At 38.5% G+C, this 72,089-nt stretch overlaps 3 protein-coding genes across 3 annotated transcripts in view; 1 reads left to right on the top strand and 2 right to left on the bottom strand.

Annotated features, from left to right (window-relative positions):
- The first annotated feature begins 40,450 nt into the window (after nucleotides 1-40,450).
- On the top strand, nucleotides 40,451-44,207 carry LOC145166246 (amino acid permease 4-like). The gene is made up of 8 exons (XM_079085187.1): nucleotides 40,451-40,581; nucleotides 40,660-40,795; nucleotides 40,889-41,122; nucleotides 41,212-41,305; nucleotides 41,510-41,724; nucleotides 42,830-42,987; nucleotides 43,109-43,336; nucleotides 43,622-44,207. Exons 1-8 carry the CDS (start codon nucleotides 40,534-40,536, stop codon nucleotides 44,045-44,047), a joined length of 1,539 nt encoding a protein of 512 aa, XP_078941313.1. The 5' UTR covers nucleotides 40,451-40,533; the 3' UTR covers nucleotides 44,048-44,207.
- Nucleotides 44,208-44,449: 242 nt separating this feature from the next.
- On the bottom strand, nucleotides 44,450-46,437 carry LOC145166248 (protein EARLY-RESPONSIVE TO DEHYDRATION 7, chloroplastic-like). Its single transcript, XM_079085189.1, has 4 exons — nucleotides 45,432-46,437; nucleotides 45,180-45,346; nucleotides 45,006-45,090; nucleotides 44,450-44,897 (listed from the first exon to the last, which is right to left on the bottom strand). The coding sequence occupies exons 1-4, from the start codon at nucleotides 46,301-46,303 to the stop codon at nucleotides 44,705-44,707; spliced, it is 1,317 nt and encodes a 438-aa protein (XP_078941315.1). The 5' UTR covers nucleotides 46,304-46,437; the 3' UTR covers nucleotides 44,450-44,704.
- A 23,788-nt stretch (nucleotides 46,438-70,225) lies between these two features.
- The window catches only part of LOC145166245 (Plasma-membrane choline transporter family protein), a 2,267-nt gene continuing 403 nt past the window's right edge, over nucleotides 70,226-72,089 (bottom strand). Inside the window, exons 1-3 of the mRNA XM_079085186.1 lie at nucleotides 71,152-72,089; nucleotides 70,725-71,070; nucleotides 70,226-70,617 (exon numbers count right to left, since the gene is read on the bottom strand). The exon at nucleotides 71,152-72,089 is cut by the window's right edge and continues 403 nt beyond it. Of these exons, the coding sequence (XP_078941312.1) occupies nucleotides 70,351-70,617; nucleotides 70,725-71,070; nucleotides 71,152-72,089 (1,551 nt within the window). The 3' untranslated portion in view covers nucleotides 70,226-70,350. The remainder of the gene's footprint in view (nucleotides 70,618-70,724; nucleotides 71,071-71,151) is intronic.

The raw sequence follows: 72,089 nt of genomic DNA, 5'->3' as shown, positions 1-72,089 counted from the left end.
CTTGGGGCACTAGGCACTCAAGCTTCATGAAGACAAGGTACATCAAAAAAAGGTATGTATTCTATCTATTTTATTACCCAAGTATATGATATTTGTATGCTAGTATAGGGTAATATCTTGGAAACTTCATATTTGCATGTATAATAGAGAAAACATAGATCCAAGGTATTTAGGGTTGTATGTGCACCATAGGATGTAGTATACTAAAACCCAACAAAATTCACAATGAGGCATAATGCAATCTTTCACCTATTCTAAGAACTTGTTTAGATTAGGTTAGTTAGATTAGAATTAATTAAAGAGCTTATTTTAATTAATTAAAATGGTGAATGTGAATTGCTAGAGCTTATTAGCATTTCTAATACCAACTTAGATGGAATTAAACAAATATCATTTCATATTTTGAATCACATTGCTAATTAGTCTTGCATAGAGTTGGAGTATTTACAAATCTTGAATTTATTTTACTTAAGCAATTGTTATTTAGCACTTTAGTCTTTTGTTTGAATCATTGTAACTTAACCCCCCCTCTTTTGTGATTTTATTTGTACCTTGTGAAAAAGGGTATAAGCATTTATCTCGTGTCTCTGTGGATCGACCCTACTTACCTTGTACTACATTTTTAATACAAAGTAGTAGTGTTTAAGGAGTTATTTTTACCCCTTTATTTGTTGGGTCTGACACTCCTAAAAACATTGTTACTATGTGATGGTTTTATAACAATTTGATGACTGTAAATCTTGTTTAAAAATGAAAAAAAATTATCATGGTTTTTGGGTTGTTACAACGATTCATTGGTACAATCACAACGAACTTGTTTTCGCAACCATGAATCGCAAGAAGCTTGCGTCGAAACACGTGCTGTTCACTATTATATCCAACGGTTAAAACGATTGTTCTGTGTCAGGTTTGACTGATTGGTGGATATTCATCGGTTAAACTTATTGTCCAGCAGCGAAAAGCCAATTTTGTGTAAGTTTTTTGAACGTTATAATTGTCTTGTGACGGTTTTCAACATATTGAGATATTTGAAATTTTTTTGGTTAAACACGAGACGGTACACTTTACGGTGAAGAACTCAACGGACAAAACAAATACTTTTCATTCTCTTTTCTTGTTCTCAAACTTCTTAGTATTATCCAAATAAGGATTTGGGAGTACCACCCAAATACTTCGATTTGAAAGTGTTCAACACGATCTCAGAATTTCCTAGTACCTTTAATCCCAAATCATTAACAGAAATATAACCATATTTCTAACAAAAATCGAAGTATTCTTTTGACCATGGCTAGTGGCGATTATGTGAAGGATATGACACGCAAGTTTGATAAACTGAACAAGTTTGAAGGGCAAGATTTTCGTAGATGGAAAAAGATGATGCAATTTCTCCTTACTACTCTGAAAGTGGTGTATGTTCTGAGTACACCCATGCCAGAATTTGTTGAAGATGAAACTTCGGAGGCAACAAGAAGAAGTTCAAATTGGGACAATGATGACTACATATGTCGTGGTCATATTCTCAATGGTATGCTTGATTATCTGTTTGACATCTATCAAAATGTTGAAACTGCAAAAGAATTTTGGGATTCTCTTGAATCCAAGTACATGACTGAAGATGCTTCAAGTAAGAAGTTTCTTGTCAATAACTTTATGGGTTACAAGATGTCTAACTCCAGGCCTGTTATGGAACAATTCCATGAGATGTTAAGGTTCTTGGGACAGTTTACTCAACATAATCTGAAAATGGATGAAACCATTTCAGTGGCTGTGAGTATTGACAAACTGCCCCCTTCATGGAAAGATTTTAAACACAATCTAAAACATAACAAAGAGGAATCGACTTTGACTCAACTTGTGAGTCATTTACGGATTGAAGATTCATTAAAGACTCAAGAACTTGATAACAATCTGAAAGGCAAGAATCAAGTTGGTTCCTTTTTTATGAACATGGTTGAAGGAGAAAGTTCAAATAATTCCAAGAAGTCTAAGGGAAAAAGGAAGTTCAAAGGAAAGGATGATAAGTCTTCAAACAAGAAAGCAAAATTGGTTTGTTGGAATTGTAACAAACCAGGTCACTTCAAGAAAGATTGTCGTCTTCGTAAAGTGAATAAGGGTGGTGTTGGACCAAGTGGATCCAAGGATCCAGAAAAGCAACAATGTCAGTCTTCTATTTTCATGCAGAATTCTAAATATATTCAGAATTACATTTATGTGATTTTTGAAGCATTTTATGTTCAGGATGATGATGTTGTGTGGTGGGTTGATTCATGAGCAAAAGGAATATATGTAAAGATCTTCGTTGGTTCAAGGAATGTCAACCAATAGAAGATGGATCTGTGGTGAAAATGGGAAATGTTGTAACTGAACCAATCAAGGGTTTAGAATATGTTTTGCTTTATTTTACTTCTGGAAAGTGTTTATGTTTGAACAATGTTTTATATGTTCTGGGGATTTGAAAGGATCTCGTGTCTGAAATTGTGTTGATAATTTGTGGTTACAAACAAGCACTTGCAAGTGACAAGTATATCTTGTCAAGACATAGTTCTTTTATGGGTTTCGGTTACATATGTAACGGAATGATTAGGCTTAATATAAAGTATCCTAGTTATGATAATTTTGTTTACATGGCTTCTTCTAATTCTAGGAATACTTTTGATAAATTTGATTTATGGCATGCTAGACTAGGTCACATTCATTACAAGAGATTAAAAGACATGTCAAAAATAAGTTTAATTACTGCTTTTGATATAAATAAAGAAAAATGTAAAACATGTATGTTAACTAAAATCACAAGACAACCTTTCAAGGATGTTGTTAGGGAAAGCAAGGTGTTGGAACTTATACATAGTGATTTATGTGATTTCCATGCAACACCTTCCCTTGGAAACAAAAAGTATGTTGTTACTTTTATTGATGATGCATCTAGATATTGTTATGTCTATTTGCTACATTCAAAAGATGAAGCTCTGGGTAAATTTAAGATTTATAAACAAGAGGTTGAACTTCATAAAAATGAATCAATAAAGGTTTTACGTACTGATAAGAGGTAGTGAGTATTATGATCCAGTTTATTTTTAATCAACTGGAATAATACATCAAACCACAGCTCCTTATACACCACAGTAAAATGGTGTTGTTGAAAGGCAAAATAGGACTTTGAAAGAAATGGTTAACTCCATGTTTTCCTATTCAGGTTAAAGTGAAGGGTTTTGGGGTGAGGCAATGTTAACTGCATGTTACATCATAAACAGAACTCCAAATAAAAGGAGTAAGAATACTCCTAATGAACTTTGTTGTAAAAAGTTACCAAATTTGAGTTACCTAAAAGTTTGGGGTTACAGAACAGTTGTAAGGCTCACTGAACCCAAACAGAAAACATTAGGATTAAAAGGTATAGATTGTATCTTCATTGGATATGTTAAACATTCCAAAGCTTATAGATTCTATGTTTTAGAATCTAATGATTATGTGTCTGTGAACATTGTTATAGAGTCTAGAGATGCTATCTTTGATGAAGAAAAATTTACTTCTATACCGAGACCAAGGGACATGATTCATCAATCTTTCAGCATGAGTACAAATCAAGCTGAAGATATTTCTGGTGGTACAAGTTCTCTGCCAGAACTCGGAAGGAGTACTAGATTTAGAAAAGCTAAATCTTTTGGATCTGTTTTCAACTATATTTAGTTGAATGAACAAGGGATGATAATGTCTCAACATCAATATTGTTTTAATATTGAGGTGGATCCAAATTATGGCTTCTAGATGTTCATTTCTGGAAAGAGGGAATTCAGGATGAGATTGATTCTATAATACATAACAATACTTGGGTAGTATCTGATTTACCTCCTGGTTGCACGGCATTAGGATGTAAATGGTGATGGGTCTTATACAAACAATCTTATGTGTGCACGCAACCCTAGTTTGGATCTATGTTTCCTCTATTAGACATACAACAAATGAACACAAATAGAAAACCCTAACATGCATCTAATATTTTCAAAAAACACATATGAAAGATTAGATCACATACCTTTGTTGCTATATAGTAATAACAACTCAAACTTGAAGATCCTTGCTTTTGAGAACAAGTACCACAACTGTAGTACCTCTAATGGCTCACAAACACACTATGGCAAGAGGATGAATATGAGAGAGAGGAGAGAGAGTGATTTGCTTCAAGAATCGGCTCTTCTAGGGTTTCAAAAGGTGTACACGAAATCAAGGGCTAAGGGGCTCTATTTATACTTGAGGCTAGCTAGGGTTTTAAGGTGGAAACCCTAATTCCTTAGCTTAGGGCCTAAGCAAGTCCATGGACTCCCTTACCTTAGGGCTTGGACGAAAATACCTAGAACCTTATAGGGATTTTCATCCCTCCCTAATAAGGGTGATCCAATGGCCCAAAGCCTCAACTATCAAATAATTACAAAACAGCCCCTGCACTTTTAATCAGTTCCTTTAATCCCAAAATTAATTCCAAATTAATTTCTGATTAAATACTAATTAATAATATGGTTTCTAACCAATATATTATTCTTATAATATATTAATAAATCATATTTATGCCCCAATTTATTATTCTAAATAATAAATTCAACCTCTCTCTCCAATAGTCATCCTGTCTAGTTGCCAGTGTGAAGGCAACCCAAAAGGACCATGCTACTATCAAATCAAGTACATACCAATTATAGTTATGCACTTAGACACCTAATCCAACTGTCTTCCACTTGGATAAGTCTAATAACTATAATTTCAAGTATGACTTCAGCATCTGATTAGTAATCGTAACTCTCAAAATCCGTTGTCGAACTCTGATCTTATCAATGACGTGTCCTTAGATAAGGGATCAAATATTCCTCCGTTCTACAAGATATCGTATAGACACGAGACATGGATTATAATCATTCTCTCTGTCCAATGTTTGTTTCTCGATTTTCGATTTATGACGACTGACTAATTGAACAAATCAAATCAGACCACGCTTGGCCAAGCGCTTAGGGTGTCATCACTAAATCATCGAGGGGCGCATATGTAACACCCAGTTTTGAAAGTACTCAGTTGTAGTCTCGGAGGCCAAGGGTAGGGACGATTCGGTCTTTTATGGGTCCTGGGGTTTTATCCGGAAGATTTTAGGCTCGGGGGTGTGGCTTGGAGCGTAGGGCTTCTTGCCACCTTCTCGTGGATATAAAGTTCGTCGGAAAGGAACTTAGAATGAAGGAGTTATAGCACTTTGAAGTTATTGGCAATATTGGTCCTTAATAGAGAAAGATGGCAAGAAAGGACCATGCATGCAAGGTGGTAGGCGCACGAGTACGCCCAACGTAAGATGGGGTACGCCCAACGTAGAAGGGTTAAGTGGTCGCGGATGCTGGAGACGTACACCCAGCGTATGAGGTGTACGCCCAACGTACGCTCAAAGACCCAAAACCCTAATTTTAGGGTCAAGCACTATATAAGGAACATTAAGACTTAAACCCTAGCCCCTTATCAGCCTCCCCAACCTCAAAAAAACCCTAGAACGCCTCATCCCTCCTTTCTTGTGTGATATTGATCTTGAGAAGCCCATCTTGGTGGTTTTAAGCTTGGAAGAAGAAAGAAGAAGTTGGCAAAGAAGGACTTGGGTAGCTTGAGCTCATAGATCTGGGATAGCATCATCATTTGGGACTCTTTGGAGGTATAAAGCTATAAACTTTCCTCAAGTATGCTTAGATCTAGTGTAGTTTGGTTTTGAAGTCATTTTGGTCCAAAGGATGAAGCTTTATAGTCCAAATCTGATTTCTAGGCTAAGGGTTGCCACCCTTGGTGCTAAATGACTCCCGAGGACAGAAAGTTGTCATCTTGGTGGTCTTAATGGGTTCATGCAAGAGTTGAGACCATTTTTATGGAAGTAGAATATCATTTTTGGAGTTTGGGATTATTAGGGCCATGTAAAGTCACCAAGTCAGTGACTTGTTGTATTAAGCATTGAAGAGGACCTGGATCTGTGTTTATAGTCTTTGGAATGGAGTATTGAGTGCTTAATGGAAAAGTGACTTAACAGGGACGTACGCTGAGCGTACATGCAGGTACACGCAGCGTACTCGCCATATAGCTAGTACAGTTAGCGTACAGAAGAGTACGCCCAGCGTACTCATCAGATATGGGCTAGACGTGTTTTGGGCCTCGGATTGGGCCATGTATTGGATTTTGGTTCCTTGGGCCTTAGTGGGCCATCAGAAGTCAGGTAATTTGGGCCAAGAATATGTTTGGGCTTAGGGTAAGGCCCATTAGAAGGATTGGGCCCAATTTAGCAAATTGGGCCATTAGTGGGCCACTAGTGGGCTTGGAAAGCCTACCTAGTGTTGGGCCTTTTGTATTATGGTTTTGGACCTTAGATATGGACCAAGTTGGACTAGGGGTAAAACGGTCATTTTACCCTAAAGAGGATTATTGGTTTTTGGGCTAAGTGTTACTTTGGTACTGATAGCTCGAGGAGCCGAAGGAGCAGCAGTTCGGGGAATTGCCAGTTAGCAGCCATAAGTTTATCGGTGGGACTTCAGCAGTGTGAGGTGAGTTCTCTTCCAGTAGGAACGGGTCTAAGGCCACAATGTTGGCCCGTTTAGATGTTAGTAGTTCCGGACTACGGTCCGATGCCGGGGCGGTCCCGAGAAGAGTATAAGTAAGCTTGATGTCTTTGTGATTTATGCATGTTATGTGTTATGTGTTCCGAGGAAAGCCCGATGTATGTTAGCTTATATGTTATGTGTTATGTGTTCCTGGGCAAGCCCGATGTATGTTAGTGTATCTGTTATATGTTATGTGTTTCGGGGTAAGCCCCATGACGGGGCAAGCCCGATGTATGTTAGCTTATATGTTATGTGTTATGTGTTCCGGGGTAAGCCCGATGTCGGGGTAAACTCGATATATGTTATATGGTTATGTATTATGTTTATGATATATGTTATGCTGTGTATGCCGGGGTAAGCCCGATACCGGGGCAAGCCCGATGCCAGACGTGGTCTGATGCCAGTGTGAGCCCGATGCCGGGCAGGAGTCCGATGTCGGGTAAGCCGATGTCGGGTTCGTCCCAATGCAGCTGGGCGGAGTCCCAAAGTTATGTTTATGTTATGTGTTTATGTTATATGCATTGTTGATATGTTTATATGTGTACCGGATTTCGGTACGATGCCAGGCGGGTTCTGATGCAGTGGGCTAGGCCCAAGTTATGTTATTATGTGTATGGTATGTGGTAGGTTAGGGAGACTCATTAAGCTTTGTGCTTACAGTTTTCAGTTTTGGTTTCAGGTACTTCAGTTTTCAAAAGAGGAGTTTGGGATGATTGTAGTGCACACACCATTTGTTTAGCCTGGGATGTTTATACTCTGATATATTTGATAGTTGTTATGATACTTTGAGATACATTGTTTATGATTTTTATATAACGTTCGATGACTATGGTTTTATTAATGGTTTAAAACGAAATTTTTAGGATGTTTCAAGTTGGTATCAGAGCCTTGGTTTGAGGGATTCAGGTACGCTCTCGGGTGTGTCTGAACTCAAACTAACGAATTGGTATGACAATTTTCAAAGGAAAATCATTTTTATAAAAAGAACTTTGAGAAAAAGAAAAGAATTTTGAAAAGAGAAAAGAACTTTGAAAAAGAGGAAAGGGTGTGGTGCATGCAATCAGCCGAGCTCAAGTAAGTACTCCCAAATTACCCATACAAGTTTATGTTATGTTATGATTATCAGCTTTATGAGAACAACATGCTAGACTAGGACTAAGTATCTAGGAATGATGTCTTATGTGCCTATTATATGTGTATCAGCTTTATGAGAATTGCATGCTACTTAGGACTAAGGATCTAGGAAGGATACCTTATGTGCCTGTTATATGTATCTCAGCTTTATGAACTACATGCTAGTACAGATTAGTTAGGGATAGACTGAAAGAGATATGCTTGATTATGTTTACTCGATGCTCGAATGCTTCTTGCTTTGTGCTTTTAGGAGTTCTAGTTATCTTTTACTAACTAGTAAGTGAATATGTTACGTTAGATATTGCGAGGATTAAATAATTTTAGAAGGTTAGGTTTAGCTCTATTGCGCAACTCTTGTTTGAGTCCAACCGTTGTAGGGTAGGATTTCTCATTCGAAGAATTATCTATTCTTAGTGATATGTAATAGTATTCACAAGCTAGTTAAGGGGAGGTAACAGGGACTTCTTATGCAGCTGATGGCGGAGAGTGGGTTGGTGATTACCCTAGGGCAAACCTAGGAAGAGTTTAGCATGAGATCAGTAGTAGCAGTAGAAGGGACTTGGTGGAGTCAAGGCAGTTCTTGAGGAAAGTACGGATAGATGTGGAAGGTAGTATGGACCCGTACTACTGAAAGCAGAGGATCCGTACTCGAATCAAGGAAGGCTGAGATAAGACCAAGGAACTTGTAGTGTGTAAGATCCCTCGAGATTTGACGAGTATTATGGTGATTATGATGGTATATTTCTGAGTATAGTGACACTACGTGGTAGACCATATGGTAGTTCTGGTGTCGACGAGGGATCAGGCTCGGACTCTGTAGCCGGGCAGCTCGATGATCAAATGAAGGAGTTCATTCCATCTGAGATTACGCATCGTATCACTTACCAAACTCTTGTGATCTTCGGTATGATCGGGGAGGGAAGTTTAGAGATTTATGATGAGAGGCAGAGTGCATTCCGCACTGAGATGGCAGACATGACAGGGACGCGTACGTTGATGTTTCGGGAGTTCATAGCTTGTGAAGCTCCAAATTATCATGGGGGTTAGGGACCCCATTGCTAGCAGCAGATGGTTGGCAGATGTTGCTAACGCTTTCGTACCAGTCATTGTCTCTAAAGGGGATAAGATCCGACTTACTTCCTGTCTCCTGAAGGACAGAGCATGTGATTGAAGGGAAGAGGTTGGTAGTGAGTTGGGTGATGATGTAGTCGATGTGATGTCATGGGATGACTTTTCGACTAGATTTCGGGCAGAGATTGAGGCGCAGCAGTTGGCGCAAGAGTGGTTAGATCTCCACCAGACGAATGAGACTGTGGCAGAGATCACTGCCAAGTCTCGGGAAAGAGCTTATTTGGTACCACAGTATGCAGCAGATGAGGAGACGAAGAAGGTGAGGTAACATGACATACTGCAGAATGATAGCAGGCAGATCGTGAGTATCTCGGGATGCAAGACCCTGGATAATATGACTTCTAGAGGTCGAGAACGGGATATGGGCTTGGAGCATAGTGCTAAAAGGGAACCATATCAGTTGCTTATATTGAAGGGTCTCGGGAGGAGACCCAAGATTTCAGATCAGCTTTTGAGAGGCCTGCAGGGCCAGATTCGGTGTAGCAGTTACGGGATTGGGAGAGTACAGCGTCATATTGGTTTATTCCAAGACTGAGGAGCAGCACGAGGAGCACCTGAGGGAGGTGCTAGAGACTGTGAGGAGGGAGACTTTTTTCAAGGTTCTCCAAATGTGAATTCTGGTTGCGCGAGGTGCAATATCTTGGGCACCTTGTCAACCAGAAGGGTATACTAGTCGATCCGGCCAAGATAGAGGCCGTGATGCAGTGGGAGATTCCGAGGTCTCCAAATGAGATTCGGAGTTTCCTGGGTCTAGCGGGTTATTACCATAGATTTATACGGGACTTCTCCAAGATTGCAATTCCTTTGACCCGACTGACCAAGAAGTCGGTGACCTTTCTCTGGGGGCCTGAGCAGCAGGCAGCCTTCGAGACTCTCAGACAGCGGTTGCGCGAGGCACCGATTCTCACACTGCCAGAGGGTGTGGATGATTTCGTGGTTCACTGTGACGCTTCTATCACGGACATGAGTGCGGTACTGATGCAGCGGGGACACGTGATAGCAGGTCTTAAGGAATCAGGTTGGGGATTCCAGTCAGGACATGAATTCAGTTGAGTGTTAGGTCAAGCGCGTGTTCGACCCAGTATGGAAAGTGTTGTAAGTCTGCGGGTGTATCCGTAGCCTTCACTAGCAGCCATGAAGTGTGAGAGAGTGTTGTAAGTCTGCGGGTGTAGCCGTAGCATTCACTAGCAGCCAGATAGTGTTAAAGTGTTGTAAGTCTGCGGGTGTAGCCGTAGCATTCACTAGCAGCTAGCTAGTGTTAGAGTATTGTAAGTCTGCGGGTGTAGTCGTAGCCTTCACTAGCAGCCAGTTAGTGTGGGAAAGTGTTGTAAGTCTGCGGGTGTAACTGTAGCAAGCGTGACTAGAACTCGGATCGATCGATGGACGCTAATAAGGATGAGGAATCCTTTCCAAGGCTATGAGCTATAGGGAGTTAGCCGAAACAAAGTGGAGGAGAACCATCCGAGTATCCGGGAGCAGAAGTAAGTGCGAGTCGGGACAAGTTTGCATCCTGTTGGGTAGGGAAGCAGCCCGATTGACCATGTGTATAGAGTAGTGCAGGAATTGGAAGTTTGGGAAACTTCCCGACATAGGGTTTGTGTATTAACGACAGTAGATAGCTGGTTTGGGAAACCAGGTCGGAGAATTTCCGACAGGACGTGGGTTTAGCCAGGATGTAAGACTACGGGATAGCCATAGCATCCACCAGCAGTCAGACAGTGAAAAAAGGGATGTAAGTCTACGGGATAGTTGTAGCATTCATTAGCACCCTAGTTAGCGGAGTGTGGACGAGGGCCCGTATCTCCCAGTTAACGGAGTGTGGGAGAGGCCCGTATCTCCTAGCTAGCATGATAAGAGTCAAGGAAGGATAGCAAGCTGAGATTCGAGGAGGAGTGGGCCTGCATAGCCCTAGAAAGGTGAGACATGTGGGAGAGGCCGCTCTGAGATATAGCTTGGGTGAGACCCGTGGGCAAGGCTCGTGTACTTATAGCAGCGCAGGTGGGACCTGGTAGAGACCGTAGGGTCAAGGTAGGGGATCGAGGATCCCAGGACTTATGCTTATGTATTATGTTTATGATATATGTCATGCTGTGTATGCCGAGGTAAACCTGATGCCGGGGTGAGCCCGATGCCAGACGTGGTCTGATGTCGGGGTGAGCCCGATGCCGGGCAGGAGTCCGATGTCGGGTAAGCCGATGTCGGGTTCGTCCCGATCCTGCTGGGCGGAGTCCCAAAGTTATGTTTATGTTATCTGTTTATGTTATATGCATTGTTGATATGTTTATATGTGTACCGGATTTCGGTCTGATGTCGGGCAAAGCGGGGGGAAGGGAACTTTTTTCTGCAACGGAAAAAAAGCCTCAAAATAGGGCTACAGCAAGCAAAGCAAGCTTTCCCCCTTCGTTTGTTGTGGGTCGCGCCTCACCGCGGGCACTGAATGAATGAAATAAGTGGAGATCTTCCTTCCCCCTTGCTAATTACCAAGAACTTTGTTGCCAGATTTCCTATCCAATGAACGACTGACAGTTCTTTGATGCTGTCTTAGTAACAGAAAACTCGCTTTCCGGCTGCCTTCCATCGATGCATGTGCTAGGCCCAGGTTATGTGATTATGTGTATGGTATGTGGTAGGTTGGGGAGACTCGCTAAGCTTCGTGCTTACAATTTTCAGTTTTGGTTTCAGGTACTTCAGTTTTCAAAAGAGGAGTCGGGATGATTGTAGTGCACACACCATTTGTTCAGCCTGGGATGTTTATACTCTGATATATTTAATAGTTGTTATGATTCTTTGAGATACATTGCTTATGATTTTATATGACGTTCGATGACTATGGTTTTATTAATGGTTGAAAACAAAATTTTTGGGTTGTATTTTTGGGATGTTTCACCATATATATCGCTTTTATCCCATTTAGGTTAAAAGGAACAGATAAACTTCGACTTATATGCTTGCACAATTTACTCATCAAATCACACACAACAATACGTTTTATAACATCAAGTTACTGATGTTTTTACGTATTATCAATGCACAACCGAATCGTAAACAACAACCCATATGTCTCCATTTCAAGAATATAAGATATTATCGTCTCAAAAGTACTCGTGATAAAATCCATGAAGTAATACTTGAGCTTGGGTTAATCCAATACTCAAATTCCTATTTCAGGAGAACTCATGAATACTGCAGCAAACATTTCCTATGTCTAAGCACTTACACAATCTACAGTCTGATTCATGACAGTCTTAATTCACTACTTACTTCCAAAAGTATGATCGAATGTGGATGTTTGAATAATCCAATTATTCGGGAAGTAAAACATGCGAAGTGAAACACAAATAACCTAATTCAATATGGTCTCAAAACTTTTGAATATAAATAAAACACTTATTATTTAATCACCATATTAATTAGACCTTATTCATTGTATAATTTTTCGAACAATCAACTTAATACTTGAATTAAAAAAATAGTCATCCCATGCTCCAAGAATGCACACTATGTTTATCTATGGTCCTTTCCTTTGTGAAATAGATCAATTGAACACATTGCCAAGATGCTCATTTCACAATTCCAAATCCTTATCACAAGTGTAAGAATACCAAATTCTTGCCACTGCTAGAATCTGTTAGAGTCTAAACTTACATGCAATGATCCTTTTGTAATGTCTAGGCACCAAAGTCACAGAGACTTGGCCAATGATATTACAAAACATTCCATTGGAGATTGGTTGCAAAAACAATTCCATGGAACTGAAGTCTCACATTCAAAGAGCATTCCTTGAACATCCTTCTTGCATTAAAGTTTCTAACTCGCAGATATATCTCAATATCCATCTCCCATAATGGAAACATTTCCATATTTCTATATGACCAACAACTTTGAACAAGAGTTACATCTATTCAGAACAAGTCAATATGGTTGTTCCAAAAATATATTATGCTTCCAACTGTACACAAGCAACCAATCTTTAGCGAACCTCAGATTGTCCTTGATAGTTGTTAACAACTTTAGTCATATCCAGTTCTAGTCCTTTTTCCCTCTTAATGCGCTAGGCATTTGGAAAAATTAGAACAGACGAATATTATAGCATATGCAATCGATCCTATATCCGAAGCATATGGGATACGATTCATAATGACTTACATAAAGACATGATACTAGACCAGTCTCTCGCTATAATATTTCCATATATGGAATTTCCTATGTTGAATCACTGACATTCATATACAATCATGACTAAGTTCTATTAAGATTTCAATCTACGCTTTTAGATTCTAAATGAAGTATTAATGCCCTCTCCCTTAAGCCTTACTATAGTGAAACAATTTCCAAATTCTGCAACTTTGCAAATTTAGAACTTTGTTTCCAATAAATACTATTGCTAACTTGCAACACTTAACATAATAATCACGCCCCCACTAGCATAACAATTATGTTCTTACCAGCATCACAATTATGCTCCCACTAGCTTTGACATGTACTCAGAAATCAGCTGGACTTCTAGAAATCAATACTTATTGACTTACCAAAGTTTAGATTTATGATACGTGGTGCTTCGATAAGTCTACATCTCGACTTCTCAAGCTCATACACCATTCATTAGATAGCTCACGTGTGTGTGTCTAAACCCTTTTCAGAACTTATAGCAATAAGTCCCGAATGTTCAAACTATTTGCCATTTCTCACAATTCGAACTATGAAGAGGGATGTTGTAATCATACTCGAATTTGAGAACGCAATTATCACAATAGCTAACTAAAATCTACTGGCGAAAGCATTTCCTCACAATCATTTTCATGAAGTAGAGAGAAACATCTTTCCACTTAGATTTTATGGTGTACGTGTTCCTATCCATGTGAATTTTTGTCATTTACAACCACTATCATAAGACCAAATTCAAACTCTCACGGACCAAACTTGCTTAATCTCAATTTCTTGCCATCCGGTAGCACAAGGGCCTACCAGTGCTTCCACGTTATTAAGCAGCTCACCCATACATATCAATGTACTTTCACTGATCAAGGTGCTTTGCCTTATGCAGTCAAATGAGAACTCATAGAACTCACATGCATAGTCAACTTAACTAGAATGGGCACAGAAACAAGAATATGTCAACACGATAGGTTATCAACCTCAGCTCGTGTGCTAGTGTTTACTAAAAGGTTTATTCTCGATTTTCTCATGAAACTATTCAAGACCATTAAGACTCCCACTGACCTCTTGACATATAAGATTCTCTGTCAAGGAACATTCCTTGACAAACAAATATTCAAGAGTTAGTGTGGGTTCTTATCAAGAGACACTTCATATAATTGGTCTTAGTTGGTCTTTGTTTTATCCAAAACGTTACAACTACCAATCTCAAATGTGCAAGAGTAAGAAAACATTTCTACTCCACATTTCATGAGGTGTTATAAACCTACTTAAAACATGTTACTCAAGGTACAACTTAGAGTAACTAGAGTATGACTCTAAAACTTGATTTTGGAACGAAGTATGACTCATCTTCTTGATTTAACCATTTCAACAATACCTAATCCCTCTTCTTAGTCATATAAATGCACTAAGGTGTCCTTAGAGGATCAACTGTGACATGGTTCCATAATAATTAAGACGATCATAAAACACGATACTAAAGTACTCTCCTTTCCTTTGAGATTGGGGAAACTTTTATCTTTCTGCCTAATAGATTCTTCTTATTCGTTCTGCTATACTTTGAATCCTTTCAAGGTATTAGAATTACACTTAATATTGTAAGCATAACCATATTTACTGAACCAACAGTCAATCATGACGAATAGACTTATCGTCTTTTGTTGTGGATCTGACCAGTGCACATCAATGTGTACTAGATCCTTTAGTTTTTCACTTGACTCACATACACATGTGAACAAGGAACTAGCCTTAATTTTCCAAGGATCAAGATTCTCATACATCACACAACTCAAATCGCATGACTCCAAGTTTCTGTCCAATTGAAACTTGGGTGATGAGAATCCTTCCTCACTTGGTAAATTACGACACTACCACAAGCAATATGACTAAGAATCAAATCCATTTCTCAACATTGCTAATAACAGAAATTTAAACATCCATTTTCATAAACGGCATTGCAAGGAAACAACAAGATAAAACAAACAATTCATTTTATTGATAAAGTGCGGAAAACTTGTCCTTACAATGCAAATACATATGAAAACTTTGTTTCTCAATATTCCTAAGCAATCTATCATAACTCCTAAGCAGCAGCTCAAAATCTGATCATCGAACCATGCAACCGAAATCCATCTCTTCACGATCAGACTCATCTTACTCTTCTTTTTAAGCTTCCTTCTTTCTCTTTGATTCTGCAAAACATCAAAATGTAACTTTACATCATGTATTAAGAATCTATAAATAGAAACTTAATAGAGTTAGATAGTGGATGTACCTGAAGTAGAGTCATACAATTTGACTTTACCATCTCTTATATCTCTCAGGTAGTCAGGGCAGCTTTGCTTCCAATGCCCCTTCACTTGGCAATAGAAACACACGGAATATTCAGGAACAGCACATGGGACTATCTCAGAACTGGCCTTTCTCTTTACCATATGGTCAAATGGTTTGAACTTGGTCGATCCCTTTCCATTGGAAAGAGAAACCTTTTCTGGACTACCAATGTTGCCATTGTTAAGGTCCATGGAAATTTGGGACGTAGATCTTCCAAAAAATTTGCTTGACCAGTGCGCCAAAGCATTGATGCTTCAGCTGCAATTTGCAAATATGTCAGATCAATTAGGGTCACATCATTTTCAGTCAGATAGTAGTCCTTAACAAACTGACTATACAACTTAGGAAGCGAGTGCAGAACCAAGTCAACAGCTAGTTCCTTTGGAAAAACGACACCTAACATTCCCAATCTGTCAATGTGCGACTTCATGTATAGAACATATGCACACACAGAAATTCCATCTAGGTGTTTGCATGCCAATAGGGCTTGAGTGATCTTAAACTTTTCAATTCGACGAAAATGTGGGTCAGGGAGAATCACGGGAGGAGGTTAAGGAAGAGAAGTATGATTTCCAGTTCCACCATTGCATGAAGAAGGGAATGATCTTTCACCATGATCGACACGTGGAAGATCATCTTCAGAAGGAAAACCTTTTCCAAAGGATTGAGGAAGACCATAGTTGTCTGAACTCGACATCTACAAAAGGGGAGAAATTCAAGTGAGTTGATTTAATCCTTAATATAACACCCAAATGAAATATTAAGGCTAGGACCCAACACAATAATTTACAATTCAGAAGAGGGATGTCGTAATCCAATTGCAAATTATTTGAAGGTAGGTAAATGACGATTTACCAATGCCACCACGAAAACAAAATTTTAACGAATTAGGTTTTAGATGAAATTTCTAGATCTTTTGAGATTCATTGAACTTTTTCAATGACATGTTTAATCTCGATTATGCCCTTCAAGTTTGTGACTGGGATACCGAGGATCACAAATGAGGTGTGAGTAACCATGCAAATTAGTTTGGTACTCTCGATCTCATTTATCACCTAAGCAATGTGCCGGTTAGCCACACACGCTCCATCGATCTATGATAATTTATGAGCTACCCAATTCCATCCTTCATTAGCCCACATTAGTGTGTCGGTTAACCACACACGCTCCACTAACTAACTAATAAGGTGCAATGTGTAATTTCATGGGTTAGCATCAAATTCACATTTTTCCTAAAGTAATTAAGATTGAGAATTTATAAAAGCGTTTAGTTACTTTATTATTCATTATACTTTTAATGAGAGTTTAGTGTCCTATCCTACCCATTCGGCTAACGACCCTTCACTAGTCAAAAGTGCGGTGGGTAAGAGTGGATACCCAATGACGGTCATTTTACAGGCCGCTTCCTTAAACATTCCTTATAGACCAGCTTCGTGAATGAGGTCTACTAACAGTAAGACTGACTTTTATCTTATAAATATATAATATATTAGACTTTTAATTTCATATAGTATAAGGGTGTATTTTAAACATTTCAAAATACTAGGGTTTTTAATCTAATTTAAAATTTTCGAAATTAATACTTTTTAATTTAAAATCTTAAATATTAAAAACTTTGATTTAATAGTTATCCAAAACTAAACAATTAATTTAAATTATTAAATCTCATAGGATTATCCATTAAATTAAATAAATAATTTAACCTAATCTCTTTATTCCCTAGATTTCGAAATTTTGGAAAGGGATATCAATTATCCATTTAAACAATTAAAAGATAATACTTACCAAAAAAACCTAGATTTTCGAAATCTAATCTTGGGGAAGGCATATTTCAAAAATCCTAGGGTTAGGAAACCCTAAAATTCGAAAGTATGGTGGCCAAAGGAACGGGTTCAAAAACCCTAATCAATTTTCGAACCTAGGGTTTGAAACCCTGATTTCGAAAAATTCAAGCCTTAGGGTTTAGTTGCCATAAACCCTAATTTGTCAAGTTCACAATATTGTATAAAATCTAATTGAAAACACCAACCAAAGGCTCTGATACCACTAATGGGTCTTATACAAACAATCCTATGTGTGCATGCAACCCTAGTTTGGATCTATGTTTTCTCTATTAGACATACAACAAATGAACACAAATAGAAAACCCTAATATGCATCTAATATTTTCAAAAAACACATATGAAAGATTAGATCACATACCTTTGTTGTTATATAGTAATAACAACTCAAACTTGAAGATCCTTGCTTTTGAGAACAAGTACCACAATTGTAGTACCTCTAATGGCTCACAAACACACTAGGGCAAGAGGATGAATATGAGAGAGAGAGGATAGAGAGTGATTTGATCCAAAAATCGGCTCTTCTAGGGTTTCAAAAGGTATACATGAAGTCAAGCGCTAAGGGGCTCTATTTATACTTGAGGCTAGCTAGGGTTTTAAGGTGGAAACCCTAATTCCTTAGCTTAGGGCCTAAGCAAGTCCATGGACTCCCTTACCTTAGGGCTTGGACGAAAATACTTAGAACCTTATAGGGATTTTCGGCCCTCCCTAATAAGGGTGATCCAATGGCCCAAAGCCTCAACTATCAAATAATTACAAAACAGCCCCTGCACTTTTAATCAGTTCCTTTAATCCCAAAATTAATTCCAATCTAATTTCTGATTAAATACTAATTAATAATGTGGTTTCTAACTAATATATTATTCTTATAATATATTAATAAATCATATTTATGCCCTAGTTTATTATTCTAAATAATAAATTCAACCTCTCTCTCCAATAGTCATCATGTCTAGTTGCCAGTGTGAAGGCAACCCAAAAGGAACATGCTACTATCAAATCAAGTACATACCAATTATAGTTATGGGCTTAGACACCTAATCCAACAAATGGATCCTAAAAAGGAAGATGAAAGTGGATGGCTCAATTGATAAGTATAAATCCAGATTGGGTATCCAAGGTTTTAGGCAAAAGGAAGGGATTGATTTTTTTGATATTTATGCTCCTGTTGTCAGAATTTCCACTATCAGATTAGTGTTAGCTCTCGCAGTTATACATAATCTTGTGATTCACCAAATGGATGTGAAAACTGCATTCTTGAATGGTGACTTGGATGAGGAAATATACATGAAACAACCTGAAGGGTTTGTGATGCATGGAAATGAACACAAAGTGTGCAAGTTGAATAAATCATTATATGGTTTGAAACAAGCACCAAAACAATGGCACCAAAAGTTTGATGATGTTGTCTTGTCTAATGGTTTTGCATTAAACCAAGCTGAAAAGTGTGTGTATATACCAAATTTGATGCTTCTGGTAAAGGAGTTATAATTTGTTTATATGTGGATGATATGTTGATTTTTGGTATGGATTTGGAAGAAGTTAACAAAACCAAGAAATTTCTTATCATCTAGTTTTGAAATGAAAGACATGGGGGAGGCAAAGGTAATTCTTGGTATAAGAATTAAGCAAGGAAACAATGAGATTTCAATTTCTCAATCTCATTATATTGATAAAATTTTGAAAAAGTTTAACTTTGAGAATTGTTCTTCTATTAGCACTCCTATAGATTCTAGTATGAAGCTTCTACCAAATAAAGGATCTCTAGTGTCTCAACTTGAATACTCAAGGGATATTGGTTGTCTAATGTATGACATCATTAGTACTTGGCGTGATATAGCATATGTTGTGGTAAGACTAAGTAGATATACTAGTAATCCTAGTTCACATAATTGGAAAGCTGTGAGTAGAGTATTGACGTACTTGAAAGGGACCATGAATTATGGTTTAACCTATAGTGGATATCCTTCTATTTTGAAAGGATATTCCGATGTCAGCTGGATTAACAGCTTAGAGGACCACTCCTCTACAAGTGGTTGGATGTTTCTTCTTGGAGGATGAGCCATTATTGGGCATCCAAGAAACAGACATGGATTACCAACTCAACCATGGAATCTTAGTTTGTAGCTTTATTTGCTGGTGATAAAGATTTTGAGTGGCTAAGGAATTTGATTGATGAAATTCCATAATGGCCCAAACCAATATCTACCATTTCTATCAGATGTGATAATGATGCAACCTTGGCTAAGGCTTATAGTAAAGTGTATAATGGGAAATCTAGCCACTTAGGTGTTAGAAATAGCATGATTCAAGAGCTCATCATGACTGGTGTGATATCTATTGAGTTTGTGAGAACTCAGTTAAATTTGGCCGATCATCTAACCAAAGGGTTAGCAAGAGATCTTGTGCACAAGGCGACTGTAGGGATGGGTTTAAAGTCCATTTAAAATCTTTTATATTGAGATACCCAATTCCCATATAATGTTATATTAGATGTTGAATTCAATGTGGAAAGCTTAGTATTTAAAGATTGGAACACATTATTGTTATCATCCCAAGGTATGTGTTCAGTACTGCAAGTAAAGGAGGTTGAAATTTCATTTCTTAATAGTTCTTTAAAAAATTGCATTTGCAGGTGTAAGAAGAAAAGAACTACCTATATAAGCATGAAGTTTAGCTGCTTCAAGAAGTTAGGACTTGACTTTGATATGCTTATTGAAGGATGGGACACAAGCTACTAAAATATAGTGTCAAGTTAGAAATTATGATAATGTAAAGTCTTGTGTATGTTATCTTTATGTATTCACTTGGATAGAAAGGGTTCAATCCTTAGTGACATCCTGATATTCAAATATTTGAAATGAGTAATGTACTAATGTAAAACTCAATCGTCACGATATTTCATTTATGCATCAGTTTGTTGTTGTTATGTTTTTTTTAAGTTCATCAAGATTACACTTAAATGGGGGAGGTTTGTTGGTGAATTGTTTCACTAAGTGTATTTAAGTGTAATGGATTAACTTTTTGACCAAATCAATGTTGATGAATATTAAACAAGTAAAGAAGGTGTGGAGTACACACTTGTTTAAGTTTATTCAAGATTTTAAGTAAGGGCTAAATTGATTTCGGAATTGGTTTGAAATCGGAACAAAAACAATTTCGAAATAAGTGTTTGACCGAAACTAATTTTGGAGTGTAGTTGGTCTCGGACCAAAAATGACCTCGGAATGAAATTAGTCTCGGAATGAAGTTGGTCTCGGACCAATACTAAATTTATATTTTGAAGTGATGTGAATGCAATCAGATGCGAATGAGATACGAATGCGATCAGATGCGAATGCGATCAGATGCGAATGAGATGTGAATGCGATCAGATGCGAATGTGATTACGGAATATTGGATGTGAATGCTCTTTCGCAACGATAGTATGTTACTATTTAATTGCGATCGTTCGCAACTAGTTGTAACACAACATTTTGGAACTTTCGCATCTAGTTGGATGGTATTGTTCATTTCTGAAAGAACCCCTTTCTAAACTTTCATATTTATGAAAGACCCAAACTTTCATACTTGACAATTGTTACTCCAAAACATGATACTTGCATATTCATAAAAACAATATTTTACATTGATAACTTGTTTACATAAGACTGGATACAAACCGACTACTACAAATTTTTATATGTTACATAACTTCCCAGGATACTATAAGTTATACATACATGATTACTATATACAATAGTTTCAACTATTCAAAATCTCCTATCAGTATATAACTATACTAGTTGCTTATTGCCTGCAATTGTTAAACATTGAGAGGGGTAAGCGGTGACGCTTAGTGAGTTCAAAAAAATAGATACAATATAACGTTATGCCATATATACTTCAATATGGTAGAAGAAAAGAGGAACAAGGAACAACAAAGGCATATATGAATCATCTGACAAACTTTCCATATCAATCAATGATTTCATACGAAGATATACGATCAATAAAGCTTCGGCCCAAATGGCACGGAAGACATACGCTTTCTGATTTAAACATTTCGGTAGATTTCAGGCTTATAGCCCTGTCTAACCATCTGCCAATGCCATAGAATAAAAGTCATTCTCTTACGGAGACATGCTCTACATGGCCAGAGGCTACGTACCAGTACCACCATGAATCTAAGTCCTTTCACTGATCACATGGTCAAAGGTATAGCTTTGCTATCATAAATAGCAGGAATAAAAATAACACTGGAAAATAACCCGGAATAATAACACTGAAAAGCACATAGCACATATAACACATAACATACAATCGTTCCTATATATTGAACTCACCGTGAAATAACCGTGTGTAACGACGTAATTTTTAAAACAATTTTTCATTTTTCAAACATAATAAAGCTCATATAATATTCTCAAAAACTCATATGTATCAACGGTCATCACAATAAAACATATCCCAGAATCTCAAAAACATCATCCTCTGCCAGTGTGTACAATTCATGTCGGCGCCTTCCCGCGATCCTCGCTAGTACCTGAAACACATAACACGGTAAGCATAAATGCTTAGTGAGTTCCCCAAAATACCACATACAACACATAAGCCACTCGAGGCTATAACTCGGTATGACCCTCCGGTCAATGTGTCTCAGCGGGACCCTCCAGTCTCGTAGCTCGTTGGACACTCCAGTCCAGTCTAGCTCGTTGGACCCTCTAGTCCGGTCTAAATCGTTGGATCCTCTTATCTGGTCTAAATCGTAGGACCCTCCGGTCCGGTCTATATAGCACATAACATACATATATCACAATGCACATAGACCCTCCAGTCTGCACATAGCTACCACTCTAGGTAATGTATAGTGAGAAGACTCACCTCGGGTAACTCGGATAATCTCAAACTCAAAACACTGATCTAGCCTCCGCCTAAACATGTAAAATAATTATCTCTAATTAATACGGCTCTCAAAGGCTAGACTAGTCCCTCCCTATATTCTCTCAGAAGGGTAAAAGACCATTTTACCCCTCCAATGGCCCAAAGGTCCAAATGTTGACTAAACCCTAAAAGTCAACGAAAGTCAACCCTCCGGAGTACGCGGCGCGTACCAGATCTGTACGTTGGGCGTACTCGAAGGCTTCATAGAATCGGGGAGCTTGACCCCTTACGCTGCGCGTACTAGGATTACGCCCAACGTAAGTCCCTGCTTCACACTCCTCATGATTTTGGTCTTAAATGGTTAAGACATAAGCTCATATTTTAGATCTGGCCATTTTAATACCTCTTAATCCATAAAGTCGAAACCTTTAAGCCTTTGTATGGCTGTAAAGGTCACCAATCACTCCAAACACCTTTCCTCTTTCCTCATTAAGCCCTTATCTCATGCATGACTTAATCTTAACATCCAAGATTGGATTTTTATGGACCTACAACACAAGATACACTGAAATGGGGCAGATCTAGGCTTATGGAGACCATTTACTCATAAAGTCTCCATCTTGGGACAAAACCCTAGAAATTGGTCCATAATGCACAAATCCAAAATGATGAATAAAGCTTTGAGATTTTTACCTCCAAGTGGTGCCTCAACCTCTGTAAAGCTCAGATCCAAAGCTTGCACTCCAACTCTAGCTTCCACAATGGCCCTCTCTTCTTCTTCACAAGCACACAAAGATGCCTTCAAGCTCAAAACACACACACACAAGCTTAGAACGAAGGTTTGGCTTTCTAGGGTTTCACTCTCTGGAACTGGTGGCTGGGATGGAGGCCATAGCATTCCTTTTATAGTGCTCATGTCTTATTTAGGGTTTTAAGTTTGGGCCCAGTACGCTCAGGGGTTTTAAGTTTGGGCCCAGTACGCTCAGCGTAAACTAAGATACGCCCCGCGTACTGAGTTGAGTCTGTGTCAAAGGCACGCCTATGGATATGCGCAGCGTACTCTTCAGTACGCCCAGCGTACCCACTTATCACCGTTTCCTATTTTGGGCCAATTTCGACAACTTGGAAAAGAATAAGGATTAGAGAGATACACCTGAATTTCGGGGTGTTACAATTCTCCCCCACTAGAATTAGACTTCGCCCTCGAAGTCATGCTCCTCAATCACATGTAGATCGCACTCCATAACCCGAGAAGCACCACTGAAAGGTTCTCATACCACACAAATATCTTTCCCCATAGACACCCGAATCCAAACAGGGATTCCCCATCCCGGAAGAAAACCAACCCCTCAGCCTCTAATATACCCCTTTCTGACCTTCCCAAAACCTGGAAACTCTAGTGGCCTGGCCCGCCGCCAGACCGCCCACTCAAGAGATCACCATGATATTCGCTCCTCGAATATCAAACCCTGATAACTCACTGGTCCTCTGATTCCCACCAGACACGATTCAACAATCGGCTACCGCTCACTCATACCAAACATGTTGAATGACTCGGATCACGCCCCAAGAAACGGAAGGGTTCACATCCCACCAGGGCTCATCCACTGAACTGCTATACTAACCCATCCGAACAATGAATTCTCAACACTCTTCCCTCAGACACAAGAGAATAATCATGCTCGCTCAGGAGTGTCCTCAGACATAAAAATAATCATAAGCCTCAGCTCCATTTCACATACCCCTTTTAACACTGTGCACCAGGTCTGAACTCGACCAAACCGTTGAACCTCCAAGGTCCATTACATTATCCCAACCGTCTCAATGGTTTCCTTCTCACAATAACTACCTCGGCCCATTGTGACACACAAGTCATGAAGTTCGCCTTACCTCAAGAGAATGCTACACTCCCAACTGAAGGTCGACTCAACCCCGACCTCTGTCGTTCACTGCTCATAGTTCCATGCATCTAGCGGTACCTCCCGTACCCGGGTACTGACCTACACAGGTCTAAGACATTAGATGATAAATAATACCCCTCAATATGGATTCTATCTCTGAATCTGGAATCTCATTCCGCCTACTCAATACACCACTAGAATCAAACTCAACTCGAGAGTCTGGTCCGGCACAGAATTGGAACCACTCATCCCAACGAAACACTCAACTCGCGACCCATGACCCGCAACCCACGCGTACATCTCTTCTCTGATTCCTTTCGATTGCGGTCTCCACAGCCTAACTCAAAATATAATGATTTCCGATCATTATGGAGACCTCCGTCTCTCTCCTGGTCTGGCCACCGGGTTCCCGAAGACTCAATCTAATAAGGCTACTCAAGCCTAAGAACTCTCCTACGTCATGCGCTGACTGACAAATAACACGGCTCCCCGCAGCACCACGATACTCTCTCGCTGGCTAGTGAGTACTATGGCTCCCCGCAGTATCAAAACACCCTCTCGCTGACTAGTGAGTACTACGGCTCCCCGCAGTATCACAACACCCTCTCGCTGACTAGTGAGTACTACGGCTCCCCGCAGTATCACAACACCCTCTCGCTGACTAGTGAGTACTACGGCTCCCCGCAGTATCACAACACCCTCTCGCTGACTAGTGAGTACTACGGCTCCCCGCAGTATCACAACACCCTCTCACTAAATAGTGAGTACTATGGCTCCCCGTAGCATCACCACACCCCTCACTGAATAGTGAGTACTACGGCTCCCCGTAGCATCACCACAACCTCTCACTGAATAGTGAGTACTACGGCTCCCCGTAGCATCACCACACCCCTCACTGAATAGTGAGTACTACGGCTCCCCATAGCATCACCACAATCTCTCACTGAATAGTGAGTACTACGGCTCCCCGTAGCATCACCACACCCCTCGCTGAATAGTGAGTACTACGGCTCCCCATAGCATCACCACAACCTCTCTGCACTGACTCTTTGAAACTACAGTTCCCCGCAGTCTTACCACACTTACTCTTACCACTTCACAATCTCATCCTTAGGTTGACACCACACTGCGATCATCAACTCATGATCTGCGGCCCAGCATAGATAGGTACACACACACCCATCTAGGCTAAGCATCACTACTTCGGACGACCACCGTCGTGACAAAACCTCTTTTTCTCGGTGCAATTCACATTCTCAAATAAATCCATTTGATGTCAATTAGCTGAAGGGCCCCCCACCGGAACCATAGACACTTGCTACTCCACTCGTCATCTCAAACTCAAAACTCAAAATAATCTGAGATTTAGGACATTAAACTCGGATTCCCCAAAATACCATCACAACACCTCTCAGTGTCTTGACTCTACCACTGATCTCATACTCATGGCATCACACTCAGATACCGCATTGCTTCCTCGAAACCTTGCAATCGGTCTTTTTCTCGTGCCACTTGTAACCCCGGAACACTCCATCTCCCAAATTAAAATACGGAGAAATTGCCAACGACTCAGAACACGCAGATGACAATCCGAAACTTCCTCCTCTATTGCTCAAAACTCATGCAAGAATACTCATAACGACCCTAATTTTGGTTGCCCAATCAACCTCTTCCCTTCCCATACTGCATATAATAGCCCATACTCTGAACCAGAAATTCTCAACCGTCGAACTAACCTCACAAGACAACCACCTCGAATTCAGCATTTTAACCTTGAAGGATTCCTAACCACCACAAGGTCTTCGACCAACGGCCACTTGCCGTGGAGACATTCATCCTTTCTCAAACACGTACTGATGGGTTTTGAGCATTCTAACACTTCCTAAGTGTACATGCAACCCTAATAACCTTGGATCTATGTTTGTCTAATAATCATGCAAAGTTGAATTCCAAGGTTATATTCCTATCTAGCATACATGGGGAACATTTTTAACTTGAATGAAAGATAGAATAACTTACCTTGTTGTTGATTATGATCCTTGAAACCTTGTGAGCCTAGCACCCCAAGTGTGATGCCTCAAATGCTTCACACAACACCAAATGCAAAGGAGTAAACTTTGAGAGAATCTTACACTTGCAAAATCGGCTCTAGCCCTCTTGTTTCTTAGTGTCGCCTATTTTGGTGGAGAATGGGTTTCTTATATAGTGTTGACACATCTAGGGTTACACCATGTAAACCCTAATGTGTCATGACTCTTCATTTCCATGACACATGGGTTTGTAACTCCCATGGAGCATCCTATGGGTGGAACCCAACTTGATAATCCATGGAGCCTCTTAGCCCACTATATAAGATATGGAAGATTTACATAATCTACCCATATATTTAATTAGTTATCTTTTGATCACTTAATTAATTCTAAATTAATTCTTGATCAAACTAATTAAATAATATTATTAATATATTAGAACTTATAATATATTAATAAACCATAAGTGTTATTTCTCTCATTTTATTTTATCCAATTTCATGGTTCCATGCAACCCAAATGGACCATGCCAGGTCGGGTCAAGTACATACCAAAAATAGTTATGGACTTAGACACCTTATCCAACAGTCTCCCACTTGGATAAGTCTAATAACTATAACTGCAATACTTCAGGAACCGATCGGCAATCGTAGCTCTTTCAAGGTCTCTCGGAACTGAGAAGATGATGATACGCCATTTAAGATAAGTGATCATATAATCCTCTGTTCTAGATATCAGCCGGACAAATACATGGAACAGTGTCTTACTTTGTGTCCAGCAGTTTGTTTCCCGATTTCCGATTTGTTTGACAAAGAACTTAATTGAACACATCAACTTAGTTCTGACCGGGCCCGGTACATAGGTCAAAACAAAATCATCGAGGGGCCCAGATATCAGCTTCTAATCCAAGAAGGAACAGATAAACTTCAACTCATATGTTTGTTCTACCACTCATTGAATTATACACAAAAGCATGTTTTATAACATCGAGTTACCAATGCGTTAACGTACATTCAATGCATAACCAACTCATAAGTAACAAATCATATCTCTAGGTTTGAAGACTTATATAATATTACCGTCTCACGATCACTCGAGATAAATTCCATGAAGTGATTCCAGTGAGCGTGGGTTGAGTCCAATGCTCAGAACTTATGAGCACTCATGAGTGTTGTAGCCATGTCCAACAACTTAGACCTCTGCAACCAATCATGACAGTCTTGATTCATACCTACTTCCGACATATGACCGACTGTGGAGGTTCGAATAATATGATATACCAAACATAATTATTCTGGAAGTCAAAACATGCAAAAGAAATATAGTAAACGATCGACAAGAGATAGAAACACTTTACTCATAAATAAAACACCTTTTATTCATCATCTAATGTCAATTACACTTTACAAATTTCAAGGTTATCTAACTACTAAATCTAATATCATCCTTCAGCCCTATGCTCCGAGCATGCTGGAGATGCTTAACCCGAGTCAGTCCCTTCGTGAGGGGATCTGCTGGATTCTCATCCGATGATACCCTCTTTGCCACGAGGAGTCCTTCTTCTATTCGATGTCTGATGAAATGGTATTTTCTGTCGATGTATCTGGATCTCCCGTGATCCCTTGGTTCCTTGGCTAAGGCAACTGCACTTTCACTATCACAGAAAATTTCCATTGGCTCTTTAATAGCTGGTACAACTCCAAGGTCTCCAATGAAGTTCTTCAGCCATATCGCCTCCTTTGCTGCCTCGCTAGCTGCTATATACTCTGATTCGCAAGTTGAATCAGCCACTGTCTCTTGCTTGGAACTCTTCCAAGAAATTGCTCCTCCATTTAAGGTAAAGACCCAGCCTGACTGAGAGCGGAAATTATCCCTATCAGTCTGAAAGCTAGCATCACTATACCCTACAACTCTCAAGTCTTCACTCCCACCGAGGGTAAGGACCCAGTCCTTAGTCCTCCGTAGGTACTTGAGGATATTCTTTACCGCAGTCCAGTGTGCCTTCCCAGGGTTCCCCTGATACCTGCTAACCATGCTCAAAGAAAAGGCTACATCAGGTCGAGTACACGTCATAGCATACATGATCGATCCTACAGCCAAAGCATAAGGTATTCGACTCATTTCTGCTATCTCAGCCTCAGTACTAGGGCTTTGTGTCTTACTCAATCTGGCGTTACTCTGGATGGGTAACTCTCCTTTCTTGGAGTCCTGCATGCCGAATCTCTTCAACACCTTATCCAAGTAAGTACTCTGACTAAGTCCAATTAGTCTTTTACTCCGGTCTCTCAAGATCCTTATCCCTAGAATATAGGCAGCTTCTCCTAGGTCCTTCATAGAGAAACACTTCCCAAGCCAGGACTTAACTTCTTGCAGAGTTGGGATTCCATTTCCTATGAGTAGTATGTCATCCACATACAATGCCAAAAAGCTAACTATACTCCCACTAGCCTTGACATATACACAAGATTCATCTTCACTCCTAGAAAAGCCAAATTCCTTGACTTACTCATCAAAGCAAAGATTCCACCTCCGAGGTGCTTGCTTTAACCCATAAATGGATTTCTCAAGCTTACACACTCTATTAGGGTACTCTGTGTTGACAAAACCCTCTGGCTGACTCATGTAAACATCCTCAGCCAACTTTCCATTAAGGAAAGCGGTTTTGACATCCATTTGCCATATTTCATAGTCATGAAATGCGGCTATGGCTAACAGAACCCTAATAGACTTAATCTTGGCCACTGGAGAAAAGGTCTCATCATAATCAACTCCCGGAGTTTGTGAGAAACCCTTTGCAACCAGTCGTGCCTTATAAGTGTGTACATTACCATCCATGTCGGTCTTCTTCTTGAAGATCCATTTGCACCCTACAATCTTACGACCTGGTACATTCTCAACCAAGTTCCAAACTTAATTGTCATACATTGACTGTATCTCGCTGTCCATTGCCTCTTTCCACTTGGCTGACTCAGGGCCTGCCATGGCTTCCGCGTAACTGTTAGGTTCATCCAGACCTATCAGTGTCTCATCACTGATAAGTGTATCACCTTCCGCAGTAATATGGAATCCATAGTAATGCTCAGGTGCATTCCTAACCCTTGTGGAACGCCTCAGAGGTACAGACTTGTCAATTGGCTCAACAGAAGTTTCCTCCTCAAGTGGAGTGCTAGGGTTTGAAGTTCCTTCACCACTTGACTCTTGAATTTCTTCAAGGTCAACTTGCCTCCCACTGTCTCCTTGGCTTATGAACTCTCTCTCTCTCGAAAGAAAGCCCTCCTAGCTACAAAGACCACATTCTCACTAGGTCTGTAGAAGAGGTAACCAAAGGATTTCTGTGGGTAGCCGATGAAAATACACCTCTCACTTCGAGGTTCGAGCTTATCATGAGTCTCGCGTCTCACGAAAGCCTCACAACCCCAAATCTTAATGTGGTCTAGTTTGGGTACTTTACCAGTCCACATCTCATGAGGAGTTTTGGCAACTTTCTTTGTGGGAACTAGATTAAGGATATGGGCGGCAGTCTCTAAGGCATACCCCCAAAATGAGATTGGTAGCGAAGCTCAACTCATCATGGAACGAACCATATCCAACAAGGTTCGATTATGCCTCTCAGCTACACCATTCAACTGCGGTGTCCTGGGAGGTGTCAATTGTGAGACAATCCCACATTCCCTAAGATAGTCGAGGAACTCTAAACTAAGATACTCACCACCTCGATCGGATCGAAGCATCTTAATGTTCCTGCCCAATTGATTCTCGACTTCCTGTTTAAACTCTTTAAACCTCTCAAAAGTCTCTGACTTATGCTTGATTAAGTAGACATATCCATATCTACTGTAATCATCAGTAAAAGTCAAATAATAACAATTAGCATCCCTTGTGGCATGTTTGAAGGGCCCACACACATCCGTGTGTATAAGATCCAACAAACCTTCACCCCTCTCACAAGAACCTGTGAAGGGTGACTTTGTCATTTTTCCAAGTAAGCATGATTCGCAACTATCATCTGACTTTAGGTCAAATGACTCCAATACTCCATCCTTTTGGAGTTGGTCTATGCGTTTCTTGCTTATATGTCCAAGACGACAATGCCATAATGATGCTTTATCCAAGTTATTATTATTAACAGAATCAATACACAATACATTATTTCCTAAGTTATCAACCACAGATACAGTTTCATACACGCCATCACAACGTAATGCTTTAAAATAAAGAACATTATTAAAGAAAGCATTAATCGAACCAACTTCATTATCAAATGAAAAGGTGAAACCTTGTTTATACAATGCATGAAAGGAAATAATGTTTCTTGCCATTTATGGCGAATAACAACACTTATTCAAATCTAAACTAAACCCACTACTTAGCAATAAAGTATAAACTCCAATCTTGGTGACAGGTAAAGCTTTCCTATTCCCCATGATTAAGTTTATTCTTCCATGCTCCACATTCTCACTTCTTCTTAGTCCCTGTAAATCAGAACAGATATGAATACCACAACCGGTATCAAGGACCCAAGAGTTAGAATGGGGTGAGTTATTAGATAAGATAGTGTAAATACCTGCATAGTTGGGTTTAACTTTCCCATCCTTCACATCTTGCTGGTATTTTGGGCAGTTCCGCTTCCAATGTGACTTTTCATGGCAATAGAAGCATTCAGCCTCTTTTGGGTCAGAAGAAGGAGTGACGAAACCTTTCTTGGTTCCAGTTGAAGAAGAGCCATCAAGGGTCCTAGCCTTGGTACCCTTCGAAGAGCTCTTCCTCTTCTTCCCTCTACCTTTCCCGATTGCCAAAACCGGGGCGGAGTTTGGAGTAGGAGTGTTAACAACCGACTTACCCTTAAGACCTGTTTCTGCGGTCTTGAGGAGTCCCTGAAGTTTGCTGAGTGTGACCTCTTCCTTATTCATGTGATATGTCATGCGGAATTGATCATAGCACGATGGTAAGGAGTGCAAAATGATATCTATTGCAAGCTCCTCAGGGAAGTTCACATTAAGCTTCAGCAACCGATCCACATACCTTTGCATTTTCTGCATGTGGCTCGTGACGGATTCCCCGTCCTTCATCATGGTTTTTATGATAGAGCATATGATTTCATACCTCTCTTGTCGTGCACTTTGATGGTATCTTTCCATCAGATCTTGGTGCATTTCAAAAGGGTAGAAGTCCTCATAGGACTTTTGGAGTTCCGCTGTCATGGTGGCCAACATGATGCATGCCACTTTTGTAGCATCCCTTTCATGTGCCCGTAAGTCAGCGATCTCCTGGGGAGTTGCAGTGGTCTCATCAATCTCCTTAAGCTCCTTGTCAAGGATATATTCTTTGTCCTCGTAGCGGGTAATCATCCTGATGTTTCTGATCCATTCATTGAAGTTGGATCCATCAAAAGTGACTTTCCCACACAAGTTCATAAGGGTAAAGGAGCCATTAGGATTAGAGACAGAAGCAACATTGTTTGAAGACATCTGAAAGAAGAGAACAAGATTAGTTTAGATATTAAGAGAGTCCTTAATAAAACACCCAAATGTAATATTAAGGCTAGGATCCAATCACAATATATTATAACTTATAAGAGGTATGCCGTAATCCAAGCTATAACATATTTGAAAGGTAGGTGAATGACGATTCACCAATTTCCACCATGAAAAACGAAATATAGATATTAGGTTTTTAATTGGTTCCTAGAAATTCCTAGATTCTTTTGAGATTCAATGAACTTTTCAAAGGCATGTTTCAATCTCGAGTGTGCCCTCCAAGTTTTGTGACTGGGATACCGAGGATCACAAAACGAGGTGTGAAGTAACCATGCAAATCACTTGGTACCCTAAAAGTTTATCACTCAATCGATGTGCCGGTAAACCACACACGCTCCACCGATGCTATGGTAAACCTTAAGTCACTCTTTACCTACCTTGTTAAGTCCAAGTTAGTGTGCCGGTTAACCACACACGCTCCACCAACGACTTAAACAAAGTGTAAAGTGTAATTTCATGGATAAGCACCTTATTCACATTTTCCTAAAGTAACTAAGATTGGGAATTTAATAAAAGAATTTAGTTACTTTATAATATTCATCATACTTTTAATGAGAATTTATAAGTCATTGTCTTACCCGTTCGGCTAACGACCCTCCACCGATCAAGGAAGCGGTGGGTGAGAGTGGACACCCATTAAGTTGCCATTTTATAGGCAACAACCTTATACCCCCTTACAGACCGGCTTCGTGAATGAGGCGTACTAGCGGTAAGACGACTTGTTGTTATACATATATATATTAGTAACTTATAATATTATAAAGTATAAGGGTTGAATTTTAACTTTTAAAATTCTAAGGGTTGGAACTAAAGTTTTAATCAAGACTTTACATGTTCCAAAACTTGAGGGCAAGTTTTGTAAACTTCCAAAACTTTTCATTTCTTATAACTTATGAATTAATTGAGTAATAAAAATGAAGACTCTTCATTTTTATAACTCTTGTGTTCTTTTAATGGCTTTAATAAAAGTGAGACTTTTGGTTTTCCATAACTTGAGGACAAGTTATGGACTCCATTAAAACACATTATGATCATGAATTAAACTACCATGAAGGTTACAAACAATTCCTATGATCATCTAATCTTCATAAGTTCAAGAACATGAATATGAACACTTTCAAGAATCAAAAATTACACTTAAAAAAAACTTGTAATTTTAATAATTGCCATTGTAAATGGATTAGCATAAACATTACACCATCTAAAACAAGCTTTAAAAACATCAAAACAGTTTAGGGTAATGTTTCTAGTCCATTTCCAGCAACAAATGTGCAAACTTTCATACGAGCAGAAAACAGAAAAACGATTTTTTTTCAAGCTGTTTGCACACAAAAAAAACAACAAACAAACCTAGGCTCTGATACCACTGATGGGTTTTGAGCATTCTAACACTTCCTAAGTGTACATGCAACCCTAATAACCTTGGATCTATGTTTGTCTAATAATCATGCAAAGTTGAATTCCAAGGTTATATTCCTATCTAGCATACATGGGGAACATTTTTAACTTGAATGAAAGATAGAATAACTTACCTTGTTGTTGATTATGATCCTTGAAACCTTGTGAGCCTAGCACCCCAAGTGTGATGCCTCAAATGCTTCACACAACACCAAATGCAAAGGAGTAAACTTTGAGAGAATCTTACACTTGCAAAATCGGCTCTAGCCCTCTTGTTTCTTAGTGTTGCCTATTTTGGTGGAGAATGGGTTTCTTATATAGTGTTGACACATCTAGGGTTACACCATGTAAACCCTAATGTGTCATGACTCTTCATTTCCATGACCCATGGGTTTGTAACTCCCATGGAGCATCCATGGAGCATCCTATGGGTGGAACCCAACTTGATAATCCATGGAGCCTCTTAGCCCACTATATAAGATATGGAAGATTTACATAATCTACCCATATATTTAATTAGTTATCTTTTGATCACTTAATTAATTCTAAATTAATTCTTGATCAAACTAATTAAATAATATTATTAATATATTAGAACTTATAATATATTAATAAACCATAAGTGTTATTTCTCTCATTTTAGTTTATCCAATTGCATGGTGCCATGCAACCCAAATGGACCATGCCGGGTCGGGTCAAGTACATACCAGAAATAGTTATGGACTTAGACACCTTATCCAACATGTACCACATGCACTATCTCACTCTGCACCTCTCCTTGACCACCAATAACCCTGGTCTCAGGAATCCGCACCGCAGGTCTCTATATCCAGTTCTCTAACCGCTCTTAAACAGATCTCTGATCTCCTAAAAATCACCCAGTCCTCCCCCACTCAGGGTTCGAACCATCACCAATTGGTTCGCCAACAATCTAACCCACAAACTGTTTTTACCAATAACATCGCACCTACTCTTGGAAGGTGATACGCGATGCTCGATGATCTCCCCGATGGAGGTCAAGCAATTCCAAATACCCCGAATCTCTGATGAAATCCTCCGAAACTTCTCATCATGACTACCTCTATTCATTCAGAATCTCGTACCATCCCACTACCGGACATCTCAACTCTCCAGTCGTAACCCTGACTCTCAGTCTGAAAATAACGAACTAACATATTCCTCATCCTCGACTCTTCAACCAACGTTCCATCACGTGGGTTGTAATAAGAGTGGAGTCCTCATTACCACACTCGATACTCATCATAGACAAAAAGAGCCACCGCCCCAATATCCTATTCTTGATCATCTGCCGCTGCAGCTAATACATGCCCTACTATGCTCAAATAGGGTGTATTCTTGTCCTTAACCATCTCAGTCCCCGCTGACAACCTGCTCATGCTCTAACATTACCTCTCGGCAGACATACTGCCCAAATACTCTGTTGAAAGATCGTAACCAAAGCTACCCCACAGGGCTCACCCCCAACCTTGGAAACCGAAAATCTCAGTACCTCTCCTGTTTCCCACGGGAACAGAAATAGCACCGCTCAGGTCACAGAAAATGACATCTCTACCATCGGCCGGTCGCTCAGCCCAGACCGTACTCTCCCATAACGCACCATCCCTACTCATCCCTGAGTCTTGCGACTCCAACTGGCATCTCACCAACAATCCCTCGGAGCTAACTCGATTTCCCTTTTAAGGGATGCTCCACTAAAACTCGTTCATCATGGCCCTCTGGCCCCATATTCTTTCACATCTGATCTCACTCTAGACAATCACCACGGAATAACTGGTAGAACCAGTAACACTAACCGCCACGGGTCATGGTACTCGAACCATGTGGCCACCTCTCGATCTGCTATAAATCATGGTACCTGAACCATGTTACCTCCTCTTAATCTGCTACGAATCATGGTACTCGAACCATGTTCTCTCTTCTCAATCCGCCTCAAATCATGGTACTCGAACCATGACATCACCTCTCGATCTGCTACAAATCATGGTACTCGAACCATGACATCACCTCTCGATCTGCTACTTATCATGGTACTCGAACCATGACATCACCTCTCGATCTGCTACTTATCATGGTACTCGAACCATGACATCACCTCTCGATCTGCTACTTAGATCCTCCGGAATACTCCCTGCATCGAGTATGGGTCCTCTACTTTCAGTAGTACGGGCCCATACTACCTGCCACATCTACCCATACTCTCTACACGGACCATCCCAGAGTTCCTAAGTATCTGCTCAACCTTCTTTATCACCAATTTCCGTCACGTGTGTTCGGTCCTCTGCGAAATATCCTACTCTGTCAGCGTACTCGTCTGACTAGGGTCACCTTTTCCTAGGCTCTTCCTAGGTTCTCACACTTCTCTGCCATCAGCTTGCTGAAGAACTCCTTATGATGTCAGCCATCTACCTCCTGAATATCGTCATATTCGCTTAGTAGCTGACTCTCATCATCAAGAGTTCCACAAAGCACGAAGCAAGCAGCATCCGGGCATCGAATAATCTCTACCAACATGTAAAACCACTCTAGGTTATTACTCACTTGCTCTCCTCATACTCAAAGGATATCACCGAACTCAAGCAACTTTACCCCCCGCGGGCATCTGACTATTCTCTCAGTAGACTCCTCAAATGCTCATCTAGGTATCTCTCCTAGATTACTCCTCTACTCAGATCCCTCTCTAAAAGGATTCCTGCTGGATACTCATACTCAGTACATACTCGAAGGCACATCGCACGTAACAGCAACTCCTAGGCTAAGGCATCACAGATCAGGCCACTCTAGTCCTAAAATATGAAATACCTAGCCTATCTCTAGCATGCATAGCATATCACATAATATCTCATAACACATAATGTAAGGGTATTTTGGGAAATCACCGTTCGGGCGCTGGCTGATCGTACACACTGCTCCATTCTGATTTTCTCAAAAATCTTTTACTCTTTTAGAAAAATTGTTTCTTTTATGAAAATTTCCTCAAATCCTCAGTTTGAGTTCAGATACGCCCGAAGGTGCATCCGAATCCCTCAAACCAAGGCTCTGATACCAACTTGTAACGACGTAATTTTTAAAACAATTTTTCATTTTTCAAACATAATAAAGCTCATATAATATTCTCAAAATCTCATATGTATCAACGGTCATCACAATAAAACATATCCCAGAATCTCAAAAACATCATCCTCTGCCAGTGTGTACAATTCATGCCGGCGCCTTCACGCGATCCTCGCTAGTACCTGAAACACATATCACATAACACGGTAAGCATAAATGCTTAGTGAGTTCCCCAAAATACCACATACAACACATAAGCCACTCGAGGCTATAACTCGGTATGACCCTCCGGTCAATGTGTCTCAGCGGGACCCTCCAGTCCCGTAGCTCTTTGGACCCTCTAGTCCGGTCTAGCTCGTTGGACCCTTTGGTCCGGTCTAAATCGTTGGATCCTCTGATCCGGTCTAAATCGTAGGACCCTCTGGTCCGGTCTATATAGCACATAGCATACATATATCACAATGCACATAAACTCAACATACACATAACACATAAGACCCTCCAGTCTGCACATAGCTACCACTCTAGGTAATGTATAGTGAGAAGACTCACCTCGGGTAACTCGGATAATCTCGAACTCAAAATACTGATCTAGCCTCCGCCTAAACATATAAAATAATTATCTCTAATTAATACGGCTCTCAAAGGCTAGACTAGTCCCTCCCTATATTCTCTCAGAAGGGTAAAAGACCATTTTACCCTTCCAATGGCCCAAAGGTCCAAATGTTGACTAAACCCTAAAAGTCAACGAAAGTCAACCCTCCGGAGTACGCGGCGCGTACCAGATCTGTACGTTGGGCGTACTCGAAGGCTTCACAGAATCGGGGAGCTCGACCCTTTACGCTGCGCGTACTGGGATTACGCCCAACGTAAGTCCCTGCTTCACACTCCTCATGATTTTGGTCTTAAATGGTTAAGACATAAGCTCATATTTTAGATCTGGCCATTTTAATACCTCTTAATCTATAAAGTCGAAACCTTTAAGCCTTTGCATGGCTGTAAAGGTCACCAATCACTCCAAACACCTTTCCTCTTTCCTCATTAAGCCCTTATCTCATGCATGACTTAATCTTAACATCCAAGATTGGATTTTTATGGACCTACAACACAAGATACACTGAAATGGGGCAGATCTAGGCTTATGGAGACCATTTACTCATAAAGTCTCCATCTTGGGACAAAACCCTAGAAATTGGTCCATAATGCACAAATCCAAAATGATGAATAAAGCTTTGAGCTTTTTACCTCCAAGTGGTGCCTCAACCTCTGTAAAGCTCAGATCCAAAGCTTGCACTCCAACTAGCTTCCACAATGGCCCTCTCTTCTTCTTCACAAGCACACAAAGATGCCTTCAAGCTCAAAACACACACACACAAGCTTAGAACGAAGGTTTGGCTTTCTAGGGTTTCACTATCTGGAAATGGTGGTTGGGATGGAGGCCATAGCATTCCTTTTATAGTGCTCATGTCTCATTTAGGGTTTTAAGTTTGGGCCCAGTACGCTCAGCGTAAACGAAGATACGCCCCGCATACTGGGTTGAGTCTGCGTCAAAGGCACGCCTATGGATACCCGCAGCGTACCCTTCAGTACGCCCAACGTACCCACTTATCACCATTTCCTATTTTGGGCCAATTTCGACAACTTGGAAAAGAAGAAGGATTAGAGAGATACACCTGAATTTCGGGGTGTTACACCGGGGGTTAAAATAGTAATTTGGGCAGCACTTCGGCTCTAAATATAACTTCCTTCATTGAAAACCGGGCCCTGTGAGGGTTGGGCTTCAAAACCGAAAAGATAAATTTTTCGGGCTTCTCGGGAACTTCGGGGCGTGTTTCGGGTGCTAAAATTGATACCAGGGCTTCAGGGGATGTCAAAATAGTGAAAATATTGAAAAAGGGGTGTAAAATGGCAATTTCTCAAAATTACCCGAGAAGGCTCGCAGGCCTTGTATTTATAGGGGCGAAGTCCGAAGATCAACGGCTGAGAGGACTCCATGCGTCAGTAGATGCGAGGCTCGGATCTGAAGGGGAGGCAGCTGACTGCGAGGTTCGGAACACATGGCAGAAGGGCGAGGCTCGGATGCGAGATGGGTGCGTGCCGGGTTTGGATTGGTCCAACACTTCGGACACGGGGCGAAGTCAGAAGCGAGGCACGTCGGAAGGCCATTGGACCATATCCTCGGTCAAATCAGCAAGCGACACGCATCGGACTCAGCGGGTGACTCACCGAGATTGGCCTTATCCTTGCGAGATTCCTCAGAAATTGTGCCCAAATCTTCTAAAATCCATAACTTTCGCATACGGGCTCCGTTTTTTACGTTCTTTATATGCACGCGTAGGCGGGAATATATTCTACAACTTTCGTTTAGACTTCGTCGGCTAATTTTGACTTTATTTTTAATATTATTATTTTTAACAGACCGGGACTGGAAAATCCGTTAAAAATTCATAACTTCTTCATCCGACATTCGTTTTCGTCAGACTTTTTACCGTTGTACTACTATTGACGAGATCTTCAATTCTCGTTTAGGTTGTGTCGGCTAAAAATCACTCGATCTAAAATTCGAGTATTTAGTTGTCTACTGCTAAGCTGAAACTTAGAAAAATCATAACTTCCTCATACGAAGTCAGATTTTGGCGTTCTTTTTATCGAACTTCTCGGTTTAACGAATACTACGATTTTCATTTAGATTACTAAGGATAAAAAGTAGTTTATCAAAAAATCACTTTTTACGTCATTCGGCGTCGTGCCGGTTTTGTCGCGGATCTTCGATTGGTCATAACTTCTTCGTTATAACTCGGATTTCGATGAGGTTTTCGCCTAAATGCTTCTAATGAAATTATCTACAACTTTGAATAATAAAATTTTACTTATTTCAAATTTTATATTTTCATTAAATTTTGATATTTTAACTTTTAATTGGAATCTCATAAGACTTCCAGTATTTTCCGAGTGATTCTAAACATAGTTTTACTTCATTTCTAGTAAAAACTATCTGTTAGAACTCAATACTCAATATCACATAATATTTCATAATATTATTTACTTAAAACACGATTTCAAAACGTGTATGTTACAATTTCGCATCAGAATAATCATTGTTGGTTCGCATTGGTATGATTTATATAGGATCACATCGCAACGATTCATTGGAATAATCGCAACGAACTTGTTTTCGCAACCATGAATCACAACAAGCTTGCGTCGAAACACATGCTGGCCAATATTATATCCAACGGTTAAAACGATTGTTCTATGTCAGGATTGACTGATTGGTGGATATTCATCGGTTAAACTTATTGTCCAGCGGTGAAAAGCCAATTTTGTGTCAGTTTTTTGAACGTTATAATTGTCTTATGACGGTTTTCAACATATTTAAACAATTTTTTGTCAAACACAAGATGACACTGCATTCTCCCCTCATTGTTTTCCGTACTTTTTGATATTGTTACTCTGATAATTTGACATTGTTACTATGTGATGATTTTTGAACAACTTGATGACTGTAAATCTTGTTTAAAAATGAAAAAAAAATTATCATTGTTTTTGGGTTGTTACACGATTCATTGGAACAATCGCAACGAACTTGTTTTCGCAACCATGAATCGCAACAAGCTTGCGTCGAAACACATGCCGGTCAATATTATATCCAACGGTTAAAACGATTGTTCTGTGTCAGGTTTGACTGATTGGTGGATATTCATCGGTTAAACTTATTGTCCAGCAGTGAAAAACCAATTTTGTGTCAGTTTTTTGAACATTATAATTGTCTTGTGACGGTTTTCAACATATTGACATATTTAAACAATTTTTGGTCAAACACAAGATGGTACACTTTACGTTGAGAACGGACAAAACAAATACTTTTCATTTTCTTTTTTTGTTCTCAAACTTCTGAGTATTATCCAAATAAGGATTTGGGAGTACCACCCAAATACTTCGATTTGAAAGTGTTCAATACGATCTCAAAATTTCCAAGTGTCTTTAATCCCAAATCATTAACATAAATAGAACCATATTTCTAACATCTCACATATGCAATTAACCTACTACACATTTATTTATGTTACCATTTTCTCTATTAAATTATTTCAAATCTATATACGCAGCAAAGCGCGATAAACATATCTTAGTTCCCTTACGAAACACAATCACAAACACATGCACAGGTATGAACTGGATTTTTGTAAGACCATTGCCGCGTGCCCGCGTTTGTATCTAAAAAGAGAAACCAAAAAATCTGTAAAACAAAATTTATTATTTTTTAGGGAATTATTAATATCTACTTTACATTCTTTTTGAAGGAAATATAACATATAAACCAGCTTGATAACAATGATGCTATCAATAATTAATTCTACATCTAAGCAAATTATAATAAATTTAAAAGTTTTTTTTGGCTCGATCACTATTTCTATAACTTTTTAAGCTTTCATATACCTTCCTCCTATAAATCCCCACCTCAGTTTCTCTCAAACCTTCACCAAAATCTCTCTTTCTCTCTTTCTCCCTTCATCAATATCTTCACAATGTTGCCAAGAAGTAGAACCATGCCATCAAGAATCCTTCATGGAGTTGTAAGTTCAATATAAATATGTATATAACTCCATGGTATTTATTTCTTTTTACTTGAAATAATTTATTTATATTGTTAGGTCGAAGAACGACACGATATCATGCACTATTGGAAAGTTGATGATCGAACTAATGCTAGCACTGAAACCCAATCCATGAACATTGAAGACAATTATTCAAAGAGTTTCGATGATGATGGTCGTTTAAAGCGTACAGGTTCATATCATATATTAATTAATCTATAATTAACCATGTCTAAAGTTCACTAAATTTTCAAGGGCTTATCATGATTTTCTCGTGAATTATAAGGTACTTTTTGGACCGCATCATCACATATCATCACCGCAGTGATCGGGTCAGGAGTCTTATCCTTGGCATGGGCCATTGGGCAACTCGGTTGGGTTGTTGGACCAACCATTATGATACTGTTTGCTTTAGTTATTCTCTATACTTCTAATTTGTTGTCACAGTGTTATAGGTCCGGTGACCCAGTCACCGGACCTAGAAGCTATACCTACATGGAGGCTGTAAAGGCTCATCTAGGTACAAATCATTCTAGGATTATATTTAAATAAATTGAAAGCATGAATGATAAGAATTGAGAACTTAATCATATCTTGATTGTTTTGTAGGAGGGCGTAAAGTGAAAGTATGTGGCATGATACAATACATCAATTTATTTGGGGTTGCAATTGGCTACACAATCGCAGCCTCAGTTAGCATGATGTAAGCCATTATTTACTTAAGTTGATGACCTCCATTGCACTTATATATATAAAAAGTATGTGAACAATTAGAAATCAAACTTGACTACTAATAGATTTGTTTAAAAATCTTGGATTTTCTTGACTTAATGATTGATTTTTACTGGATATTAAGATAGATTATAAGGATTTTATAGTAAAGTTATCGAAATTATATTAATTTCAGGGCGATAAAAAGATCAAATTGTTTTCACAAAAGCCATGGAAAGGACCCATGCCATATGTCAAGCAACGGATACATGATAACATTTGGGATTATAGAAATACTTTTTTCCCAGATTCCAGATTTCGATCAAGTATGGTGGCTTTCCATCGTTGCAGCTATTATGTCATTTACTTACTCTTTTATCGGTCTTGCACTTGGGATTGCAGAAACGACAGGTATGTATGTATAGAATTTTAATTCATCGACGTTTATATAAATAGAAAAAGAAGAATCTTTATCTTTTTCTCATTTTATCTTGTCCCCTAAAATACACACAAGCATATAAAGGGGCTTTATAAGATGATAAAAATGATCATGATATTTGTTGGTAGCTTGAAATATTGTGATTATGGTAGGATCAATGATTAATGTCCTAAGCCTAACTCAATGATAAAATCTAAAAAGTATACAGTGAGACCCGAACTAATCATTAGGTTCAAGATTAAGGTGGTGTTTGTTTTTTCGAAGCGAAAATGCATGAAGTTTGCGGACCAACTCTGCAATCCTCTATAGCAGAAAATGTGGACCAAACGGCTGCAGCATGTCATAAAAAGTTTGTTTGTTTTTTAAAGTTTGCAGACTGCTGCAATAAGTTAAAGTAAGATGTGAAGAGGTTAAAAGCAGATGGTCAAGTGTTGCGCCACACAGCACACGCGCAGCAGGTTTTAAGTTAGAAGTTTTCTGAAAAACAAACTGCTGCGAATGACCAAGTGTTGCGTGTGCTGCGCGGCACAGCAATAAGTGGTCAGAAGTGGTTTTTTAGAAAAAACAAACATCACCTTAGATACTACTTAGAAGGGTTTCTAGCCTAACGATATAGGAAATCAGAAATCATCAGGTGTTGTCCTTCCTGTTCGAGGTTAAGGGTTCAAGTCTGATTTAGGATATAAGTGGAATTAAGAGTAGCTTACAAGTATATATACAATTTGTCAGTTCCAGAAAAAAATTGCACAGCAGAATGAAAAAGAAAAAGAAAACTTTGGTTCTATGGAGAATTGCAAGTTATAGTTTATTTGATAATTCACGCTTCATTCTTGTGATTGCCTGCCTTTTAAAAAGAAATGATAAAAAAATAAAACTTCAACTTATAATTTATTTCAAATGAAAAGAGAGGATAGTGAATAATGACGAGAAGTTGAGAATCTTTCTTTTTCTAGAACATTTTAGTTGCAAACATCTTTATCTTATCTTTATATATTAATGAATTGTATCAGTATTACAAAGTGTATAAAGATGATGGTGATACTTATAATATAAATATTGTGTATGATTTTTTTGTAGAAAATAAAGAAATCAAAGGGAGTTTGACTGGGATAAGCATAGGAACATTAACTCATGCCGGTACAGTCACTGCAACCCAAAAGTTATGGAGGAGCTTTCAAGCATTAGGAGCTATTGCTTTCGCATATTCATATTCCATTATTCTCATTGAAATTCAGGTTCAAATCAGATCATTTTCTTTCTAAAAATCTATGAATATGTTATGTAAGTAATATTAATATATATTGACATGTTGCAATAGAAATAATATACTTATTAATCTTTTTTAAAATTCTATAGGACACAATTAAAGCACCTCCAGCTGAATATAAGACGATGAAAAAGGCGACTTATTTAAGTATTTTTGTGACGACGGCATTTTATATGCTTTGTGGGTGTATGGGGTATGCTGCTTTTGGAGATGAGGCCCCAGGGAATCTCTTAACCGGGTTCGGGTTTTATGATCCGTATTGGCTACTTGACATAGCCAATATCGCCATCGTAGTGCATCTCGTTGGTGCTTATCAGGTATCAAAATATTTAAATCTCTATTTCATGATTAAAGCAGTTTACCTTTTGAGTTATTGCGTATATACCATTTTTATTGTAAAGACAAAAATACAACACTATTCAATGATAAATGAATTTAAAGAAAGATGTCTACGTACATATTTTACATTTGCGTGTCTACAAAATGCATGGTTTCTTTCTTAATCTTTCCTAAAAGATGATCATTTTTATGATAGTTTCAAGTGTAATGATGTTGTTATAACATGCTAGCATTATTGTTTCTGACTTTGTAAAAACATTTAGGTTTATTGCCAACCATTATTTGCATTCGTGGAGAAATGGAGTGCACAAAAATGGTCGAATAGTGATTTTGTGACTGCGGAATATGACCTCCCAATTCCCTTTTATGGGATTTTTCATGTCAACTTCTTTCGTGTTGTGTGGAGAACTATTTTTGTGATTGTTACCACTGTCATAGCAATGCTTATGCCTTTCTTTAACGATGTGGTTGGACTACTAGGAGCCTTAGGGTTTTGGCCATTGACAGTTTACTTCCCTATTGAAATGTATATGTCTCAAAAGAAGATCAAAAAATGGTCAAGTCAATGGATAGGGTTTCAGATACTCAGTTTCGGGTGCCTTTTGGTTTCTATAGCAGCGGCTGTTGGATCGGTTGCAGGAGTTGTGTTAGATTTGAAGACTTACAAGCCATTCAAGACCAGTTATTGAGGTTTGATGATATATGCAATCTCTACAAGAGTTTTAATGGACAACTTTTGATGTATTCTTATCTTATGTAGATCAATGAAGTGTTAATACTTAAATTTGAAATATTATGTATTACTAAATTCATCTCACTAATAATAACGGCGAATTAGGAACCAAATAACCCCAAGATCCCCCATCTCCTCCTATCTTCCATAAATCCATCTCACTTCTTCAATCAACATTTTGTGGCGTCGTTATATATTCTTACTCTTGTTGTGTGTTAATTCTTCATGGTTTCTTTTCTTTTTAATTTCATACCCATTTCATATTCTTTTTAATAAAAGGATAGCTTATAAGCTAGTTTATAAATTATTTTAATATTCTCACAAAAAACTAAATAAGCTCGATAATATACTTGAATAGTTTGAGTCCTAACTCGACTTGAATCAAGTCAATTTCAAATATCTCAAGAACTAGCTCAACTCTTTTACAAACAAGACCTTTCAAAACTCATATCATCAAAAGCGAATCAAACCTAACCGATAAAATTACATATTGTACTCAAGATAATAACAAAATTTGATTTCCTTAATTAGGATAAACAAAAAGGAAATGACAAAAGAATGAATCAAAACACATTATCACATAAATATTAACTCCAAGAAACTTTTACAACTTCTATGTATTCGACTTAGATTTTGATTTAGATGATTTCGTCTGTAAGGCTGCAGCTTTCACAAGTGTTGTTGGCTTGATTGCACTCTTCGGGTTCAGTGCTTTTCGTAGTTTAAACACAGCCCAAGCTGTCCCTATCGCATGCCCTGCTGCACCCATTCCTTCATGTGTAACTTTTGCTGCATCTTCCCCATGCCTTCATCACCAATTACCATCAATTAGTTCAAGAAATAGCTATTTACTTTCATTGATTTCTTTATATTACAACAGAATTGTATTTTAATTATATGAGAAAGTGTGTTACCTGTGTGAAACGTAGTCCGTTGTGACAGTTGATGTTGTGGACATCACGTTTCTCCCTGCAACTTCAAGGGATTCACATACTTTATCTGCGAACAAAAACCCAGAAACAGAATTGAGAAATGATTCGAGAATTATTTATGGTAACAAAAATAATGATTTAAGAAGGGAGACATACTGAAACCATCCAAAGACGCGAGAATTATTTCACCAGGGATGAAGTTGAAGAACTTCTTGCCGGGTTTGGAGTTCACGAGGGAACCTGTGATGAATCCAGATACCTTCACAACACCAGAAAGAATCCCGGTTGCTACGCCTTCTGACATCTTTGTCAATCTCTTAACCCTGAAACAAAATGAAATTGAATAGATACGGAATTAGAAGTGTTCAATGGATAAAAGTAATGTTGTAGAAGAAAACAAGATGATACCTCTTCACTCTCTTCAAAGCTTTTGGACTAACTTCAGATTTTGAACCAGGTTTCGTCCTCTTTTTCAAAAACTCGTTTCCCCATTTTAATCGATCCACAGTCACATCTCCACACCACAAAATCCCCTTGATTAACTGACCTGATCCCGCAGCAATCATCCTCGCAACAGACCCACTATAATCCTCAACATTTGGCGCCAATGTCGTCCAATACGCCGCGGCTTTAGCCTCCGCAGAACCACCATTATCCACCGCCACCGCTGCCGACACACTCCTCTTGACCTCCTTCACCGAAAACGCACTATACTCCTCTAAAACCCGATCGAAGTCCACTAACTCCTTCTCCAGACCTTTACCCGAAATCGTTAGCCCGTAATTTAACAAACTCTCAGATTCGAAATCCGAATCTTTTCCGGATTTTGTATCGGAAGGCACGCGAAGAGTGAAGAAATAGTGTGATCCGTCTAATTTCACGGCGGCTTCGTCTTTCGCAAGCGGCCATTGAATTACGTCGCCGACACGTGCTAAGACAGCGACAACGGTGTTCCCTTGGCGGAGACGGATTATTTCTAATTCCCCGGAAGCAAGTTCGATGCTCTGTTGCTCATCGATTAGATGGATAATTGAACCTGGGATTTTGATAATAACTTCCTCAGATGATTCGAATGGCGACAGTAGTTGTGGAGCGTAAGACTGATGGGTGTCAACCAACAGATCTTCGTGGATATCTTTCATATCAATAGTTGGGTATAGAGACGGAGCAGAAGGAGAATAGGATGATGATGAATAAGAATGTGTTGAGGCTGAATCTGGGTGTGATTGAATTACTTCTGGATACAGATTTCTAGGGTTTTTTAGGTTTTGCGATGCCATTTTTGATCAAATTACCAGGCGGATACAAGATTTGGGGGATTTTTATGAAGATGGAGTCTTAGAAATTAAGAAACTGCAATCGCGTAGACGAGTGGAAAAACGAGTAAGGTGCGTGGCCCAACAGCACGACTTTCTCCCTCCTTTGAAACAATTAGTTTAATTATTTTACTAATAAAAATAACTACATAACATAAATCGTGGATGTGGTTTGGTCAATTGGTCGTACCATCATTTTCTGTCATTAATTATCTTGGCTAATTCTAGGGTGTAAGTGAGCCGAGCTACTCGTGAGCTATTCGGGATCGACTCGTTAAAAGCTCGACTCGAGATCGAATTAAACGAGCCCGAGCCGAGCTCGAGCCTAAATATGAGGCTCGTTTATTAAACGAGCGCGAGCCGAGCTTCAATAGTAGGCTCGCGAGCCTAAACGAGCATATATATATATATATATATATATATATATATATATATATATATATATATATATATATACACACACACACACACACACACACACACACACACATATATATATATATATATATATATACACACACACACATATATACATATATATATATATAAATATATATATATATATATATATAAATATATATATATATATATATATATATATATATATATATATATATATATATATATATATATGAAGGCTCGTTTAGGCTCGATTAGGCTCGCGAGCCCACTAAATTGTTCACGAGCCGAGCTCGAGCTTCATTTTCAGGCTCGAATCGAGCTCGAGCTCGAGCTCGAGCTTCCCCAAAATTAAACGAGCCGAGCTCGAGCTTGGTCAGGCTCGGGCTCGGCTCGGCTCGTTTACACCCCTAGCTAATTCAATCGTTCAATTTGTTTATTGTACACTCTTATATTTATCGTACCATCAGTTTCTGTATTAAGTATTTGTCTAGTTTAGTCTTTGTGTACCGTATATTCGATTTTTTATGAGTGATGTGTACTTTTTTATGAGTGATGTGTACCGTACATTTGATTTTCTTTGAGTGATGGTACATATAATAATATTTATTATTTTTCAACGGAGAAATGATACAAATATCCCATAAAGTTTTTAGGGTTAGTTTTTTTTTTTTGGAACGGCAAATACCAAGCGGAAGCCCTTCCGCCATTTTACAGCGGAAGCCCGGGTTCGAGCTCCTTTACAGGGCAAACCCTCACCCTTTTTAATGGGATTCCAAAGGAAAATTCCCCATGAGTGGCCACCAATGGGAGTCGAACTCCCCACCTTGCCCCTCAATGGTTATAAACCCAACACCTCTTTCCCAGCTGGGCTTTTAGGGTTAGTTGATTCAGTATTTAAAGTTATTGTTTGACTTTATGGGGTATAAGATAGGTTATCACCTGACACCTGCTTTATTAGTCTCTTTCAACATGTAATAGTCGGTACACCATGCGATAGTGACCATTTAGACCAAAAAAACTCACATTTTGTTCCTATAAAGCCAAAAAAAATAAGAATAAGTTCGGAGATCAAATGCTTATGCCACTAGATCGAAGTGATTTGAGAGAAGAAGAAACCTAATAAATTGGATAGCTTCACATGAGCATGAGCATGAGCAGATCATCAAGAAATGGGGAGCTGATCGGCAGCTTCACAACCCCATAAGCCACAAGAAACGATATGATCCACAATGGAAGAATCCAATAGTTCGTTCTATTTCTGCAACTGAGGTTTTCTTCTCTTTTTCTTGTTTTCCGGCTAGGATTGACGGCGGCGGTAGTGATGTCGCGGGGTTGATATGGCGAACTTGGGGTTTAGTATTTGGATTGGTTTTATAAGAAAGGGAGGAGAGAATGAGTGGTATGTTAATGGTGATGGAAGTTAAGCCTATCATCTCTCGCCTTTTGCTCTCCAACGACCAGATGAACAAGAATAACAGAATTTTTGTTATCGTTAATTTCATTATCAAGTTTCTTCTTCTCCCAAATCACTTCGATCTTGTGGCATAAGCATTTGATCATCGGACTTATGTTGTTGGCTTTATAGGGGCATAATGTTAGTTTTTTTGGTCTAAATGGTCATTGTCGCATTGTGTATTGGTAATTACAGGTTGAAAGGGCCTAAAAGAGCAGGTCGTAACCTATTTTATACCTCCATAAAGCCAGTCAATAACTTTAGGGACTAAATCGATCAACCCTAGAAACTTTGTAGGGCATTTGACCCATTTCCCCTTTTTCAATGAGAGTCGTTAGTCATCTTGCGATGAATATATGATTAGCGACACTTATCTCTCATACCCCATTTAATAGGATTTTAGAGGGTTTTTTTTGTTGCAGTTGTGTATTTATTATAGTTTTCACATATAATACAATGTGATATATATATATATATATATATATATATATATATATATATATATATATATATATATATATATATATATATATATATAGAGAGAGAGAGAGAGAGAGAGGACTCTCGCATGGTAAGTTGTGGCTCTACCACACCACATCAAGTCAAACATTTTCCATGCCCTAGGGGCAATACTTTTCATATCATTACTATATCATTAGCATGACGAGTATATCATAGAGTCTAACGGATAAAATGATTATATTGTATTTATCTATTTCTTTTGAAATATATATATTAGTGGCTTATTTTCATAATTTTAACAAAAGTGACATGAAATTACTAATTTAGCCATTATTATATTTCTTTTATTAGTTTTCAATTTCTGTCTTTTAATTTAAATAGATAAAAACCCAGTTCTATATACCCACAATTTTATCTTCCCTAATCTCACCCTAACCCTAATACCCACCACTTTCTTCCTCATCCTCTCTAAAGAACCACTACCACCTCTTACGGACATCGACGATAGTATCTTTCCAACCACTGTTGCCAGCTTTGGTGTCCTTTTCTAGTGGTGGATCCAAACTGAAAGTTAACTAGGTCTGCTAGTGGGAGCATTTTCCCGACTACTTTGAGTAGTTTCTGGCAGTTACCAACGACTGTAATAGTTTTCGACAGTTTCATGAGACTTTGAGTAGTTTCTGGCCATTATGAGTGGTTTGCGGCGACTGGGTGGTTATTTCCGGCTTGTTTTCTTAATATAGTTGTGCACACTAGGATAAAAAAAGAATTTTGTTATTTATTGATGCAAGAAGTGTTGGTATTTTGTAAAGTGGGGCCAATTACGTATTTAATAACTATAGATGCAAAGAAGTTACATATATATAATAGGTGTAGCCATTCCAAACGAGGCTATACACCGTACTACACAAAGGGTAGCTCCACTACTGCCTCTTTTTGTCTCCCATATTTCTCTCTCATAGAACCAACTCTCTTTCTCTTTCACAGACACGATTTCTGGCAGATATGGTGGATGCGGACAAGATCTATGACAAAAATAGCGGTGCTAACCTAGCGGATGTGACATCCCCAAATTCACAGTCATTTTAAAAATTTTATTTATGCTTATTTGAAAATCAGAGTATTCATTTTAAAGAATAATATTGCGGAATTTATTCCCATAAAACATGATAAATATATTATCAAAGCATTTCCGAAGAAACGAATTTTGTTTATATAAAAACTTTGGGATGTCATCGTCAATACAGAAACATAAGCATAAACAGACCTTACATTCATTTACACTAGTGACTTACATCTCCTTTAATCTCTTAGTGTAATGTAGCTTCGTATTGACACCTGTGATACAAATAAAATGAGTGTGTCAGGTTGGGAAACTTGGTGAGTACATAGGGTTTTCAACCCACAATAATATAGTTAAACTGTTTCTTCGCATAACTCATGTCAAACAATTAACCCGATTACCCATCCCCATTTTCTTCATTTAATCTTCCCTAAAGATTTATCCTAAGGGTCATCTCCTACATCATATTTACCTCTTATCTCCTTGCATCGCATTTCCTTATATGTTTGTTCGTAATGATTTTTCCTAAGGTTCATCGCCTACATCGCATAGACAATACTGATTCGGGGATTACTCCCTCAATACGTGTTCAGTAAGGGTTAGGGTATCATCGCATGAATACGTAGTTACAACATCGCCTGAACTCGTAATTCATAGTAAGGGTTAGAGTATCATCGCATGAATACGTAGTTACAACATCGCCTGAACTCGTAATTCATAGTAAGGGTTAGAGTATCATCGCATGAATACGTAGTTACAACATCGTCTGAACTCGTATTTTATAGTAAGGGTTAGAGTATCATTGCATGAATACGTGGTTACAACATCGCCTGAACTCGTAATTCATCACCTACAGGTTATGAGCCTGCTGGTGTTTCCACGTGACTGTCTAGAATAGTCTGTGGTCGCCATTTATACTCTGGTAGATGACTACATCGCCACATCGCCGATCAAGGTTATGGTATCTCATCTCATATCACATCACCTATTTATCATCACCTATCTATCATCACCTAATTATCATCACCTATCTCTCATCACCCGTCGCTACCCAATATATATTTATAAGTATAAAAATACGTATACAGTTTAAATCACATAAACATGTATAAATCGTTAATATAGCATATATATCAGGAACACAGATAATATGCACACATAACACGTAATTTATATTAAATACTTCATATTTATGTGTAAGATGAAAGTAACTATGCACTCACTTGTTAAAGTGATGATCCCAAACTCGGGCAGCGCTTCGCTTCTAACAATTTTATTTTCCTTCGACGAAACCTAGTATCATTACCGCTAGATTTTAGTCTAATATTTATCGCGACTATTTACAAGCGATATTGTTTTATAAGTGTTAAACAATACTCTTCAACCACTATGTACGGACAGGGGTCAGACATGAAACACCGGAGGGAAGGACCATTTTGGCATTTAAGCACTTCTGAAATCCAACAACCCTATGCGGCCCTTCAAACAATATTCCCCGTACCGCAAGTAGTCAAAAGATATTATAATAACACTTTTATAATACATATATTGTTTATAGGTTCATAATAACGATATTAAACTTAAACATAAGCTATACTTAAAGTAGGGTAAGCATAACTTACTTACTAGGAGGTTTGGCTAGGAGCCGGGATCTGTAGGGGCAGAACTTCTGAGCCGAAAGCTCTTCTTCTCGGAGCCTTCTGGCGCTCCGAGACTCGCCTCTAACACTTAGGAAATGCTAGGGAATGGAAGAGGCTAAGAGGGGTATTTGAGAGAGAAAGAATGAGAAAGGTGTGACGAATGGAGTGAATTTCGGCTCTATTTATAGGCTGTCCAGGGGCCTCTCACATCGTGAGACATGGCTCTCACATCGCGAGCCTTGCGTAGGCACCAAGGTGAAGCCTGGTGCTGACACGTGGCACCGGACGTAGGTAAACAACCAATTTTAAAAAATTCATAACTTTCGCATACAAGCTCCGTTTTTGACGTTCTTTATATCCACGCGTAGGTATTGACAAGATCTACAACTATCATTTTTACCCCATTGGCTAATTCTTGACCGATTTTAAATTTAACAGTCTGAGAATATTACACTGTTAACGACCGTGTAAAATTCATAACTTCTACATACGGACTCCGTTTTCGACTGTATTTTTATCGTTGAAATCCTATTAATGAGATATTCAATTCTCATTTAGGTTGTGTCGGCTAGAAATCGATCGATCTAAAATTCGATTTCCGGGTTGTATACTGCTATGCTAAATCTTAGAAAAATCATAACTTCATCATCCGAAGTCAGATTTGTACGTTCTTTTTATGTACGTTCTCGATTTAACGTATACTACGACTTTCGTTTAGATTACTAAGGCTAAATAGTAGTTTATCAAAAATTCACTTTTTTCGATACGCGATGTCGTGCCGGTTTAGTCGTAAAACTTCGACGGGTCATAACTTCTTCGTTATAAGTCGGATTTCAGCGTTCTTTATATGTACGGAATCCTTGTGATATATACTATAACTTTGGTTAAGATTATTTATTCTAAATAATCTTCTATCAAAAAGTCATTTTTAACGCTTATTATCTCTAAATTGACTTGCCCGAATCTGCGGGCGTTACAGCGGAGATGGTGATGGTAGACCGGTTATTTGGCAGAAATATTGGTGCATAACAGATCTTTGGCAGAGATGATGGTGCAGAAGTGTAACACCCCATTTTTGCCTTATAATATAATCAATCACTTACATAAATATACGTTTTTGATAGAGGACTATTTAGGATAAATAGTCTTGACGAAGGTCATAGTAAACACAAAAATGAGAGCGCGCATATAAAGAACGTCCAAATTTGACTTCATAAGAGAAAGTAATGCTTTTTAGAAGTTGCGTGTAGTAGTAAACGGCACAGAAACTTAAATTAGAATTGGTCGATTGTTTGGAAAAACAATCTAAACGAGAATTGAAGGTCTCGTCGATACATATTCGTCGATATAAAGACAGTCAAGAACGAATATTGCATGAGAGAGTTATGATTTTTATACGGGCGTTAACAGTCTAAGCCTGTTAAAATTATAGCTTTACAAATAAAGTGAGAATTAGTGAAAGATCTAGCTTTCATTACCAGATTTCTATATGGATTAATAAGTAATAACATTATAGGTTAATACTCCTTAGGCGCATTACCTGCCAGTTGGATCGCCAGTAGAATCATCCAGATAGCTATCGATCTTCTGAGAAACTATCCAGGTGAGTTATCTCACTATACTATGTATGACAATACATGTCTATGTATGTTAGGATAGAAAACTAATAGAGTAGAACTGATAGAATAGTCTATATGTGCTTAAGTATAAACTCGTATAGTAGAAAGTATAATTGTGTCTGTACTAGTAAAATCTAAATTGCAGTTTCTATGTGCGTAATTGTTGTAATTAAAGACTTAGTTAGGGGATGATGGTGGAACGGTTAAAGAGGTCGGGAGCCTATATGTCCGCGTGTTAACGAAATTACGCGTAGGTCGTAAGTACACATAGACCCGTGTTAACGAAATGGCGAGTAGGTCATAAGTACACACACCAGTGTTAACGAAATGGCGCATAAGCCGTTAGTACACGTATTATTGGCAGATCGTGAGCCATTATATGTATGCATGTATATGCACTATGGTATATGTTATTTTGGGGAACTCACTAAGCATCATGCTTACCCAGTTGATTATAAATGTTTTTCAGGTACTTCATGACGGATTGAGGTATCTAAGATCATAACTAAATTGGCATGACTTGTAATTAAAAGCAAAATCCTTTTTGGGTTGCCCTCGGAACTAGTAACTGAAAAGGGTGACATTTGGAAATAGTGGTTGGTTTATTGATTTATTATATGATTAATAAATAACAATAAATGATTTGTTAATATATTATGTTATTAATGTATTAATTTGAAATAGTATTGATTAATTAAGAAATAATCATAAATTAATTGGAATTAATTTTGGGATCAATTGGATTAATTAAAGGTGTAAGGACTGGACTGTAATTGTTCAATAGTTGAACAAGAAGGAATTCCAGAACCTTCCATCTAGGATGGATGGTTTTAGGAGATGCCAAGGGCATCTGGAATATTCCTTCTAAAGATAAGGAAACCGGATAACCACCAAGAATTAAATAGTATTATTTTATTCAGGATTAGAGTTTCCACGGTTATCTTATTTGGTATAAATAGGACCCCTTGGGTTCCCTATTTTCATCCATGTCATATACTAGAAGGATAGACGAAAATTTGATTCCACTCCTCTCTCTCTCCTCTTGTGTTCTTGTTGCTAGGGTTAGAGTTTCCACGGTTATCTTATCAGGTATAAATAGGACCCCTTGGGTGCCCTATTTTCATCCATGTCATATACTAGAAGGATACACGAAAATTTGCTTCCACTCCTCTCTCTCCTCTTGTGTTCTTCTTACTAGGGTTTGGGTACAAACCATTAGATGCATTAAACTTTTGGTGCTTACTTCTCAAGTCAGCAAAGGAAGGAATCAAGTAAACGTGTTTGCTATAACAAGTTAGAGGTATATAACCCTAATTTCTAGTTTTCGAAATTGATAGGTTTTATGCTAGTTTTGTTAATTGAAAGTATGTTGCTTAAATGTGAAGACATGGATCCTATTAGGTTGCATGTGCCCAATCTTAATTGTTAAGTGATTTTTTTCTTGAGCATTTTTTTGTAATCTTAGAAAATCATCAATGGTATCAGAGCTACTTAGTGTGTCTTACATTAATCGTACATTTGTGAATTGAACAAAAAATTTTCGTAAAATTTGTGTCTACGACATGACAGTGTATCTGTTATGACATGAACTCAGTACAGATCCAGATTTTTGGGATTTTCTGCCTAATTTGATTTATGTGAATGTTATTTGGTAATTATCTGTTTTAATATCTGCTAAATCTGATTTTTCTTGTATTAGATAACTAAATAAAACCCTAAATGTTAAGAGATATCCTTAGACAAGATAATGATTAATTATAAGATTAATTAATATTATGCTTATGTATCTAATAATTAATTTAATTAAATGGTTGGTTAAAATATTAATATTAAATCCATAAATGGTTTAAATGATTAATTAATTAATTGAGTAAATAATTAAATTTAAATGTTTAAATGTTTAATTAAATAATCTATTAATTCAAATAATTAATTTTGAACATTGAAATATTTTAAAATACACCCTTATATATGTATTATAAGATTGATTAATATATGTATAAGAAAAGTATGTCGAATCGCTAGTAAGTCTCTGTAACGCCCGTAGATCCGGGCTAGTCAATCTAGAGATAATAGGGGTCGAAAACGACTTTTCGACAAAAGATTATTTAGAATAAATAATCTAAGACAAGTTGTAGAATATGTCTCAAGGTTTCGGTACATATAAAGAACGCCGAAATCCGAGTTATAACGAAGAAGTTATGACCCGTCGAAGTTTTACGGCAAAACCGGCACGGCACCGGGAAGCGTAAATAGTGAATTTACGATAGATCGAGTTTTAGCCTTAGAGATCTAAACGAAAGTCGTAGAATACGTTAAACCGAGAGCGTCCATAAAAAGAACGCCCAAATCTGACTTCGTATGAGAAAGTTATGATTTTTCGAAGTTTCGACTTAGCAGTGTACAACCCGAAGTTCGAATATTAGATCGAGCGGTTTTTAGTCGACACAACCTAAACGAGAATCGAAGATCTCGTTAATAGTAGTGTAACGATAAAAAGACAGACGAAAACGGACGTCGGATAAAGAAGTTATGAATTTTTAACGGACCAATCGTGTCCCGGCCTGTTAAAAATATAACTTTTAAAATAAAGTCAAAATTAGCCGACAGAGTCTAAACGAAAGTTGTAGAGTACGTTCCCGCCTACGCGTGGATATAAAGAACGTCGAAAACGGAGCTCGTATGCGAAAGTTATGATTTTTAGAAGTTGGGAAAGAAAAATGCGAAACTGCGAGGGGGTGATGACGTGGCTCAATCAGGGTCGTCGCTTGCTGATCACGGTCTGGTCTTTGGATTCGGACACGTCGCCTCGCCATTACGCCCCGTGTCCGAAGTTGGGTACGCCCCGCGTACTCCGGCTCTTATCCTCTTCCGAAGTGCGAGACAGCTGGACGCAGCTGGACCCTATCCGAAGCTACGCCCAGCGTAGCTGTGCTGAACGCCCAACGTTCGTCCGAGGAGCTGTGCCTATAAAAGGGCTGCGAAGGCTGCCGAGGAAATCACACCAATTCTCATTCTCTCTCTAATTTCTTTCTCTCTCTAAGATCCCAAACCACCCCTAAACCCTAGGAAAAACCCCTAGCACCCAAAGGAAGCCCCAAGGCTCCCGGAGTCCCGAGAAAAAGGGTCTTTCGGTTCGGAAACGCTGCTTCGAGCAAAGCCCGGTTTTCTTTAAAATCCGTTGTAAGTGAGCTACGCCTATGCAATTTTTAATATAACTTTTAAATAATTATAGTAATGTTATTAGGTCCTTAAAATAATTATTTGGGCTATTATTATGAGTTATATTGGGTATTATTTAACGCTTATATAATAATAATAATAGCTAGACTATTAATTAATCACGGTTAACGTTAAAACTAAACCCTAGTGGTATTGATACTAGGTTTTGGTCAAGGAAAAATTGTTTTGAGATAACGAAGCGATGTTCAAGTACCGAGTCACCACCTAATCAGGTGAGTGCATAGTTACTTTAATCTTACACATAGATATGAAGTATTTTATATAAATTACATGCTATGTGTGCATATTATCTGTATACTTGCTATCTATGCTGGATGAACGATTTTATACAAGTTTTATATGATTTAAACTGTATATGTAATTATATCTACATAATATGTTGGGTAAAACATGGGTAGATGGAATATGAATTGGATGATGAGTTGAGAGGTGTTATAGACCACGAGGTGGGTGTGAGAGGTGGACGATGTGAGAAGCCTTTCCCAAATGATGGCCTCGTCATCTAGCAGAGTATGGATGACAACCACAGACTATTCTAGACAGTCCAGTGGAACACTAGCAGGCTCGCAACCTGTAGGTGTTGTGAACGATGTGTTCACCCGGTGTACTCTAAACCCTGGCGATCATGCAGACTTGGTGCCTAAACCTTGGCGATCATGCAGACTTGGTGCCAAAACCCTGGCGACTATGCGGACTTAGTCCCTGTTGTATAAACCCTGGCGACTATGCAGACTTAGTGCCTGTTGTATAAACCCTGGCGACTATGCAGACTTGGTGCCTAAACCGTGGTGACGATGGACTTCGTGCCGATTCCTTAGGATGATCCTTAGGAATGAATGAACGAGGAATAATTGATTCTTAGGGTAGATCCTTAAGAGTAAAGAAGATAATGGGGATGGGTAATTGGGTTAATTGTTTGATGATTAAACATAATAATTATATTATTGTGGGTTGAAAACCCTATGTACTCACCAGGTTTCCCAACCTGACCCACTCAGTTTATTTGTATCACAGGTTTCGATGTGAAGTTACTTTACACTGAGAGATTTAAAAGAGATGTAGATCACTAGTGTAAATGAATGTAAGTTCTGTTTATGCTTATGTTTCTGTATTGACGATGACATCCCAAATGGTTTAAAATGAATAAAAATACATTTCTTCGGAAATGCTTTGATAACGTATTTATCATGTTTTTCTGGGAACAAATTCCGCAAGATTTTTATTAAAAGAAGTACTCTGATTTTTATAAAGCATAAACAAATCGGTCTTTTCTGGCCGTGAAAATGGGGATGTCACAGTCTCATTCACGAATTTATGCTACAAAGAGGGTATTAGGAAATGGCATATAAGATAACCGTTGAATGAGTGTCCTTTTCACCCTCCGCTCTCCTGTGTTGTGGAGGGTCGTTAGTTGAACGGGTTTTGATAGGACATAATATCATTAAAGTATAATGCTATAGAAGTACTAGAACCTTCTTTAAAATCTCACTCTAGTTACTTTAGGAAAATGTGAAAAGTATGCTAATCCATGAAAACTCACATCATTATTTATAAAGTTGTTAGTGGAGCGTGTATGGATAACCGACACAGTAATTTGGGACTATAAAGTCGAATGATGGTACAAATCGTAAATTATCATTATTAATGGAGCGTGTGTGGTTTACAGGCACATTAATTTGAGATGATAAATGACATCGAGGTTAGCGTGTTTGCATGGTTATTCACATCTTGTTTGTGATCCTCAATATCCCAGTCACAAATAGAAGAGCATAATGTATGATTAAACATGTCATTGATAAGATTTAATGAATCTCAAAAGATCTAGGATTTTAATATTAGATTGAAATTGGTGAATTGTTTTACCAACCTTATGAATTCGCAATAAGACTACGACATCCCTCTTCTTGATTGTGAATTGTATCTTGATCCTAGCATTAATCATTTATTTTGGGTTAAAATATTAAGGATTTTATGTCAACTAACTAAAACTATCTCTCTTAATATATGTCTATTCTAAATGATGCTCCTGCTACTCCATCCTCCACCAACAACTCAAACTTCACTCTTCTATCGATCTTATCGAAAGAGAAACTAGTTGGTCTAACTACATGGACTATATTCGAAATCTCAAAATGAATCTTCGATACGTGAACAAAGAATATGTTCTCGAAAATGCCCTAATTGAATTCGATGAGTCAACTGCTTCTCCAGAGGAGCTCGCCGCCTACAAATAAACACTATGACGACGCAACAAAGGTCGCTTGCATCATGGTTGCAACCATGATACCTGAGTTGAAAAGACTATTGGCCATATGAGATGTGCTTGAATCTTGCTGAAAGTTCTCATAAGAAAGCACGTTAAGAGAGGTATGATGTCGTCAAGGCGGTAATGGCATGCAAGCTAAAGGAAGGAGAATCTGTCTGCAACCAAGTGCAGAGAATGCAGAGATACGTGGAGCAGTTGGAAAATCTCAATGTGTCTTTTGACAAGGAGTTGACCAGTTCATTCTAACTTATAGGGGTGCAAAGGAGCCAAGCTACTCGTGAGCTACTCGAGATCGGCTGGTAAAAGGTCGACTTGAAACCGATTTTAAACAAACCCGATCCGAGCTCGAGCTTAATATTAAGCTCATTTATTAAATGAGCTCGAGCTCAAGCCTATGTCACTAAGCTCGATTAGGACCGCGAGCCTAAACGGGCCTATATATAATATAATTCATTATTATTTTTATATATTAAAATAAATAATATTTGGGGAATTAGGTATTTAGGGTATATTAGTAAACGAGCTTCTTAACGGGCTTGAACCGAGCTTAAGCTCATTTAGGCACGTTGGACAAAAAAGGAGCCGAGCCGAGCTCGAGCTCGAGCCTTGTATAACTTAAACGAGCCCGAGCCAAGCCTGACCAGGCTCGGGCTCGGCTCAGCTCGTTTGCACCCCTACTAACTTATAATTTGAACAACACAGAGACCACATTAACCCAACTCCACAACTTGTTGCAGACAGCTGAATCAGGGGTGAAGAAAAATCAGATCCCTTCTACGACAACTACTCTTTTCCTAGCCATTGGGCAAAACAGAGGAAAGAAGAGGAAAGTTAATCCTAAATCAAACTGGAAGGGCAAGGCCCATGTTGGAGCGTCTAGCAGTGGGTCCAAGTCAAAGCCCATTTCTAATATTCCTGCTATTAGTGACCCCAAAGAAGCCACTTACTGCAACGAATAAGGAGATTGGAACAAAGCTGCCCCAAATACTTGCGAGGTTTAAAGGATGATAAGGTCAAGCCATGTCGACAGGTATGTACACTATTCAATTCAATAACTCACAACTTACTCGTTCTTGGGTCCTTGACATAGGATGTAGTTTCCACATTTGTTTTTATTTGCATGGGATAAGAGAAACTGAGGAGGTGGAGCATGGAAGAATAAATCCGGTCATGGGGAATAAGCGATCTTCATCTATTACCAAGATTGGAACTTATAGTCTTAGTGCTCAGTAGTGATGTTAGAATAGATTATATTAATTGTTGTTACTCGTCCGAAATGACACTAAACATTATTTATTTTCATGCATTGTTCAGAAAAAGTTTTCGATATGCTTTTGATAATGAGAATGGTTCGATTTTAGCTTATAAGAATAGTGTTTTTATGTTTAAAGATTTACCTTGTAATGGTGTGTATGAAATTGTGGTTTTCTGTTGATAACTTTGGCAATAGTGTATTTCATATTGATTCATCTAATGGTGTAGACAAAGCATGCTTGTGGAACTGTCGTCTTGGGCACATTAACAAGAAATGCATCGCCCAACTCCAAAAGGATAGACTGTTGGAATCATTTGACTTAAGATTAGATGATGAATGCGAGTCTTGTCTTTTGGGCAAGATGACAAAATCACCATTCACTGGAACATATGAAATAGGTGAAGGATTGTTGGACCTTATCCATATAGATGTGTGTGGTCCCTTCAGATCTGCTACAAGGGATGCAAATTGATACAGCGTGACATTTACGGATGATTATAACAGATATGAGTATATCTACTTAATCAAACATAAATTAGAAACTTTTGAAATGGTCAAAGAGTTTAGGCATGAGGTCGAGAATCAATTGGGTAGGAAGATAAAGATGCTTCGATCTGACAGAAGTGGATAGTATCTTAGTAACGAGTCCCACGGCTATCTTAAGGAATGTGGAATAGTTTCTAAACTAACTCCTCCTAGTACACCACAACTTAATGGTGTGGTTGAGAGGCATAATCGAACCTTACTTGAAATAGTTTGTTCCATGATGAGTCGAGCTTCTCTTCTAATTACTTTCCAGGGGTATGCTTTAGAAACAGCTTCCCATATCCTAAATCTTGTTCCCATTAAGAAGGTTGCCAAAACACCTTATGATATGTGGACATAGAAAGTAACCTCGCTCGTACATACCAAGTTATGCGGTTGTAAAGCTCTCGTAAGACAAAAAACTCCTGACAAGATAGAACCCAGATCCGAGAAGTGTATTTTCATTGGCTACCCACATAAGTCTTTTGGATGCTTATTCTAAAACCATAGTGATAACGTGGTCTTTGTAGCTCGAAAGGGAGTATTTCGCGAGAGAGAGCTCATATTCAAAAAAGACAATGGGAGTGCTATTGATCTGGAAGAAATACCAAAGTCATCCAATGAAGGAACCTTAGATGAACCTAGCTCTCAACCAGAGGATGAGACTCATGTTAAGACCATTGACAATTCATTGCCTTTTCGTCGGTCCAGTGGAGTTAGCGAACCACCTGAGTTTTATGGTTTCCATATTACTGCAAATGGGGACACGTTTATCAGTGATAGAACACTGGTAATTTAGAATAACCCTATAACTATAAGGAAGCGATGACAGGCCCTAAGGCTGCCAAATGGAAGGAGGCAATGGACAACGAGATTCAGTCCATGTATGATAACCAAGTATGGAACTTGGTTGATCATGAACGTGGTCGAAAGATAGTAGGTTGCAAATGGATCTTTAAGAAGAAGACAAACATGGATGGGAAAGTACACACGTTCAAAGCTCGACTGGTTACGAAGGGCTTTACTAAACTCAGTGGGTTGACTATGATGAAACCTTTTTACCAGTGGCTAAGATCAAGTCAATCAGGAATACGATTTCCATAGCTACCTTTTATGATTATGAGTATGGCAGATGGATGTTAAAACCGCTTTCCTAAATGGGAAGTTGACTGAGGATGTTTACATGAGTAAGCTAGAGGGTTTTGTACATACCAAGTATCTTGATAGAGTGTGTAAGCTTGAGAAATCCATTTATGGTTAGAAACAAGCATCTCGCAGCTGGAATCTTTCCTTCCACAAGAAAGTCAAAGAGTTTGGATTCTCTAGGAGTGAGGACGAGTCGTGTATGTATGTTAAAGCTAGTGGGAGTATAGTGACCTTCCTAGTGTTGTATGTTGATGACATACTTCTCGATTTGATATAACCACTAAGGTCGGCATAACAATCATCTTCTTAGTCATTACCGAAATGATGGTAACGACATACATGAACAAAACAGAATCTATTACTAGCTTCTTGGTAACCTTGTGACTTTCCCTGATCCAAGTACGATTCTTATGCTTCCGGTAGTGTAGGCATCTACTACCTTTCACACCTACTCATACTTGTCCTAAGTATTGTCTCACAGTCCCCAAGTTCTTATTTCCTAAAATCACAAAATGATTTAACACATACGAATGTGTCCAAATAATCATAAAAACTTCCTTATAATCTAGTAGGACTTGTTCCATGCATATCTTCAACAACAATTCTGCTTCAACTCGGTTGGTGGTGAAACTGCCAGACGATGGGATAACTTCATGGATTATACCAAAAATTCTTTCTTTCCGCCATTCGAAAGTGTACTTCTCCCGTACCAGAGGTATTACCTATTTAGACGTATTCTAAAGGCAAGATACCTCTATTACGATATCTTCCAATAGATATCATTCACTATCATAAGCCTTCTCATTTACTCTTTTTGATCAGTCTGCTACGAGTCCTTATCATGATATTCTATACACCAAAGCAGGAATTCAGTGTATCGAGATCAGAATATAGATCGAGGAAGGTTTAGATGCGTATTCCTCCTTATTTCTCCGAAAAGTTACATGCCAGTTCTAATACTGTAATTAAACGTTTAGAAATCTGAACACATAAGGTTTCCAGATCCGGTCGGCAACAGACCATAGATCCAATCAAACGATAACATCATAAAGCATCACAATTCATTTAGCACATAAAAGCATTTTAGGCATCTTCCCTAGAATAATCTAGTGCTCGTGTCTAAAATATAGCAGACACTCATCTCACAATCATCGCTTAACATTTTAAGTTTAAGTCTAGAAATTTCCTACAAATTCCTAGTTCGCTTAAACTAATGCTCTGATACCAACTGTGACATCCCCAAATTCACGGTCATTTAAAAATATTTATTTATGCTTATTTGAAAATCAGAGTATCCTTTTTAAAGAATAATATTGCGGAATTTGTTCCCAAAAAAACATGATAAATATATTATCAAAGCATTTTCGAAGAAATGTATTTTGTTCATATTAAAACTTTGGATGTCATCGTCAATACATAAACATAAGCATAAACGTAACTTACATTCATTTACACTAGTGATTTACATCTCCTTTAATCTCTCAGTGTAATGTAGATTCGTATCGATATTTGTGATACAAGTAAACTGAGTGGGTCAGGTTGGGAAACATGGTGAGTACATAGGGTTTTCATCAAAAAATTAACCCAATTACCCATCCCCATTACCTTCTTTATTTCTTAAGGATCTACCCTAAGAATCATGTATCATTCACTCATTCATTCCTAAGGATTATCCTAAGGAATAGGCATGAAGTCCATCCCTGCCAGGGTTTATAAAACAGGCACTAAGTACATAGTTGCCGCGGTTATTTGTTAGGCACTAAGTCCATAGCTGCCAATATCCATTTATATTAAATACTTCATATCTATGTGCAAGATGAAAGTAACTATGCACTCACTTATTAAAGTGATGATTCCAAACTCGGGCAGCGTTTCGCTTCTGACGATTCTATTTTCCTTCGACTAAACCTAGCATTATTGTCGCTAAGTTTTAGTCTAATCTTTATTTCGACTAATTATTAGTCTAGATTCATCATTAACTCAAAGTCTACTTTCAGGATCTATCAAGTAAGGAACAACCAGGTAGGATCATATCGGAGGTAGGGTCCGTTTGGTATACGAAGTATACTGTTTGGAAATCCCACTTTAAACACCTCACTAAATCACAACCTAGACATCATCCCCGTAAGTAGATCAATCAGTATAATGACTTGGAATCACTGATAAATCTTGTTTATAGGTTCATAATAACGATAATGAACTTAAACATAAGTTATACTTAAAGTACGGTAAGCATAACTCAACTTACAGAGGGTTTAGCGAGGAACCGGGCTCTGTGAGGGCAGAACTTCTGAGCCGAAAATCTCTTTTTCTCGGAGCCTTCGGGCGCTCCGGAGCTTTCCTCTAGCACCTTGAGGTTACTAGGGCTTTGATAGGGTTTTGGGAGGCTTAGAGAGAAGTTAGAGAGAGAGAGAGAAAGAGAAAGAGAATGGGTTTTTTGGTGTGAGAAATGAAAGCACCATAACATGCTATTTATAGGCTGAATTTTGGACCTACTCGTTGAGTTTTGGCCTCCAACTCGTCGAGTTGGTGCGACATGTCACCATCTGGTGGCAAGGCTTGGGGAGAAAGCAATGGCTCAGATCGCGCCACATTACCCACTTCGCAGCAGCACCCTTCCGACTTCTCAACTCCGTAACTTTCGCATACGAGCTCCATTTTCGACGTTCTTTATATCCACGCGTAGGTATTGACAAGATCTACAACTATTCTTTTGAATTCATCGGCTAATTCTCGACCAATTTTAAATTTAACTGTATGAGAAGATTACATTGTTTAACGACCGTGTAAAATTCATAACTTCTACATACGGGCTCCGTTTTCGACTGTCTTTTTATCGTTGAGCTCCTATTAATGAGATCTTTAATTCTCATTTAAGTTGTGTCGGTTAAAAATCGATCGATCTAAAATTCAAATTTCAGGTTGTGCACTAATATGCTAAATCTTAGAAAAATCATAACTTCATCATACGAAGTCAGATTTGGACGTTCTTTTTATCCACGTTCTCGGTTTAACATATACTACAACTTTCGTTTAGATTCCTAAGGCTAAAAAGTAGTTTATCAAAAATTCACTTTTTACGATTCCCGGTGTCGTGCCGGTTTTGCCATAAAACTTCGACAAGTTATAACTTCTTCGTTATAACTCGGATTTCGGCGTTCTTTATATGTACAGAACCCTTGTGACATATACTATAACTTGGTTAAGATTATTTACTCTAACTAATATTCCATCAAAAAGTCATTTTTGACGCTTATTGTCTCTAAATTGACTAGCTCGAATCTGCGAGCGTTACAGATGAAGGTGTCGAAGATCATAACAAAATTGGTATGACTTGTAATTAAAAGCAAAATCCTTTTTGGGTTGCCCTTAGAATTAGCCTTAGCATTCACCAGGTTGGTGTGCAGTTGTAGAAGTGATGTAAGACTGCGGAGCAGCTGTAGCATCCACTGGGTTAGCGTGCGGTTGTAGGAGTGACGTAAGATTGTGGAGCAACCGTAGCATTCACCAAGTTAGTGTGCGATTGTAGGAGTGATGTAAGACTGCGGAGCAGCCATAGCATTCACCAGGTTAGTGTGCAGTTGTGAAGGTGTTATAAGACAGCAGGGGAGTCGTAGCATTCACTAGGATGGTAGGCGGTGGTAGCAGTGATGGAAGTCTATGACTTGGCACGTGACATTCTCTAGGATGATTTAGATCATCACAGGGATGGGAGAAGGGTTATGGGCCTCAACATTTGTAATACTTGGGAAATCATAGGCTGTGTTGGGCCAAAGCAATAAGAGAACTCGGTTCAGTTTGTAACCATCTCTGGGGTTAAGCGGACTTAGTGATCGTTCGAGCATTGGTTGATTTGTCCTTCATTGGGAGGGATTGATTGATGAAGTTGTGTTGGAAGATGGTCCAGGACCACCTGTACCTGATTAGTCTTTGATTCTGGAGCTGATTTTGTTCTCGATGAGGATTTTTTTTCTATAAGTGGTCAGGGCGATATGTTTCGGGTATCCGTAAATTTGTTCAGGACGGTTAGGTTTGTGCGGATCTGGATATGAAGTTGAGTCATTGTGGAAATGGTTTAGAGGGATTCTACCTTCCTGGGAGTCAGACATCGATCAGGGTTTCAGTTTCAGGCATAGCGGTTGGGCACAAGTTGGTTGAGATCATTGTAGTTGTGATTTACATAAATACTTATTAATTGAAAATTTTGGGTTGAAATTTGAGTCGTTATATATATATATATATATATATATATATATATATATATATATATATATATATATATATATATCCTTGTGTGTTAGGATGCAACAATAGTGGTATGTTGGTTAGAGCACCAGTAGGTTGGTTCTGCGTTTACTATGATACTCTGATTTCAAACAATATACCTTGGAACAAATGGTTTTCTTAACTTGTATTCTAAAAATGAGCAGTTTTACCTTAATTAAAAATGAAAATTTTTGATGTGAAAATGGGATGTTACACCATGTATGTTATGATAGAAAACTAATAGAGTAAAGCTGATAGAATAGTCTCTATGTGCTTAAGTGTAAACCGGTAGAGTAGAAAGTATAATTGTGCATGTACTAGTAGAATCTAACGTGCAGTTTCTATCTGCGTAATTGTTGTAATTAAAGACTTAGTTAGGGCATGATGGTGGAACGGTTAAAGAGGTTAGGAGCCTATAGGCATGCGTGTTAACGATATGGCGTGTAGGCCGTAAGTACACATAGACACATGTTAACGAAATGACGCGTAGGCCATAAGTACACATAGACATTTGTTAACGAAATGGTGTGTTGGTCGTAAGTACACATAAACACATGTTAACGAAATGGTGTAAGTAAACATATTATTAGCAGATAGTGAGTCATTTATGTACTGTGGTATATGGTATTTTGGGAAACTCATTAAGCATCGTGCTTACCCAGTTGATTATAAATGTTTTTCAGATACTTCATTGATTCGTAAGAAGGGCAAGGTTCGACTGTACACACGCACATTCGCAACATGTTTCCACATAATGTAATTATACACTGATATATTTAATAAATAAAAATGAAAAACTTAAGTTGAAATTCGAGATGTTACAAGTAGAGATATGTAGATTGAGGTAGTAGGGTTGGTTGAAGGTGACAACGCTATATCAGTAGGTTGTTGCCGTGATGGTTGAAAATGGTGGCAATCGTAGGATAGAGCTTGAAGGTTGTACAACATAGGAATCCGTAATTATTTTTAACAACTTAGAAATGTCTTTTTGTAAAGCCTTTTTACAACTTAGAAATATTTTTAACTTTCTAAGATTTTGTTCGATTTGTAAAAATCAATGCAAAATAATATGTTAAATGTGAAAAAGAAAAAAATAAAGTAAAAAATTTAAAACATTACAAAAAATTTAAAATAAACTTGAAAGAAAATAATTAGAAAAATATATAAACACTATTTTCTTATAAAATGGAAGAAAAAAAACTATATATTTTATATTAAAATATAGTTATAATAAAAACAAACCAAATAGGATGTTAGAATGTAATTGTTAGATTCCATAATTTTTTTTATTTTATTATTTTTTTTCTTCACATACCTTCCTTACTCCATTATATCCAATCAAACAAGCTGTTTCGTTCATTGGAATTTTAAAAAATTAGAAGGAATCAACTTCTGTTAAAAAATTTGATTTCTAAATGAAGAAAAAAGAATTGGATTCCTAAGACTAAAAGGTGTGGTAAAGATTTTACCGTCGGTAATATGAATTGACAAGTTTTACCGGTAGTAACACTTTCCCCATCTTTTTTTTTTGCCTGTATTAAGTAACCGGTACACTTCGGTCAGTGGAAAATTGGAGTTTTATTTTCATTGTAGTTGTTGATTGGTCACTTGCAAACTAAATTTTTTTTTTTTAATTTCATAGGTAAAAAATTAAGACACCCCTATCATAAGTAATATTATTAATAAAGGGAAATGCTTACATGGCGTCTATGTGACACACCTTTATCACCCTTCAACCTAAAATAAAAAAAAAAATAATAAATAAATAAATAAATCCTTCAGTGCACGGAAACTAAAGTTCATTCCATCAAAAGATGGATAGAATTATTTTCAATGAATGAGGGAATATGCAAGATTACCGTATTACCCTCTACCAACATCACCACCACCAATACCACCGACATCACCTCCACTACCACCACAAACACCTTCACCACCGCCACCACCACCACCACCCACCTTCGTCATCAACGCTACCACCTACCACAAACACCCACCACTAGGTCCACGACTACCTACCACCGTCACCACCTACCACCACCTCCACCTACCACAACCATCACTGTCACCGACACCATCATTACAATCGCCACTACCATCGCACCACTATGACCACCGCTACCGCCGCCACCACCCACTCACCACAACCGGTACCATCGCCTCCATCACCACCTCCACCTACCACAACCAACACTGTCCGACACCACCCACCACCGACACATCATCACAATCGCCACTACCATCGCACCACTATGGTCACCGCTACCGCCGCCACCACCCACCACAACCGACACCATCGCCGCCACCACCACCTCCACCTACCACAACCAACACTGTCTGGAACCACCCACCACCGACACCATTATCACAATCGCCACTACCATCGGTCACCGCTACCGCCGCCACCACCCACCACAACTGGCACCATCATTGCCGCCGCCACCCACCACAACCATCAACACAACCGGCACCATCGTCGCCGCCGTCACCTCCACCATCACCATATAACTTTTAAAACAAAGTAAAATTATGCAAAAAAAAACAATTTTGTCATTTTACATCATTTCAGTTCCATTTTCTTCCACCCAAACATAATATGGAATTGGATTGACAAAACTGCACAAATGCTCCCTGTGGTTTGTCAAAAATTGTTACTTTGATCCAAAAAGGTTTGGACTAACACCAGAGGTCCACACTTTTTATTTTTTTTGCGAGTTTGGTCTAATTTACTATTAACTTTTTCATAATGACGATTTTGCCCTTACTTTTTTCTTTTTCATTTTTCTTATTATTTAAAGATTTTTTCAGATTAAAAGAAAAAAAAGAAAATTTTCCTTTTCTATTTAATTTATATAATTTTTATAACAGAAAAAATAGAAAATAAAAAAGAAAATCTCTCTCTCTCTCTCGTTGGTTGAAAAGAGATTAACGGGAGGAACCCCAATCAAAGAAGCTCAAGAAAAAATGCATCTTCTCAATCGGAAATTCACCATAATGCTCCTGCCCCAAATCCAACTTCATCTGTGAAATCCACCTTCAAGATCTGTGCATCGATTGCATTGATTGTGTCAACTGTGTCCGCCAGAAATCGCTCGTCCAGAATCCACCACGGTCGCCGTCGTCCTCTATCTCCTTTGCTCTGACGACGACTTCGCCTTTGCAAACCCTACATCGATGAACACGACAACAAAACTGACTCAGTTCGTCTCTCTTTATCAGTTATTCCTTCACCAGTCGCCCCTTTCTCAGATCTACGTCCCTCCCAAACGACGAGTTGAAGATCATAGCGGTGGTGGTTTCGAGTTGCTAGGTTTGCAGCGTATCGTTTCTTCTTCAGATCTCTGAGCAGACACATGCACTCAACGAAGGCGAAGAAGGTGAAGGCAGAGAAACCTTTTCTCTTTATGGGGGTCTGCCGACGACGACTTCCTCTCCTTTCTTCTCTGATGACAACCTTTGCAAAAACCTTAGTGCAACCCTTTCTCTATTGTGGCGTTTGTGTGTGTGTTTAATGCTTTTCAGATCTGTTGTGGTGTTTGAGTGTGTGTATGAGTTTAATCTCTCGTTGGTCTTGTTAGAGTTTGTGTGTGTATTTAATATGTGTGTGTGTGTTTGTGTGGAGATGATGGTTTTCGAGTCTGAAATAGTGAGAAAGAGTGAGGGGGACAACCAGTCTCCGACGAATTCCTTTGTGGTTTTACTCCTCGTCGACGACGACTAACAAATCAGAAGGATCAAGTTGTATCAGCAGTCGATCGTTGGGTGTTTGGCAGGTATCGATGAGCGGAAAGAAAGGAAAAATAAAAAGGATGAGGGTTGTGCCTTTTTCGGTGGCCTTCATCTCCGCTTTGGTCATCTACGGGGTTGTAGAGATCAAAGGGGATCACATAAATCGAAAGAGGGGTTTGGGGTTTGCTAATCGACAGTGAAGGGAAATTGCCTCCTCTTAGGTGACCGGAGACTCCATCTCCGATCGTAGGTTTCACCCGAGAGAGAGAGAGAGATTGATTGAATTTTTATTTTCTATTTTTTATGTTATAAAATTATATAAATTAAATAGAAAAAGAAAATTTTCTTTTTTATTTTTTCTTTTAATCAGAAAAAATCTTTAAATAATAAAAAAAATGAAAAACAAAAAATAAGGGCAAAATCGTCATTATGAAAAAGTTAATAGTAAATTAGACCAAACTCGCAAAAAAATGAAAAGTTTGGACCTCTGGTGCCAGTCCAAACCTTTTTGGACCAAAGTGACAATTTTTGACAAACCAGTGACCATTTGTGCAGTTTTGTCAATTGGAAATCCAATTCCATTTCTTGTCAACCAAACAACTATGAAATTGAGTTCTAATTTCTAACATATTTCAATTCTTTGACAGATTCCATTTCCTTCATAAACATTTTATAAACCTTGGTAAACATTTTACAAACCAAACGCAACCTAAGTAATTATAAAATTCAAAGGTGTTTCTCTTGCAAAACGATTACCATGAGCATATTTAGTTATATCCTACCACAAAAAAGATACGACATCCAAAAATGTACAAAATCCAACAAAATCCTCCGAGTAAGGATAACTAAACCAAAACTAATCCTCAAAGGAACAATGGTACAGAAGAGTAACATACAAAAAATAATCAAAGTTACATAAACACTTAACAAAATTTTCCAAAATCATACAAGAAGTGGAGTTGTAGCATTTAAATACGCCGGATTATGATTCCTATTAATCGGCAGATGAACATAAATCTCATGAACTTCCTGCTTACACACCTCCCCTTTATCTCTATCAATCGCATAGCATATATAAACCGTATCTATCACATTATCCAGCACATTCACCAAAAACCCAAGAACCACTATCAACACCACAAACGCCATTGCAGCTATAAAGTACGAATCTACCCCTAGCCCACTTGCCGCATTTAATATCACACAAACCTACATACCCAGTACACGTTTATAACCAAAAGGGGGGTAAATCTGTAAAACTGTAAAAACGGTAAATAAAAAACTGTATTAAATGATAAAGATTTTAGATTACTAACCACAATCGCATAGATTGCTGACAGAACAAAGATGATTGCAGCCAACAAACGAGTGGAAATAGTCTGTACGATAACAGCTGAGAGAAGATTGCGTCTTAGAAGTTCATATGTTAACCTAGCAGATGAACAATAAGCTTCACCGGTTATGGCGGAAAAATTTATGGTGAATTTGTTGAGAAATTCGAAGGCTGAAAGTAAGGCGTTGACAAAGCATCGTAGAATTAGGTTAACCATGCCACTGGCGTCTTCACTTGCTGCAGTATCAACAGCAGCTCGCACGATTCGAACAATACCGATTAATAATCCAGAGAAACATATTGTTCCGAATGATGGGCCAAATGCGTTTCTGAACAAGTATTGTAAGATATAATCAAGTTACGATCTTCACAGAAACTAAGAAAGTTGGAAAATTTTGGGGAAGAAATACCTCAGGGAGCTTCGTATGGGTTTTTTGGCCTTTGAATCGTCTTTTGAGAAGTACCACTGAGCGATGGTTCCGCTGATTACATAAACTTGTGCTTCCACCATTGCAGTTGCAGACCATAACATCGTAAGAATCGCCAATGCAAAGTAAGCTGGAACCCAGCTATCTTGTTTCCACACGCAAAAAACCTTCCCTTGTTTTTCCCTAGGAACAATTTCGCCGTTTAACCTTGCAAAGACCAAGAACACTACGATTGGGACATAGTAAACGAGCAACCCAAGGATCAATGCGGGAAGAACGAGGAACAGCCCTAAGTTATTGGACAAAGCGTCGGATGATACCCTGATTATGTTCACAGTCAACTCGATTCGACTCCAATTGACCACGAAGATCCACACAATCACCCCGATTATTAAAAGAACAAACACCAGCACTAGGATTCTGTAAGCTAAAGGGAAATCTTGGCTACAGGTGGGATTAATGGTACAGGTGATAAACCAATAGAAGTCTAGGAACACAGGGACTATTACGAAAAAGGGAAGTGAAACGTACACCAACTGTTTGGCGTAATGTTTGAGTGAAAAGAGTACAAACAAAGAGATGGGTATGCTTAAGATCAAAGTAATTACAAGTGTGAGTATCAAATTCTTCAAGATATAATCAGAACCAGACCGGAATAAATTAAGAAAGAAATCTCTATCCCCGATAACTGAGCTGCTACGGCGTTTTATGCAAGAATCGGAACTGATATCATAAGAAAAAGCAGAAACGGAGGAAGAATTAGGGTTTTTATTGATTGAAGCAAAGATACCGAAGGCGAAAGTGGAGATGACGAAAAGGAGGAAAAGGATGAGGAAAGTGATGTCTTTGATGGGGCGAGGGGATTGGTGGTTGTAAGTGATATTCGTCGGATAGTGAGATGACGACGATGGGTCCGATTC

The sequence above is a fragment of the Lactuca virosa genome, chromosome 3 (genome assembly GCF_052849685.1).
Source record: "Lactuca virosa cultivar CGN04683 chromosome 3, Lactuca_virosa_CGN04683_v6, whole genome shotgun sequence".
Lineage (NCBI taxonomy): Eukaryota > Viridiplantae > Streptophyta > Magnoliopsida > Asterales > Asteraceae > Lactuca > Lactuca virosa.
This window is presented reverse-complemented; position numbering and strand designations above follow the sequence as displayed.

Excerpts from the sequence above, each read along its gene's own strand:
- LOC145166246 (XM_079085187.1), top strand. The coding sequence starts at position 40,534 with ATGTTGCCAAGAAGTAGAACCATGCCATCAAGAATCCTTCATGGAGTT. Across the intron at positions 41,725-42,829 it reads TGGGATTGCAGAAACGACAG|AAAATAAAGAAATCAAAGGG; the intron begins GTATGTATGTAT and ends ATTTTTTTGTAG. Across the intron at positions 43,337-43,621 it reads ATCTCGTTGGTGCTTATCAG|GTTTATTGCCAACCATTATT; the intron begins GTATCAAAATAT and ends AAAAACATTTAG.
- LOC145166248 (XM_079085189.1), bottom strand. The coding sequence starts at position 46,303 with ATGGCATCGCAAAACCTAAAAAACCCTAGAAATCTGTATCCAGAAGTA. Across the intron at positions 45,091-45,179 it reads CGCGTCTTTGGATGGTTTCA|ATAAAGTATGTGAATCCCTT; the intron begins GTATGTCTCCCT and ends TTTTGTTCGCAG. Across the intron at positions 44,898-45,005 it reads ACGGACTACGTTTCACACAG|GCATGGGGAAGATGCAGCAA; the intron begins GTAACACACTTT and ends TTGGTGATGAAG.